Raw genomic sequence first — 72,089 nt, 5'->3', positions numbered from 1 at the left:
TTGTTGTGGTACTCATATTTTAAACCTTATTGTACAAGAAGGTTTGAAATTTATAGAGCATGCTATGCACAACATACGTGAAAGCGTTAAATATGTGAGAGGCAATGATATGAGAAAGTTAAGATTTGTCAAATGTCTTCAAGAACTCCCTAATTTAACTAGTAAGAAAGTACGTCAAGATGTGCCAACCAGATGGAACTTGATGTATTTAATGATTGAGACAGCTCTTACATTTTGGGATGCATTTCACAATTTGAGTATTGTTGATGGAAGCTTTCGCACTTGTCCCTCAGATGATGAATGGGATAAGGCCGGAAAGATAGCAAAGTTTTTGAAGCCATTTTATGACATCACCACTCTCTTTTCAGGCACTCAATACCCTATTGTCAACTTATACTTTCATGGTGTATGGACAATTCATTTGCGTGTTTTAGAAGAGATGGAAGATGATGATATAGTAATTAGTAACATGGCAAAAAGCATGAAAGAAAAATTTGATAAATATTGGGATTGTTACAGCATTGTGCTATCATTTGCTATAATTTTAGATCCTCGGTATAAGTTGCAGTTTGAGGAGTTTAGTTATATACCCTTCGTGACAAGTTATATACCCTTTTTGAAGGGTATTTACGAGCCACTAATTATGAAGCACACAATATGGTTGAAAATGCATCTAGTAGTGGTGCTAATGAGAAGGTGAGAGATGCTAATATTGCTAGTTTTGATTCATTTGAGAGTCAAATTTTTGTTTCAATCGATAGTAAGTCACAATTAGATGTGTATTTGGAAGAGATCCGATTTGACCATAACACCCATATGGACTTGGATATTCTTCAATATGGGATTCAAATTGTGGTCGCTTTCTAGAACTTTCATTAATGGCTCATGACATTATGAGTATTCCTATCACTACTGTTGCCTCAGAGTCTGCATTTAGCATTGATGGTTGAATTCTTAATAAGTACCGCAATTGTCTATTGACACAAAATGTAGAGGCTTTATTATGTTCCTTCAGCTGGTTGTTTGGTGGGCAGGGTAAATATATTTTTCATATACTTGTAATTTTTATTAAATTATGCATTCTCCCTTTTTATATTTACTTACTAGTTTTTTACTTTGCTAGTTATACTTGATCATGATGACGAGCACCTTGTGAAGGATTTTGAACACCTATGCATTTCTGGACACATTACATATAATGATGAGGTTTAGGTAATTTTAATAATTCCAGCTCAATTAGTTTTAATTAAATGCCAAGTATTTTTTTCTGGATTATTTGTTGTTTTTAATATATTTCTAATTAAATGTCTGATGATATGATGCATTTTTTGTTCCCTAATTATAAGTTATGTGTTGTAGTCATCAGACCATGATAGTTGTGTACCTATGGTTCTTGACATTTGATAAGTAGGTGAGTGGTTATTTGTATTTGATCAATTCTAACCAAATGTGTTGTTAGTCTTGACCCTCGGTGTGCCCCATAAGGATAGTGATGTGTATGGTTACTATGTTATCAATAGGACATTTGGTCCTATTGATAACCTATTCATAAATTGGTTGAAGGTAGTATAATGAATTGATTGTTTGTAACCTGTTTGTAATTTTAAGTGGAATTGTTTTGTCTCCTTTTATGCTTTCTAGCTACTTTTCATTGTGAACTTCATAGGAAGAAAACTATACGAATGGCTTTTTTTAGATTGGTGGGTGGCAAGGTTGATGATAATCCCATTGTCTCTACTTTCACGAGGCATCCTAAAATTGAATACTGCATTTGTAATGTAATTTCATATAATTATTATAGTTCAGAGACTCTAATTAACTAGTCAAACTCTAATTCAAAGTTTGATGTAAAGTCTCTGGCAGTCTATAAAGAAGTTCTTAATTGTGTGTTTATGTATCTAGAACTTATTCGAATAAAAATATATGTTGGATAACTTTTATTCAGAAATTAGATTGGATAATAAATGATTTTTATTTAGAATTGTGTTTATGTTCTTAATTTTTATTTTTTAAAATGATTTTTCATGGGATTGTATTCAGAACTTATTCAAAGTTTGAGACTAACAGGGAGATGGGCTCTAGTTCTGATGGGAGTTGTATGCGTTTGTTTTGGAAATCTCAGAATTGTTCTGAATCTTATCATACTGGCATGCTGTTGTCTGGCTTAACAATCTAGGAATATGGAATATCCAATTGTTGTAACAGTAGTATTGAAAACTCAAATTCTTTTATTTGAAGTGACCGTCTTCTTTCTTTCAATTGACATTCTTTTGGGACTTTGTTGTACCATGAAAAGTGACAAGCATATCTTTTTTGATGTTTTTTGAGGGTGTTAGGTGAGACTAAATTTATTCACCTTAGTTTGCAGATTTGCTGAAGCTTAAGTACTTCGAAAAGCATAGGACGTAAAGGATGGTGCCAATCCCTGCTTGCCTTACTCTTTTGTTTTTGATTGCTTGGAAGCCTTAGTTTTATTTTAGGTAGTTGTTGGTTCATGAAAGTTGGGATGGTTTATTGCTTTGTTTTGTTGAACATGACAAATGAACGAAATTGGGTAGAATGCTATGGTACTCATCCATTTCAGTTACACTTATTATTCTACTTAAGCTTAATTTTAACTCTTATATACCCAGTACCATATTATTTCTTAAAGTTTATTTTTTTAATGTATGTGTGCTATTAGATATTTGCTGAGATTGATGGGCACTTGTCCTTTTACTTATTTGCGTGGATAAAGTTTTGGAAATGAAGAGGCCATGGCTGTGAGTTTCACATATATTAATTTTAAGTATTGTTAATATGTACCAATCACAATTGACGATATCAACAGTTGTGTAAAAAATTTGTGAAAATACCTCTTAACTAAGAAGTTAACATATTGTTGTCCACTTGTCCTATTGCTTTTTATTCGAAAACTATGCAGCTTGACAGCCATTACTTAGCTTGTTCACCATGGAATGATTTTTGTGCCTATTGGGTACACATTTGGAGTTGGCATGTTTGAGATGAAGAAGGTGAGAGGTGGCTCCCCATATGGTGCAGGAACTTATGTCGGGATGGATCAAGACAGCCTTCTGAGCTAGAGTTGGACTTAGCTTTTCATCAGGGAAAGTATTTTGTTGGCATTTCAAAGAAACTCAAGGGAACAACTTGATTTTATCCCTCACCATATATACAACATTTCTCATCTCAAAAATTGTTTTCATCTGTCTTGTTGTATTAAAACTATAATTATGTTCTTTGCTAATTAGTTTCTCTTCCATTTGCCTTGTTTGTACTAAAACTATATTGGGTCATTTTGGGTATTTAAGGGTATTTTAGTCAATAGGGTATTCAACTAGTTTTAGAGGTATTTGGGTCAAATTGGGTTAAATGGGCAGGTTACTAATTACATGGGTTGGACGAATAATGGATAATTAATTTATATATAAGCAGGTTATAAATGGATAAATGGGTAATTACACACCCAATTCATTTATGACCCAACTCGCCTATTTGCCACCCCTACTTGTGATATTCCTCTTATCATTAGTTTAGTTGTCCTTTGACCATAGTAGCCTTTTTTTGGTCATTGGTGGTGCAACCATTATTAGCCCATTCGGCTCGGAATCATATTTTGATATTCATTTGTCATTGTTGCCCATTGCCATGGATAGTAATTTACACGGTTATTTATGCATTGTGGCTAGTCTATTATTCATTCAATTTGATTATTCATGATCATTTTAAAGGCATCTTTATAGTCTTAGATTCCAAACTCAAGGTATGATCAAAGCCTCTACATTTACGAGGGGTGTTGTTAAAGATATATGGTTAATGTAATTGAAGAGGATAAAAATTAAGGTTGAAGGATTCACTAAAATAGGTCAGACATAGGTGACGGTACTAAGTTAATAGGTGATTAACAATAAAACGACAGGTTGAAGTGATGTACGGAGAGATCACACGACGGATGGCCCCCCATTGTGGACGGATGATCCTCCATGGACGGATTCTAGGTACACGGGCCCGAGGCTGACGGATGACAAGTCCACATGGCGCCTACATGGCTTAAGTAAGCCCCAAGGAATCCTAAATGAAAATATATTGCGCCCTATGATTGACCCTGGTCAATGGAATCCCTATATGGGAAGAATCCCGCAAAATACGTACATTTATTAGGATCTTCCCCATAAGGGAACATCCTTTTGCCCAAGAAATAAGATTCGGTTCTACACTACTATAAAAATTCCAACCACTCAAAAGGCAATGTACACATAATTTACCCCAACTTTGGCACTCTAAAGTTGTGAAAAAGTTCTCTAACTTAACATTCGGAGGGTATTTGATCGGTACCACACCGAAACTCTCTGTAAGGTCTTCTTCTTTTTCTATATTTTGCAGGTTTTGTCTAGAGCAAATGAGGACTATGCGGCTTACTAACGATTTTCAGCATTATCAGTTGGCGTCGTCTGTGGGAAGGGTCAATTGAAAGTAAGCCATACTACCGCTTCTCAGACAAAAAGTTGCATGGTACTTACTCGCTCGATGGCAACCACCAATAACCATCAAGGGGACAAACCGCGCATCACCGCCCTTGAGAGATAGGTTCAAACTCTCGTAATAGCAGTATAACGCCTCACCAAGAAAAATCATGACCTAGAAGAGTAGCTACGCCAAAAAAATGCAGCCCTTAACACCCAGGAAGAGGACTAGGAAGGTATCAGTGCTGAAAGAAGGAACCAGGAGGGGCCAGAAGGCAACAATGCCCCAAGTAGACAAAAGTGATAGGATACAAGTCATCCATCCGCAGCAGATATTGTTCCACTACATATGGTCGCGAAGATGCAAATGATGAAAGAGAGAATGGACTTCATGATGAACACCTTTAGAGAATGGGTGTCAAGCAACCTCGAAGAGCTAGTCCATCGGATGGACTCGCCTTTTACAGCACCTGTCACTTCATTCCCCCTTCCACTGAAGTTCTGCATGCCATAGGTTTCCTACGACGGGTTAAAGGATCCCTTGGATCATCTAGAATTGTTCAAAACCCTTATGCACTTGCAAGGCGTGGTGGACGAAATCATGTGCCAGGCATTCCCGACTATGCTGAAGGGTCCTGCAAGGGTATGGCTCAGCAGGCTGGCGCCTAACTCTATCAATACCTTTAAGGAACTGAGCGCACAGTTTGCTTCACATTTTATAGGGGGGTACAGGTATAAAAAGTCTACCACGTGCCTAATAAGCATTAAGCAGCGGGAGGAAGAAATGCCTAAATACTATATAATCCATTTTAACAAGGAGGCCTTCTCGATTAATGAGGCTAACGACAAGATACTATTAGCTGCATTTAGCAATGGGTTATGGAATGGTAAGTTTCTGTTTTTCTTATACAAAAACGACCCAAAAACCATGTTGGATGTACTTTACAAGGCTACCAAGTACATGAACATAGAAGATGCGCTACTGGCCCAAGAAGAGAAGCCTAAAAAGAGGGAGAGACTAGAGGATGCATGGCAAGATAAGGGATGGAAGATGGCTAGGATCGGAGACCGACGGGAGGGCAGGCGCTCTAAACCCCCCCACTGGGAGGTTCACAAGTTTCACCTAGTTAACTGTCCTGATCGACCAAGTCCTGATGTAGATTAAGGACAAAGGGGCCTTAACATTTCCTAGTAAGCTGAAGGGAGATCCTAGTAAGAGGCCTAGGGACAAGTATTACCGTTTCCATCGTGATCATAGTCATGATACGTCTGACTGCTACAACTTAAAGTAGCAAATAGAAGCTCTTATTAGACAAGGAAAACTGCAAAGGTTTGTTAGCAAAGAGAGGACGACCCACCATAAGAGCAGGCTGCCCAGAATGAAAACGAGCGTCCTAGGCCCCCCTTGGGAGACATAAGAATGATTGTAGAGGGAACCACAGCTTCCAGTTCATCTAGGAAGGCACACAAAACCTACCTACGGATGGTGCAGAACGTCCAACTAACGGGCTTCGTCCTAAAGATGGCACGGATTGACAACCCTGTAATTGGGTTCACAGAGGAAGATGTCTGGCATCTTCACCACCCACATGATGATGCGCTCGTAGTTAGCATACGGGTGGGGGACTACAACACCTACCGGGTCCTTGTGGACAATGAGAGCTCTACTGATATCCTCTACTACATGGCATTCCAGCAAATGAGGATTGAGAGAGAACGGTTGATTCCAACCAATGCACTGCTCGTTGGATTCGGAGGAACAAGAGTATACCCCCTCGGCACAATTACTTTGCCTATGACAGTCGGTGATTACCCTTAATAGATCACTAAAGATGTTTTGTTCCTGGTTGTTGATTGTTCGTCCGCTTACAACGCCATCCTGGGTCAGCCTACCCTTAACTCATGGAAGGTCGTAATATCAACTTACCACTTGATGATTAAATTCCCCACTGAGTATGGAATGGGGGAGGTAAGAGGAGATCAAGTAGCAGCACGCGAGTGCTACATTGTCATATATTGGAGATGGATGACCATTTATAAACAATGTGTATAAAGGAGCAGCAGATGGTGGCAAAACAAATGGAAGGGCTGGAGAAGGTGCTCTTTGATAATTCTAGGCTCGAGCAAACGGCTAGGATTGACACTCTTGCTAACCCACCAGTACGACAAGCGCTAATTGCATTTTTGAGAGAGAATCAGGATGTCTTCGCCTAGAGCCATGAAGACATGTCTAGAATTGATCCTTTAGTCATTGTCCACAAGTTGAATGTATCGCCCTCTTTTCCCCACATCCGTCAGAAGAAATGGGTATTCACGCAAAAGCGAGACAAGGCTATAGCGGAAGAGGTTCATAAGTTACAAGAAGCAGGATTCATACAAGAAGTATACTATCTCGACAAGTTTGTAATGTAGTGATGGTCAAAAAGGTCAACAGGAAGTGGAAGATGTGCGTGGACTTCGTGGACTTGAACAAGGCATGCCCTAAGGGCAGCTACCCACTTCCGTGAATCGACATCTTGGTGGATTCAACAGTGAGACACCAGTTACTGAGCTTTATGGACGCATTTTCTGGTTACAACCAGATCAAGCTAGTTGGGGCTGATCAAGAGAAGACTTCATTCGTCACCAGCCAGGGTCTCTTCTGCTACAAAGTAATGCCGTTCGGACTCAAGAATGCTGGAGCCACGTATCAAAGGCTGATGAACAAAATGTTCGCACATCAGATCGGGAGAAACATTCAAGTCTACGTGGACGACATGTTGGTAAAAAGCATTTGGGATGATGACTATCTGGACGACCTCAAGGAAACTTTCAATACCCTTCGCTCTTATAACATGAAGTTGAATCCAAACAAATGTGCATTTAGGGTGATGGCGGGAAAATTCCTTGGGTTCATGGTGTCCCGAAGAGGTATTGAGGTCAACCTAGATAAAATATAAGCTATAATGGAGCTGACCCCACCAAAAAACGTTAAGGAGGTATAAAGTCTAAATAGTAAGGTAGCTGCACTGAACAAATTCGTCTCAAGAGCAACGGATAGGTGCCTACAATTCTTCCGCACGTTGAAAGAGTCCTTGAATGGACGACCAAGTGTTAGCAAGTATTCGAGGATCTGAAGGCGTATCTTTTTTCTCCACCTTTGTTGAGCCCATCCAAACCAGGTGAAGAATTGTTCCTTTACCTAGCTGTCTCCCTAGCCATTGTTAGCGCAGCTTTAGTCAAAGAGGAGGACAGAGTTCAAAAGCCCGTATACTTCATAAGTTGAGCACTCCGGGGTGCAGAAGAGAGGTTCCACCAATGGAAAAGCTAGCTTTCGCCCTGGTGACAGCAGCCCGCAAACTCAAACCTTACTTTCAGGCGCACACGGTGATTGTTCTAACGGACAAGCCTTTACGGAGAGCAATGAGTAGCCTAGAAGCAACCGGACAGATGGCGCTGTGGGCAATTGAATTGAGTGAGTTCTACGTACAATATCACCCCCGTACGATCATAAAAGGGCAAGTTATCGCTAACTTCATCACAGAATTCACGCATATAAAAGGCCAGGGGGCAGGATAAGTTCCTCAATGGAGTATCCATACGGACGAATTGTCCACCAGACAAGCAGGCGGAGTTGGCGTAGTACTCCATAGCCTAGAAGGGGATGAGGTCGAATGCATGGTTCAACTCGATTTCCCTTTGACAAATAGCGAGGCAAAATATGAAGCCTTAATAGCATGTTTGGATCTAGCTAAAGCAATAGGAGTCGCGAATGTGGTAGTGTATTGCGATTCTTAGGTAGTCGCCAATTAGGTTAATAGTGGCTATGAGTACAAAGGCAAATGGATGAAGAAGTACCTCGAGTAGGTGAAGAATCGGGTAAATGACCTTCAAGCAAAGTTTGTTTAGATCCCAAGGAAGGAGAACAAGCATGCCGACCGTCTTGCCAATGTTGCATTAGCAGAACATATGCTCATTCCCAGTCAAGTACTGTCCTTCATTCAACTATTATCATTAATAGACAGTATCAATGTGCATGAGATAGGCTCCGAGAGTGATTGGATGACGCCAATAACCTCCTATCTGAAGGACGGCGTGCTACCTAACGATAAGGAGGCTGCAAGAAAATTGAAGGTTCAAGTAACATGGTTCGTGCTGATTAAAGACATACTATACAAAAGGGACTTCTCCCGTTTGTACCTGAGGTGTCTTATTCTTGAAGAGGTAGATTATGTCATATGGGAAGTACACAAAGGAGTCTGCAAAAACCATTCTGGATCACGGTCATTAGTGCACAAACTGATCTGGGCAGGATACTATTGGCCTACCATGCAAAAAGATGCCATTGTATGTCAAAGCTTGCGACAAGTGTTAGAGGTTTGACAACCTCATCTGGTAGCCAACAGAGGAACTCACTCCAATTACGGCCCATGGCCTTTCACTTAGTGGGGATTAGACATTATGGGTCCGTTCCCAATAACAATTCGATAGCTAAAATTCTTGGTGGTCGGTATAGACTACTTCACCAAGTAGGTAGAAACTGAAGCTCTGGCTACCATCACAGAGAAAAATGTGCAAAGCTTTGTATGGAGAAACATCATCTGCAGGTACGGTATACCTAAAGTATTGGTCTCAGACAATGGGAAGCAGTTTGATAACGACGCGTTCAGAGACTTTTGTTCACAGCTAGGGATCAAGAATCACTACTCATCACCACTCATCATCCGTTTACCCTCGGGCCAACGGACAAGTTGAGGTCATGAACTGATCCTTGCTCAAAATTATCAAGACTCGACTTGAGGGGGCAAAGGGTATATGGCCTAAAGAATTACCAAGCATTTTATGGGCTTACAAGACAATGACAAGGACGCCTACAGGAGAGACACGGTTTCGTCTAATGTATGGAAGCGAGGCAATCATCCCGACCAAAGTAGGACTCACAAGCTACAGAGTTGGAAACTATGACAAGAGTAGGAATGATAAAACTATGCGCCTGCAACTTGATCTGATGGACGAGGTTAGAGAAACGGCTGAGCAAAGATTAGCCCAATACGAGGACCTCATGGCCAAGCACTATAAAGTCAGACACAAGGACTTCCAAGTTGAAGATCTTGTATTAAGAAAGGTGATGGGCGCCACAAAAGACACCTTCTAGGGGAAGCTAGGACCTAACTAGGAAGGACTGTACAAAATTGCATCATGGCATAAGAAGGGAACCTACCACCTGGAGACACTAGACGGGCAAAAGTTACATCACCTATGGAACACAGGGCACTTGAAGAAGTACTACCAGTAGACAGTGGCACGAAAAACGACACTCCTCATTTTCAATTTATTTCATTTTAGTTAATTTTTACTATTTACAGTACTTTTAAACCCAAATGGCAGTTTTTTTTTTTTTTTTTTTTTTTTTTTTTTTTAAGAACAATATCTACGCATATTTATCACATAATAAGAGGAGTTTATTCAGGAATATCATGAGCATATGTCCATCTCAACAAAACCATGTCTACAATCAATTTCTTACGTGAACAGGATACCTTGCAACTTGTTAAAGTCCCTAAGCGAACAGGTTCACCAAGGAGTGAGTTGAAAATAGTTAGGTCTGTAAGTGGACGGATTCATCCCAAGAGGAGATCAAAAATCAAGTCCATAAATGGACGGGTTCATCCCAAGGGATGAGTTAAAATTATAAGTCCACAAGTGGATAGGTTCATCATAAGGGATGAATCTAAAAAAAAATAAAGCAAGTCCATTAGTGGATGGGTTCATCCCAAGGGATGTGATAGGCCAAAAACGAATTGACCCATTGTGATAAATTAACCAATTAATTTAACCAAGTGAATTAATTAAGTGAATTAATCATGCAAATACATGGTAGCACAAACAAATCACCAATAAATTAATTATGCAGTGGAAAATAAATAACACGGTAATTTGTTTACGAATGGGGAAAACCTAAGGGCAAAAACCCCACCGGGTGATTTTCAGGTCACTACTCCCGAAACTCCACTATTATTATAACAAGCGGTTACAAATAAAGGAATTCCAAGTATCTTACCAACCTACAGTTGAACCTTTACCCCAATACCCAATTGGACTTGTTCTGTAGTGACAGTTTCTCTTTTTAATGCACGGCTCCCAAGTACATGACTAACCAATTGCGCAGATCCTAGTACGCGACTTCAATCATCAACTAAGAAGGTTGTTAGTTGCAAAGTTCTTTAGTTCATCCACACGATGAAGATCAAGAAGATGTTTGGTCACAAAATCTTACGGTGCACATACACAGCAACTTCTTCAAGAGAAAAAGATGAACTAGGGCAAAAATTTCATCTCTGGTCACAATTTGCTTGAACAGAGTTTGCTCAATACTTGTGCAACTTGTGAACTCTTTGACGGCCTTTAAAACAATCATTTTATATGTCTGGGGTTAGGAGAAAAGAAGGCCCAAAGACACATCTACGGATCCTAAGAAAAACAGATAAGAAGTTCTGTTTTTGTAAACCTTGACAGATATAAGCTTTCGAGCATTTGTCAAGCTAGCTGTCGAGCCACGGGGCTGAAACAGCTTCTTAAACCTCAACACATGCTAGCTGTCGAGCTTTAGTAACTCTGCACTTTCAGCTTGTTTTCTTGGACAGATTTGAATGTTTCAATACTTGATCTTGAAATATGGTTTCTTGAAGTATTTAAATACATCATAAATCTACCCAAATACAAGTGAAGTGCGTTTTGTCAAAGGATAAACCAATTACATAAAATAATGACATATGTTCCTAACAAGTGAATCACATATGTCCTAACAGGATGAGTTAAAATTATAGGTCTACAAGTGGACGGATTCATCGTAAGGGATGAATCTAAATAATACAAGTCCATAAGTTGACGGGTTCATCCCAAAAGATCAAAAAATCATGATGTCCATAAGAGGACGGGGTCATCCCAAATGGGTGATTGAAAAATTATCAAGCCCACAAGTGGACGGGCCCACCCCAAGGGGTAACATAACCATTATGAAGTCCATTAGTAAATAGGTGGATAGGTTCATCACAATAATAGGAATTTTTTAAAGATACCGTGTGTGCTGTCTATATTTCTACTTAAAAGTCCAAAAATGGACAAATCTATCCCATGGTATCATTTAGAAATACCAAACTAGACGGGTATATTAAGTTCTCAAATAAATAGTTCCTTAAGTGGACGAACAAGAACATGTTTCAGAAATTGGAAATAGGCAGCAACATATGAATGAACAAATATAAGCGACGGATAAATAGAGATAATGAATAAAAGCCCACAAAAAGGCAAATGTTTACATCTAAAGTCAATGGAAGAAATGGATACAGTTCTCTCAAGTGATCAAAAGTTAATAAGTTACAAGAAAGAAAGAAAGAAAAAGAAAAAGAAAAAGAAAAAAAAAAAACTACTGCTAAATGGCAGGGGTCTCTTTATTCTTTTCCTCCATAGTCTGATCCCCTTTAAGACGACGGGTAACATCCTCGACGGACTTTTCTTGATTAACTTGAGTAGCATCCTTATCACCTTGAGGGTCGGGATTGGTCTCATCGGCAAAGAGCTCGTCGGTTCCTTCGGAGTAGACAGGCTGAGCTGGAGTTTGAGCCTGGGCGTCAATAGAAATGTGTGAAAGGTCTAGGTCAGGGAAAGAGGTTTTGACCTGACGAAAGCAGTCGTCAAAACCGTTAGTAAAGGAGCCACCAAGCTCCTTCAGGAGGGCATCGGAGTCGCAATACTCTCGTACTGCATCTTCCTTAGCTTGACGGATGTGACCTTTTGCCTCCGAGATCTCTGCTTCCTTGTCCTTCAGAATCTTCTTCAGCGCCTCGACTTGCGCCTCCGACTCCTTCAAAAGCTGCTTTGTTAGGTTGAGCTTGTTGACGTAGACCTCCTTCTAGGCCGTTAACTCCCTTATCTTTGACTCCCTTGTCTCTACCTTCTCCCTTAGACGGCTGATCACTGTCTCGTGGGATGCACAATAGTCCATAAGACCTTTCATCATGATGACCCCCTACAAGAATCAAAAATGAATGTTAGAACGACAACAATAGGATGGAACAGAGGAAAGGGGACGGATAAACATACTTGTGCCAAACTAAATAGACACGTTTCCCCCATGGTCTCAGTATCATGATTGCCCAAGTCTTCATAGTCGTCGTCCTTGATGATGGACGACAACTGCTTGAGCGCATACCCTGAGTCTTCAAGGAGGAGGATGGGGCGTTTCTCTGTGACGGGATCAGCACCCTTCATCAGACCCTTACCCTTCCCAGGACTAGGTTTAGGGGGTAACTTGCTGGTGGCAGGGGTCTCACCAACAGTTAACCCTGTCACCACCTTGGGCTTCTTGGGTGGACGGTCCACCTTTTCAGATGGCTTCCTTTTTGTGGATGGGTTAGCTTGACCCGTCACCTTAGGAGGTAAACTCCCCTCTTGTTTTTTCTTAGCAGCAGCCTATTGCTTAATAAAAGCCCTTTCTCCTGCTTTCTTCCATTTCTGCATAAAGATGGATGGATAAAAGGAATTGGATAATTTACTAAAAGGCAAAGAAAGAAAGCAAGTATTGGGCAAAGGACTTATGTTTGCGCACTTGTTTGTCGTAGTGACAGGCAGCCTCAATTGGTTTAGGATCATCACAGTACCAATGGAGGGTGTCAAATGTAACCAGCTTAGTCCACGACCTCTTTGACAGCTTGGTAGTTGTGAAGATCTTCTCTAATAAGCTCCACTCCTCAAGGGTGACTTCTGGACGGTCCCGAGCTACAATAAGAGACGATCAGAGTATCAAATAAAGTAAACACCAGGAAATAAAAGTCTAATAAAGACGGATACATACCGAATGGGGGCATAATACCCCAGGTTTTGTCCACTGGCATGTACTCTTGGTCACCAGGGTGACACATCCAGTCGTCCCCTTGGATAAAGAAATAAGTCAATAACAACTCTTCCAATTCCTGTTAGAGTCGGAGGTGTTGCACACTAGCCTAAGCAACAGACTCCTTGGCACGAAACTGTGCATGCCCTTTGATTGAGTAATCTTGGATGGACGGTAATAATGGAAGAACTCTTCCACCATCATCCTTCGTGCCTCGTTGGACATCACCCCATATAGAACTTCCGCACCTAGGAAGACTCTCTAAGCATTCGGAGAGATTTTGGTGACGGCTAGTCCAAGATATTGAAGAAGACGATGATGAAGAGCACTTAAAGGGAATCTAAGTCCCGCTTTCAGCATCTGCTCGTACACCACGACATCTTTTGCACCCTTGTAGTAACACTTTTCAAGCTTAAAGGGTAGATGCATTGGGATGTTGACGGGAATTTGGTACTTCTCCCTAAGCGTGTTGAAGTGTTGTTGTTTGATGGATGAGTTGAAATCATTTATCGTCCACAACAGAAGCACAATGAACTCCCTAAATCCATCAGGACCTATGATGGATTGAATGTGGGGTTCACCAATATCTATATCATCATTGTTTGAGTCTCCCTCTAACTTGTCCACATCCAAGTCCTCATCCTCTATGGAAGGTGAGTTGGCCGACGGATCCCTTTCATCATAAGAGGTGTCGAAGTCATCCTGACTTGACGAAAACACCTCATCATAGCCTGCTCCTTTGTAGACACATGATTGTTCACTCGATGCCTCACTAGACATTTGTCACCTACACGTGACGGGTAAAACCTTAAGACTTTACAGGACTACATAAGATGACAAGCGTGCAACATTTAAATAGATGGCAAAGCAAAGGGAGAACTTAGCATGAAGTGCAGGGTACTTACAGTTCAACGACGCTAAGAAAGTGACGGGAAAGGTGTAGAGGACGGTCGCACCAAGTAGACGGAATAACAGCGCAATAGAGTGAATGGTAGCACTCTGATTGGAAACTCGTTGCGAAAACTAAAAAATGAAACAAAGAAGCAACATATATATATATATATATATATATATATATATATATATATATATATATATTTAAAGGGATCGGCATGGGAGACGAATGGACGCTTCGGTCCGAGTGAGTAACCACTAAAAAATGCCACGTGTCCCTATTGCATTAATGGCTCTAGGATAGCCTATCAACCAGAGCGTGTTTTCCAATGGATGAGCTAGGCCATCACTCCACAGATCCGTTTGTAAGATAAGGCGACGGACCCATGGAGTGAGGGGGCAATTGAAGAGAATAAAAATTAAGATTGACAGATCCGCTCAAATAGGCCAGACATAGGTGACGATACAAAGTTAATAGGTGATTAATTACAAAACTACATGTTGAAGTGATTAATGGCTCTAGGATAGCCTGTTAACTAGAGCGTGTTTCCCAATGGATGAGCTAGACCATCACTCCACAGATCCGTCTGTAAGATAAGGCAACAGACCTATGGAGTGAGGGGGCAACTGAAGAGGATAAAAATTAAGGTTGGCGGATCCACTCAAATAGGCTAGACATAGGTGATGGTACTAAGTTAATAGGTGATTAACAACAAAATGACAGGTTGAAGTGATGTACGGAGAGATCACACGATGGATGGCCCCCCATTATGGATGGATGATCCTCCATGGATGGATTCTAGGTACACGGGCCCAAGGTTGATGGATGACAAGTCCACGTGGAACCCATATGACTTAAGTAAACCCCAAGGAATCCTAAATGGAAATATCTTGCACCTTACGATTGACCTTGGTTAATGGAATCCCTATATGGGAAAAATCCCGCAAAATATATACATTTATTAGGATCTTTCCCATAAGGAAAAATCCTTTTGCTCAAGAAATAGGAGTCGGTTCTACATTACTATAAAAAACCCAACCCCTCAAAAAGTAAGGTACGCATAATTTACCCCAGTTTTGACACTCTACAGTTGTGAAAAAGTTCTCTAACTTAACTTTCGGAGGGTATTTGGCCGGTACCACATCGGTACTCTCTGTAAAGTCTTCTTCTTTTTCTGTGTTATGTAGGTTTTGTCTAGAGCTCATGAGGATTGTGTGGCTTACTGACAATTTTTGGCATCATCAGTAATGGCCTAAAAGGCAAGCTCATGTAGAGCTAGTCTAGCTCGTGTGTGTGTGTGAGCGCGTGCGTGCACTCGCTAACAATTCAACATAGTAAAGATATAGCCAATAAGAGGGAACATTATTTTCGCTCTCTCCTACTCTCTTTACAATTTTTTTTCTTCCTTCATTTATTTATGACAAAAATGGAGCAGGAAGGGAAGAGAGAGAAAGGAAATTTTATTTCCAAGCATTTGGCTTAGAAGGAGGAACAAGAAAGGAAACTAGCCTATTGTTGGATGATACTCAAGGTCCTGGCCAATGACTTTGTCTTAGATCTTTGCTTTCATTTTCTGCATCTTAAGATTGAGAGTCAACTTGATAGGTATTTGATTCATTGTTTGCTTGCTATGAGGCTATCAAACTATGATTCTTATCCCTTTAAGAGCATTCGTATCAAAGCTTTCAAAATGCTAAAATGCTATTTTTTAGCAACATAAACAATAAAATGCATCTACATCAATGATGCTGAAGCTAAAACATTTAGCACCCAAGCTACAGTAAGCTATCATCTTTGACAGCTTACTGTAGCAACAATCTTTAAAAAAAAAAGGTTATTCCATTCTCTCTATTCTTCTCTTAAATAATATTTATTTCTCTTTCTTCTAAACATTTCTTTATTTGCCGTCTTCTTCTCCTCCATTCTTTTCCGTTTGTCTTTTTCTTATCTCTTTTTCTCTTTTTGCTCTTTCTTCTTAACCTCTTGCCCAAGCTCTCTCTCTCTCTCTCTCAAAAGAAAAAAAAGTGGTGGTGGTAAATGGTTTTGGGTTGTGGTTTGCTGTGCTATGGTGGTGGTGGTGGATTTTGGGTCATGGGTTTGGTGTGTGGTGGTGGTGGTGGTGCTGTGGTGGGTCATGGTGGTAATGGTGGGTCACAGTGGGTTTGCTCTCTCTCTCCAGGTCATGGTGGTAATGGTAGGCAATGGTGGGTTTTTTTATGGGTTTTTTTTTCTTTTTCCGGTGCTGGTGGTCTTGGTGGATTTTTTTTTTCTTTCTCTTTTTGAGGTGGCTTGTGATTGTGATGGTGGTTGTTGTGGCTGGTGGTATTGGTCTATTTTAATGGGTTTTGTGGTGGGTTGTTGATGATGGTGGTTGTGGTGGTGTTTTTTTTTTGGACCATGGTGGTGGTGGTGGTGGTGAAAGTGGTTGGTTGCTATGAACTTTTTTTGGAAGTTTTATTTTATTTTAATAAGTTGTTTATATTATTTTAATGAGATAAAGGTAAAAATAGAACCTTTGATGTTGGGTGTATTGTAAAATGAGTTATTAAAATTGATAAAGTGGCTTTTTGAGATGCTAAATGTTAAAATTTTTAAAAACTTTGATGGGAATGCTCTAAGGGGGTAGAGCGAGGGTTGTGTGCTATAAGAGTTGTTGAATGAGCTAATGATTATGTTGTGTGAGATTTTGTATGCTCTCAACCAAACTCTAAAGCTATTTCTTGGTAGGGGTCATATTTTGATGGTTGTGAGCTTCCAACTACATGGCTACATTCAATGTCCATCAACCAAGTTTGGACCATGTAATATTTCTTTGCAAAACAGGTAGTTTAATCTGTAGTTCCCCACTTTTCCCACATACAATGTCAAATGAAGAAGAAAATATCAATGACCACACAACCAAGCTGGAACGAGGACAACATCCTCGCCTATACAAAAACCAAATAACTCTGGTGGCATTGGTGTGATGCCGGCCTAAACTTCTCCTCGATACTTAAATCAATACACACGATATTTTATAATAATAGTAGTATTTTCGGTGGAGTTCTATCTCATATCTTTGGGTCTCAAAATTAGGGCCTCAGTATAACTATAGACGATAATAACCGACTAGTTCATTTCTTTAGATTGTGAATTGATAAAGTTTAATAAAATGGTGTCTATATCAAATTTCAATGATAGGCTAGGTATGTCAATTCATTTGGATAGAATGTTATAATAAGTTTCTTTGGATAGAATGTAAGTCACACGACTCAACTACTCGACTATGGTTCACTCAAATCACTCCAAAAACACATATGGAAGATGCCATACAATCATTCTCAAACTAAAATGAAAATTCGTTCAGTCCAATTGGAGAAAAAGAATCATATGCTACATAGCATCCCAGTTGGCAGCACATATTAACTGGAGGATTGAGAAATTCGACATTGACTGATCCACTTATAAAAAAAAAAAATGTTTCTTCTAGAAAAAGCTTTTAATTTTTTGTTTGTCTATTGTGAAAGATGACGATAGTGGCTAGCTAGAATACACACCATTCTACTATTCTACGATTTGAGCGTACCAGATTCCAACCAATCCAACGGCCAAATTTTTTTCCTGTTATTCCACGCTAACTCTTTGGTCTAGCCACTATTTTGGTCTCATGTCATTTTCGTTGATTGACTTATAAAGGCAAAGACCAGGAGGTTCAACAAAGACCATCAAAACTTTTTATACAGGTCAAAAAAAAGGAAAAGAAGACTGGTCTTATTATATACACTTCCACTTTCACGTTTAATTTAAGTAAAAAGTTGTTACACACACCATGTTGGTTATTACATCTATTGCATGCACATTTACATACGAGTAAAAAAAAAAAACTAAAATTGTAATTTGAAGTCAAAATCTCTAAGTCACAAATTTTTTATTTTCACTTATATGTAAATGTGTATGCGTATGCAAATGCAATAGGGTTTGTATAACAATCTGTTCTTAATTTTATAACTTATATATTATGTAAACTTCTAATTCTCAAAAATAAAATAAAATAATGTAAACTTCTATTTTCATGTTTACTTTTAGGAAAAAAAAATTGTTACACACCCATTTACATGCAAGTAAAAAACAATTAAAATATTGACTTTTTTTCAAGTCACAATTTTTCAATTTTTTTTTTTTAACTATACGTAAGTGCTTGTGCGACAAAATGTATAACAAACACAACCCATAATTTTATAACTTATTGACTTTTTAAATTTTTATAAAAATATACAACTCATTAACTTAGCGTTAAACTCATTAAAAAAAAATATAACAATTCGTTTACCATTTACAATTACACAAATTAACAAGTTTTAAAATATAAAAGTATACTGTGGTTGAAATTATTTTAAAAACCGACCCACATGGTTTGCTGTGTCGGTGGCTTCCAGTGCAAAAAGAAATGGACTAAAACCCACAGATACACGTAAGCACTTTTCATGTCACACGTCGACGTGTCTTCACCCTATTGGTTAAGCTCCTACGTCCCAATCAAGCAGTTTTAATCAAAAAAATTTTCTATCGCGGGTTACCAACGCCAATTCGCTAATTCCTTCCTTTTATCTTTTGAACGGTGGACCAGACCTTAAAAGCGACACCAAATTCAGATCGTTTCGTGTCCAATAAATTCATCCATATCTATATAGAAGATATTGTATTTTCCTACTTTCCACTAGCTTTCTCTTCGTCTCTCTCTCCTTCGTTTCCAAACCGCTTAGTTTGACAACCATGGTATAGACTTTTCTTTCTTTTTCTTTTTCGTTTTTTTAATATAATTTCTCTGTTTTTATAATAAACATGTTCATCGGAATTAGCGTTGGATTATCAAAATTTTCATGATTCTTGGATGAATATTAATATATTATATATAGTTTTTATGTCAATTTTGTGTGTCTCTGTGTTGAATTCGCTGTTAAATTTGGAGAAATTGAATTTACTGTTATTAGTTACTTGTGGATTATAAGTTGTTGTTGTTAATTGCAAAATTACATAATTGAAAATTTGAAATGTTGTTACTACTTCTTGTTAATGATGAAATATGTTTTAATATTGCTTTTCTGGAAATTGACGCTATACAGAACACTTGCATGGTTAATTTTCTTATTACATAATTGATAATTCAGAAATTTATTAATTCAAGGGAACAACGATAATAACTATAAAGTCAACCCCGTTTTAGTCCCAAAAATTTGGAGTCAGCTATAAATTCTCTGATTCTATCATATCGAAAATTGTATTCTCTGTCATGTCCTTAATTGACATGTGGTTTTTTTACTACTTATGCAGTTGTACTAATGTTAGTGTTGGTCTTTCACCTTTTTTCTCGAGTCCTTGACGGCTTGACTTGAATAAACTTACTCTTTATTATCGGCATTAGTTACTCTCCTTTGCACATGACCAAATTATCTCAAGTGAGTCTCCCGTATCTTTTCATCAATAGGGGCTACTCTTATCTTTGAGTGAATTTCTTCATTTTGATGCCTATCTTTCTTTGTATTTCCACTTATCCATCTCGATATTCTCATTTCAGCTACATTTATTTTATGAACGTGTTTTCTCTTAATAATGTAACGTTTAGTACCATAGAGACCATCCCTCATTGCTTGATGTGGTGCATTTGGAGGGAAAGAAATTGCATTTTCTAAGAACTCTGTTCAAATGGTTGTCGGCGTTTGGAAGTTTCTCCTTCTCAAACTTATTAGACTTTATTGATCGTTGTGCTTTTATTAAAAAGAAAAGAAAAGAGAAGAAAAAAAATCTTAGCTGTGTGTATGTCTAGCATACATCCTTGTATACTTGGTGCAGTACAATATATTCTAATAAAACTCATTATTTATATAGAGTAAAAAGCCAATCAACTAATAATAATGATGTGACTGAGTTGATCTGATCTTAATTTCATTAATACAGTTTTCGAGCTTTGATGTTCCTGATATCTAGTTTAGTTCATGTAGTGATTGTCAAAAATAACTTTTTGCTATAAGGGCTCTCGTGGTGTACCTTAGCATATGAATAAGTGCCTTAAGCATTGAGCTCTGCCATTATTGTCTGCTATTTCTTCTCCTTTTTCAGGCTCGTGCTTCTATGTGTTCATTATACAAAGTTTTAATGTCTTGAGTTGAGGGGCACTTTTATGTCAACATACATGTTGATTCTTGAAGTTATTTTTCATCTGAATGCTCATGCCCTCAATTGTTGTTTGCATTTCTTGAGGATTTTTTGGGTTGCTAGATGCTTATTTAGCTAAACTCTAATGAGTTTTGAGCTCATTCATTGTTGGGAATGCCATTTAATAATATATCTTTATTATAAGCATAATTTCTAGTTTATTTTTGCTTTTGTATGCTGCATTGATTGACTTTGTCTATGCTGGTTTGCTTGGATCCGTATTGTGTAGGGTCTGATCATTTCTTTGTCTGTTAACTTATGCTCCTGTTGTCTCCATTTTGTGAATAGAGAATGCGAATGGGATGGGGAAACACATACAGAAGACGCATGAGAGTATTCACAATGGCTGTAGTAATATACCTAGACTACAAGGTAAATTTTTTGAATGTGGCTTACTGTTTCTTATAAATGGAGCACCTTATTACCTTCTTTTTTTGGATATCTCTGAAGGCTTTACAGCAAAGAGAGAAATGGGCTAGCAGTGCTAAAAAATCTGCTTTATGGGAAAGAGCTCATGAGCGCAATGCTAGGCGGGTGCACAATTTGATAATAGAGTTGGAAGGTTTGTGGGTGAAATTTGGACAGTATTTATCAACACGTGCAGATGTGCTTCCTGAGGCGTATATATCACGTCTCAAGCAGTTACAGGACTCTCTTCCTCCTCGTCCCTTGCAAGAGGTTTTTTCGATTTCAGATAATTAGAATTTTTTTGATTGATTCGGTTGATTCTTCTCCCCTAGACTAGATTTTTTGAAGTTCTTTGTACTTTTTTTTGTTCATTATTTACATCTGTCTGACTTCTTAAATTGTGAATTCTTGGCCATCAATTCTCTCTTCCGAAAATAAAATTCCCATGTCCTGTCATGTAAATATAGATATATGAAAATCTTTTCTAAGTGGATATCTTACCTTGACCTCTCTTTCAGATGTATTAAATCATTGTTGATTGGTGTTATATGTACAAAGTAAGTGGGGAGATAGTTAATATTATTGCATGTGGTGTCTTTGGAGAGAATGAAATGCTTGTTGCTTTGAGGGGAAGGTGCTAAGCTTGGTGAAGTTGAAGTTCTTATTCATGAAGACTCTTTATGAATGGATACTTTCTCTACTATGAGCTTCCTAGAGTTCTTGGACACTTTGAGCTTCCATTAGTTGTTATTGTATTTGTATTCTTTCTATTTGTTGACTTGATTTTTTTAAAAACTTGGGCTTGCCTTTGTATAATCTCTGTGTACTAGGTTTGCGCCACTTGTGCTCTTTTTAATGCATTTTTATTATTTTTAAAAATAGAGTGGGTTGTATCAGTGATGCCATTAGGTGGTACTCTTTTGTCATTGTTTTCTTTCCTTCAACAATTCTATTACTTGGGAGTTTTGGTAGTTAGTTTACTCATTATTTGGGATATCTTGGTTAAGGCCTAATCAAGTGAGGGAGATTTTGGCATGTTTGACAGGTGGCATCAAAAGATATTGTAGTGTTAATGTGAAGAATGCTGTGCCTTTATGTTTGATGTGCTGTATTTGGAGGGAGAGGAATGCTAGGACTTATGATGGAATTGAAGTCTCATTTCTTAAACTCCAACCAAAGCTTCGGACATCTCTTTTTGATTGGATGAGAGCCATTAGGGGGTTCCATTTCTTCCTTCTTTTTGTTCTTTTTAGATGTTTGTAATTTTAGATTATTTTTTCTCTCTTTCGTTTTGTGTACCTCTTGTATACCTCGCGTACTAGCGCGCTGCCCTTTTATTTTTTCAATAGAATCTAATTAGTATTACTTATAAAAAATATATTATATGAAGATAACCTCCAGGTACTTCATTGGCTGACTTGTGCAGGTTTGTCGGACTATCGAGACAGAGCTGGGAAAATCAATGGATGATCTTTTTTCAGATTTTGTCAAAGTTCCTTTGGCAACAGCATCAGTAAGATCCTATAACTGTTGTTGGTAGTTGGGAATAGATATGATCACTTAGCTTAGGATATCAATAATGGAATTTCTGAAGGTTGGAGTGAGAGTAAGTATATTCTGGGACAATCTTGTTAGTTACTTATCTATTCTATGCAGATAGCACAAGTCCATCGTGCAACTCTGCTTGATGGGCAGGAGGTAGTTGTTAAAGTTCAACATGAGGGCATCAAGACAATCATATTGGAGGTTTAGCATGCTTGGCTTTTAAGATATTGGGATGAAAAGATTATGTCGAAGTTGTTTTATAGTTTTTGTGCTTACTTCTCCCCTCCCCCTCCCCTCCAGGATTTGAAGAATGCAAAGGCAATTGTTGACTGGATAGCTTGGGCAGAGCCACAGTATGATTTTAATCCTATGATAGATGAATGGTGCAAAGAAGCTCCCAAAGAACTTGACTTCAATCATGAAGCTGGTATGCCCAGCTCTTGCCTGGAATAATAATTTTGAAATGGTTTTAGCAGTTGTTTGTGACTAAAAGGAAATGCTGTTCTCTGTTGACCACTTGCATTATTTAGGGTGTGTATGGATGAGTATTAAGGATTTATTTGAGGTTTTTGAACTAAGGGAATGCAACATAATGAACTGGATAAAGTTTGGCTCAAACTTGATTGTAGCATAAGGCTACAACTCCACTCAATATCTTTTTATTGGATGTAAATTTTTACAAATCCATCATTGGATTACATTTTCTACTTATATCCTCCATACTTGCAAAATTTTCAGATGATTAAAGATCAATAGCTATGTCATCAATCAGATGTTTAAATTTCAAGTTTTTGTAGTTTAAAATTTTGTATAAAAAATAAGTTAATAAATCGAAAACATCCGATTGGCATGAAGTTTGACATGTGTGTTAAGAACATAAAGAACATGTAATTTAATGGTTAGATTATAAAATTATGTAGTCATGTTAATTTTTTTAGTGGAAGTAAGTTGGCTACAACCAAGTTTGTAGCCAAATTTTGTCCTAATGAACTATTGGTTTGCATTTAAGGGATGATTTTTTTATATTATCAGATACATAAATAGATAGATATTCTCTTCAATATGTTGGTTGAATAACTGGGTGGCTGTATGTTGGCTATGCTTGGAATCTATTGTCTCTAACCTAACAATCTTTTTCTGTTACCCAGTTATAACCATTTTATTTTCAATTTGGCTTACTCTTTATGTAGTTTATATGAACTGTTATCTTCTTATTCTAACTTTTGGCACTTTGCATTAGTTAATCCTAAATTGCAAATGCCCCTCCCCAGGTTTCAAAATTTGATTCTTATTGGCATTTGTTGTTCTGTCTGTAGAGAATACTAGGACAGTATCTAGAAATCTACGCTGCAAAAATACTGGACATGATGATAACACAAATGCCAATCGAGTGGATGTTTTGATTCCAGATGTTATTCAGGTATAATTTCTCCCAAATATTTAATACTACATGTCTGCACACAGGAGTGCATTGGGCTTAGTGTTATGAATCTTGGATATAGGGATTAGAGGCCTCTTATGGTTTCGATCCCAAACATAATATCAAAATTTCAAAAGACCTAAAGAACCTAGATGTCATACCCCAAATTATGTGGGTTTGATCGGATAAGCGTGTGCTGTGTGCGTGTGTGCTGAATCCTACATTAGGTGTTTAATAGGCTAAGTAGGATTATATAAGTGATTACCAAGAGCCCCAATTGTAATTTGACTGGTCTTTTTGGGTATAAGCATGTATGTGGCTAGTGCTTTTTCTAGGTCATGACACTAGTAGTCTTGTTGGGAGTTCTTAAAAATCAGACTATTGCCATTTAAAGTTGCATCAAATTTTGATTTAAAGAAATTATAAATATGTTCTGCATGTGGTGCACTAAGAAGTAAAGAAGGTTAAAGTAAAAATAAAAGCTTCTAGTTCTTCACTACTATAATTACTTTTGACATAAGACTAGAGTATCACAGTAGTCAACTAGTTAAGATATCTGCTGACAGATCCACTGTGCCAAAGCTCTTAACTTTTGGCTATAATTAACATACCCCTTCCTCTTTCCTCCCAGGAAAATCTATTGGTTGCTCCCTAATGTGTGTGTGTATATATATATATTGAGTCCTTATGTAATGTTAAAAACATTTGGCATAGTATATCTTCGAGTGGGTTAAAAGAAGCGTTTCCTTTTATTACAATTTACCTGTGTTGAACAGATGATTGACTTGGTTAAATACTTATCTTTTTTTCCTTTGAAGCGGAAAATATTGCCTTTTCATTTTCTTGTACCTTACTCTGCATCCTGTTGCTTCAAATGTAGTCAGCGGAAAAAGTCCTTATTTTAGAGTATATGGATGGCATTCGTTTGAATGACTTGGACGCACTGGAAGCATTTGGTGTTGACAAAAAAAAGCTTGTTGAAGAAATTACACGTGCATATGCCCACCAAATTTATGTTGATGGGTTTTTTAATGGTGATCCTCATCCTGGTACTCTCTCACTCTCATTGCCTTCAACCTCCCCCCCCCCCCCCCCCCCTTTCTTTTCAGCTGGAGCTTAGTGTGGGGTTGTATCAAATCATTTGTGCTGTAATTATAACTTGTCATGAACTAGCTTTGTAATATGAAGTTTTGATGCATGCTTTATACATGTGCCATGCAGGAAGATAGATCTCCTCAAATGGGCCTTTTTTGTCAAGATTTTAGCCTAAAACATTGATAATGGAATCATATGCTCAGTTAGTAATTTCAAATGTTCTCTTTTCATTTTTAGGTTGATCATATTTCCTTGTAACATTTGGCTAGAGCATATTACCTGATCTTGAGATTAATTTGCTTATTTTTTGCTTGAGAGACAAATTCGACAATGAAAATGTGATGTGGCACGTGTGATAATAAAAAATTTTAATGGCAAAATGAAACCGTGATGACATTGTAATTAGGGCACATTCATAGTAGCTGGACTCTATTTTTAATTGTCTACATGCTCAAGAAATAATGCATTCACTGCTTTTTGGGGTGCATTATGCAGGAAACTTTCTTGTGAGCAAGGAACCTCCTCATCGTCCAATTTTGCTCGATTTTGGGCTTACAAAAAAACTATCAATTTCTGTCAAGCAAGCACTGGCTAAAATGTTTCTGGCATCTGCTGAGGTTTGTAAAAACCTTTTTTGTGGTTTTTCTCTCTTCGCTAAAACTGATACTTTGCTGGATTTTTGGTTCATCTAAAGAACTATATCTGATGAGTAATACTAATATTTGACTTTGATTTTGTGAGCCTTTATCAGTCAATGCTCTCAAAGATGAAATGTATTATTGTGTTTCATTTTGGTTGTTCCTTATAGCGCAACATATTTATTTTCTTTTCTATTATTTAAATATGTAGCACTAGGTTGTCCTGATGAGTGTTAAAAATTAAATTGAACTAATCATAATGAATCATGTTCAAATAATTTTGAATGATCTATTTTCACTCATGACTAACAAAGTATGTTGATGTGCAAATTTCCAGGTGCATATATATATATATATATTTTGTTTTTGAGAATATTACTTACCAATACGATATTGATTGAATGGGTTTACAAAAAATTATGATTGCTGCAATACAACCGATTTATTGGTGTTTTCAGTTAAAATTGCTTTGAAGTTCAAACTTTTCTCTTTTGAGTGGTGAAATAATTTGGATGCTTTTGCCACAGGGGGACCACGCAGCTCTTTTGTCTGCTTTTTCAGAAATGGGACTTAAGTTGCGCCTGGATATGCCAGAACAGGCAATGGAGGTAACAACTGTATTCTTTCGAACTTCAACGTCAGCAAAAGAATCTCTTGTAAGTATGCACTAAGCTTGTGTGAGCATTTGTTTCTTACTTCACTCATTGTTTTTCCATCTTCAATAAGTCCTGACTTTTTGTTTACTTATTTTTTGGTCTCTTAAGGAAACAATTAAATCATTGAACGAGAAAAGAACAAAAAACATGAAGGTCATACAAGAAAGGATGAAACTCAAACCAAAAGAAGTTAAACGCTTTAATCCTGTAAGCTAATGTGTCTTCTTTCCCATCAATGTTTCTCTGATATGTTTACTGACTATTTTCATCCATTTTCAATTCAGTAACAACCTTTCTTTCCAGGTTGATGCATTTCCTGGAGACATTGTAATCTTTTCACGGGTCCTTAATCTTCTAAGAGGTCTGTAACTATAATACCTATTACCTATGGCTAAATATAGGTTCCAATGGTTGTCCCTTATTATTTTATATATTATGGATTTAGGGCTTTCTTCCTTGATGAATGTTCGCATAGTATATCTAGATATCATGAGGCCATTTGCAGAATCTGTTTTGCAAGGGTGAGTCTAATCTAAATCTTGGTGTTTCATAGTTTATTATTTATTATAATTCTTGTTTATGTATTATATCTGACTGAATCCGGAATGCCCTTATCAGAAATATTAGTAGGGGACCAAGAGTTAATGATCAGTGGATCTATGACACACCTGTCCATTCTGATGTGGAGGCCAAGTTAAGACAGTTCCTAGTTGAGCTGGGGAATAATGATAAAATACTTGGAATACAGGTATGCAGCACTTTTTAACTATCCATGGGTATTGTATCTGCCTTGACTGTTTACTTTCTGTTGTCCTTTAATGTATGAAAGAACTGGTTCTATAGTAATCAGTTATTTGGATGGATATGAGACTGTAGACATATGAATTTAATATTCCTTAGGAAAATTTCTAACATCTTTACTTATTCTTATATTTGGTAGAGAATATATATGGAATACTAGGTTGTCATGTCAGGCATAGTTTCCTTATTGCCAAGGTTGTTTTTCCTTCCTCTAGTTAGTTTAATGATGTTGTCACCACCCACATCTTTTTGTATGTTTATCTTTCATTATTGCCGCAGGAGAGCTCAGTATCACTATTAACTGCTGGCAGGAATTTGGTGCTTTTGTAACTGCTAGAAATGTTTGAGGCGTTTTAGAAATGGCATACTTTATTTAATTTTTTCCATCAGGCAAGAAATGTCAGACCAGAAAGAACACTTTTTAAAGCAAAATCTGTTGGAATTTCAATAGCTATGATTAATGAAAGTAGTTGCTAGAAATATTAAATTCAAATAATGAGCTCTTATCTTTTCCTTTCATAGCTATTTACCCCTCTCCAATGTCTTCCAAGATGAAACCGAATTACAGATCCATGGGATTGCTTTATATTTTGTTAAAGTGCACTTAACAATGGTAGGCTATTGATTCATGCCTTGCAATTTGGAATTAAACCCTGTAACCAGTTCTGATTATGAAGAGATCTTGAATTACCATTACATAGTTGGGCAATCTGGTTATATGTTACTATCTGTATCTTCTTTTCTAGTTAGATTTAATGCTTCAAGGTATAGGCTATTGAGGATTAGTGAAGATCCATTTATTGGTTGAGTACCGAAGTTTGTTAGATTTGTAGCTGATAAATTACCGATTGTCCCTAAAGGTTAAGTTGTTAAGAAATGGTGAAATTAATCACTTATCCATTATTCTAACACTTCCACATATGTTTGGGCCCAGACTCCCCCTTAATACCTAGGGCCAATAGATGAGATTTTTAACTTTTTAAATTGGAGTTTGGGCAGAAACAATATTCAAATTCAGGATCACCTACTTTGATACTTATCGATTGTCCAAAAAAAACTTAAATTGTTAGGAAATGAATTTAATCACCAACCATTATTCTAACAGTAGCAAAGAGCAAATAATGATTCCCGCACTTGACTTCTGAATGGACAAGCAAAAGTATACAGGTCATTATGTGCTAAAAAAAAGCTTTTTTGGTTTTCTTTTTGGTTTGTGATGTTAGGTTTAAGTTTTCAGTTTTGTGCTTGACTTACAATGTTTTGAAGAGAATTGTAGATTTGGATTGGGTTAAATTCTCCAGAAGCTGTTATTGTTATTTTCATGTTGCATTCATAAAGATGATAATCCTATATCAAGTTCCTTTGCGGCAAGCAGAAGTTTTATCTTTTAAATACATTAGAAGATTCCTCATTTAAGTTTTTTTCATTAGAAACATTTTCTGGTAATGTTGAAATCAGAAGAAATCTGTGTTTAAGATATATGTATCTGCTTCAAAAAAAAGTAAAAATGATCTATGTATCTATAAAATAAACAAATGGAACCAAGAGAAGTTTTTCCATTTAATTAATCTGGAAGCAATAGAATTACCCCAGGTAAACAAATGAATTTGGGTGGTATAATCAAAGCATCTAGATGTTTCTTTAACCATTACAATTGATGATCAGTTTACTGTTATTCTTAATTGTATCTCATTTGAATATGTTGTTGGGGTTGGTATTTTAATGTTTAATGCATTAACACCCCGGCTTTTTCCTCTCCTTCTTTTCTGATAAAGTTTTTAATAATTTTACTAAAGGTATGTGCCTACAAAGATGGAGAAGTTATAATCGACACTGCTGCTGGAATGCTTGGTAGATATGATCCTCGTCCAGTGCAGCCAGATAGCCTTTTTCCTGTTTTCTCTGCAACAAAGGCTATCACAGCGGGAATGCTACATTGGCTGGTTGACAAAGGGTGCGTTACAGAATTTTATGAACAGCAAAGTTCTGTCTTTTCAAATGATACAAACCCTTTTTGTTTACTTTTATATAAACAAATAACTGGAATCCCTTTTTGGGTCTTATAATATATATCCCCTGGTCACTAGGATAAGGGCTCATCTTCTATTTTTATCTTCTGGTTTTGACGGTCCAAGCCATTCTACATATCAAAGGAATCTATTACACCTTTGACTCATAATAGTATGATCCACTTAAAATAAGTTGACATGGATTGAGCTTTAACAGTTTGACCTGCATAACCTAATCAGAGATTTTGAATGATGGGTGTATATTGGCTTCACTGTGTAAATTTATCATGGTATAATGACTTTCAGAACTTCAGTCCATGCATAATCGTGGCATCCCTCTGCCATTTATGCTGTAAAAAAAAAATCAATTTATGAATTGACCATTCTAAATTAAGAATAGTAAACATGGCATGAAAAGTAGTAGGGCTTTCTTCTTGATATGCAGGCACTTGTTTAGGCCAGTCTTTCCAATGCTGGGTTTTGCATGTGGCTAATATCTGGATTTGTGGAGTCAGCAACTTGTATTTTTGTGTGAATGTATACATTGGCTGTATTTGTTCATTCACTTGAAAATTGGGTGGAGTATGGAGAGTTGTATTCAATCTCAATGACATTAAAATACTAGCATGATGTGCAAAATATAGTACGCATGCCCAAACATCTGTGAATCTTAAATTGAAATAATATGAAGAAAGTATGGTAATTTTATAGTTTCTACACATGTTCCTAAATTTGTTTGAAGAACTAGGAACAACTAGGAACATATGAAGAAACTATAACATTACTATACTTTCTTCATCATATTTCAATTTAAGATTCACAGATGTTTGGGCATGCATATTATATTTTGCACATCATGCTAGTATTTTGATGTCATTGATATTGAATACAACTCTCCATATTCCACCCAATTTTCAAGTGAATGAACAAATACAGCCAATCTGGGGGAAAGAAGAAAAACTTGGGATGACAAATTTCTTAATATCTTCTTCCACAACATAATGTCTCTTACATAGTTTCTTTTGGAACATAACTTATTCTAAGCCATACACAACTTACATTTACTTTAATAATTAATAAAGTTTGACATAATTGCGGTAATTCTTGAATGAAGTAATTGTAAACCATATCATATACCCCTTTTTTCACAAATCATAATTTTTTTGCTTGATGATTCACTTATCCCAAAAAAAAAAAAAAAAAAAAATTCACAATTTTAAATATTTACATGAATCATGTCAAATTTGGGATGGTTTTTTTTTGGGTGGGGGGGATTGGGGAGGGGGTACTGCATGTATTGATGCTTGCTTCAACACTGTCAAAGGTACACAAATTTAAAACCTAAACCTTTTATTTTCCATGAATGAAGAAATTCTTAAATAATTGCTTTCTGGGCATATTTTATGGACCTTAATATTTGTTTATGAACATTTTATTGCCTAGAAAGCTGACGCTCGAGGAAAATGTGGCAAATATTTGGCCGGAATTTGGATCAAATAGGAAAGATCTCATCAAGGTTTAAATTTTGTCTCATGTACTGATAAACTTCTACCTGTATCAACTGACATTCGTAATTAATTTTTTGTTTGATTTTTTTTCCCTCTTTTTAGGTCCATCATGTGCTTAACCATACATCTGGTCTTCATAATGCTTTATCAGACCTCCTTAGAGAAAATCCTTTACAAATGTCTGATTGGGATGAATGTTTGAATCGCATTGCTGTGTCAGTACCTGAGTCTGAACCTGGCCAGGAGCAGTTGTATCATTATCTTTCTTATGGCTGGCTATGTGGTGGCATTATTGAGGTATAATTGCTTGCCTCAGAATCTTTTGATTATGTTTAAATTTGTCTAGACACTGCTGAAAATTTTAATGCCCTGTTTGGATCTCTGAATAAACTAGGGAAATAAAATATGGTTTTTGATTATTCCCTATAGGTATTTTAAGTTGAGGAAGTTAAATACTCTAGAAGCTGAGTTTAATCTGCGTCTGTAGTCCTTACCATGCAGTTATTCATCATAAGTGTCAATGTTGGCATTTACTCCTCTGAAGTGGTGCCTAAAGTTGTTCACATTGCTGCTGACGTTTTAACGGACCCAATTTCTATAGTGTGCTTCTGTACATACCAAGATTTGAAGGGATTTCTGTCAGAAACTGTAATCTTGCCCTCTCAGTTTAGGAACATGGTCTAATATCCCCTAAAACATAGTAAAACTGAGTTTTACTGACTTCCTTGATGACAAAGAAGACTTTTGAGGCTGGATAAAGATTTTCTTTAGCTGCCCTATACATGTCCACTTCATTTCTTCTGATAGATTTTATCTCCCTCTCTCTTTTCAACACGCCCATGGAGACTGGTGATCCCATCATTCTATTAGCAATGACCGTAGGGGTTGGTGCATCTTTTAGATATCGATTTCTAGCATGCCTTCTGTGTTTTGATTGTCAGTTTGATCTGTATTGACAGGTCTATGGGAGACCTCAATGAGCTTTATTAATCTTGTGGTTTTTTTTTTATTCTTGCAAACTTTCTTGATGTTTTAAACCTTAACTTCTCTGCTGTTCTAATTTTCTGTTTGGATATCACAGCACGCATCTGGGAAAAAATTTCAGGAGATTCTTGAAGAATCATTCATTCATCCCCTTCAAATTGAAGGCGAGTTATACATTGGAATTCCTCCAGGCAAGTGTTGGACTTATACTTTGTTAATTCTCTTGCTTCATTGTGTAAAATATATTTGTACATATGATTGTATTGTATTCTTCCCTCAATCATGTTTGAACTACAGTTTAGTTTATGTTTTTGGTAGTTATAATATTTAGTGTTGTGTGTAATTTTTAGAGGGGAAACAGATTTTGTTTATGGTAATTATTGTTTATCAAAAATAGTGTTGATGGTAAGTGGGTTATCATCTTTCTTATCACCATGTGTAATGGCTCCTCTCCAGGTGTGGAATCTCGACTTGCAACACTTACGCTTGATAAAGATGATTTTCAGAAGCTCTCAGGGATCAGCAATCGTCCTGACATGCCCTCCACGTTCCAGCCTGGTGATATTTCCCAAGTCATAACCACCCTGCCTGTTGTATTTAACATGCTCAACATTCGTCGTGCTATCATACCTGCTGCTAATGGACATTGCTCAGCCCGTGCACTGGCACGGTACTATGCAGCCCTAGCTGATGGTGGTATGGTACCCCGGCCCCATTCCTCTTCTTCCAAACCACCACTTGGCAGTCACCCACACATCCCCAAATTCTCTTCTTCCCAAAATGTCAGCAAGAGGCGGAAAGGTTGCAAATCCAAGGAGGAATCTGCTGTTTCAATTAACAGAACTAATGAATCTGAAGAGATACCGAATTACGGTGATGTTAGCCATCGTAGAAATACCAGCGGTGATGGTTCTACTAAGCTTGTCAATGATAGCAGCAATAGCAATAGCAATAGAATTAGTACGACTGACTGCGAAGACAGTAATCCTCAAAACAATTCTGTTGTTAGGATTTTTAGCAATCCTAGAATTCATGAGGCATTCTTGGGTGTTGGTGAATATGAAAATCTCGCTTTGCCAAATAGTGCTTTTGGCTTAGGGTTCAGGAGGACTAAATCTAAGGAGGGGTCCCTTCTTGGCTTTGGGCACTCGGGAATGGGCGGATCAACTGGCTTTGCTGACATGAATAATAGGTTTGCTATTGCTGTGACCCTGAACAAAATGTCTATTGGCTCTGTAACTGGAAACATCATTAATTTTGTTTGTTCGGAGTTGAATATTCCGGTGCCAGCTGAATTCTCAAGATTCAGTGAGATGGGAGCCGATGCAGAGTCGAGTTTTGGGAGACCTTTGATTAATTGAGAATGGGAAAACTTTATCCCTTTTAGAAAATTGTAACCGGTAATTGTAACCTGTACCATATACATTGATATTTAAACATTAAAAACCCTTTTCGACTCTTACTAAGTTATATACCAAAGGAAAATATAGATTTTATAGTGTTCTTGATATATATAGTATTGCTTACACTGGATTCAAGAGCATGGACAGCATGTGCACGTAACAGCCTTTTCGGAAAAAAAAAAAAAAAAAAATCGTTTCCTCATTGTGCAGGATCTTTGTGGGTTTTTCTTTCCACTTTATTCTTTTTGGTTAAAAATTTCTCTCAAAATATTGATGAATTGGATATAGTCATAGTTGTTAAAATGTGAATTGTATCATGAATCGATTTTTAATTTTTTCGTATCGTGTATCGTAAGATACACAAACACTTAATAAGATTTATAAAAAATTATAAATATACATATATAAATGGTATTTTCATTATAAATTTTGAATATATATTCAACTAATGACTAATTTATTCATTACTTATATAATAATATTTAACAAGCTAACTAAATAAATCAAACTAACATGTATTCATAATATACACATTCAAATTACTTAAATTCAAAAGTGATAATATATTACAAATTATCCAAAAATAATAATTTATTTTCATCATATTCATCAAATTGCCTAATCAACCCCATCTAAGTCAACGATATTATCATATTTATAATTTTGTAGATTTATTTCTTTATTAAAATTTTCTTCATCGTTATTCGTCAATTACATTTACTATCTCTTCTTATTCTTTTTATTTTAATAATTTTTTTTGGCATTCTAGTTTCTTGGAATTATAACAATAACGATAAAAATAAAAATAAATTTTAAAATATTAAAGTGAAAGGTAAGTGTGTACTGTGTAGTCTAATTATAGGAGAAAGGGAAAAAAAACTTATAAATATATTATTTTAGTAGGCTAAATTAAGTAAACTAATAATTTTTTTGCTAAAAACAAGTCTAACAAATTGTTAAATTCAAATAAAAGTACAAATTTTAACAAAAAATCTCATTTTAAAGTATTTGTCTATATATCGTACAATACGTACGATTTTTTGATATGATACGATTTATACGATACGCATACTGTATTGTACGATTCATGAGCACTTACGATATGCCGATACGATATGAAACTTTTTCCACACGATAGGATACGTATTGTACAATATTTATTGCGTATCGTACGATACTGACAACTATGAATATAGTGGCGCAAGATGCTTGTTAACCATTTGAGACCAGTTCCTTTAAAAAGCCATGCACCTCTGCTGTAGGTTATATTTTGTGCTATAGTACTTATGGTGTACTGGCATAAATTTGCTCCTCCTTGCCAACTTTAGTCATTACTACAAAAAACTAGTTTTACAATCACTTTTTTTTTTTAGCAATTTTTAAAACCGCCACTATAGGAGATCTAAAACAACGTTTTTAAAACTGCCACAATAGGTTGAACTATTATGGTAGTTTAAAGCCGATGTTTTTTAAACTGCGGCTATAGTTACCCTACAACGGCGCTTTAAGAAACTGTCACAATAGGTATAGTTATTACGGCATTTTAAAACAGCCGCTATAGATTTGAAATTAGTATTTTTATTTTTATTTCTTTTTTGTATTTTAAATGACATACAATGGCAGTTTTAAAACTGTCGCTATAGGTTTGCTCATATTAAAGACCTATTACGATGGTTTTAAAACCGCCATTATAGGTTTGAAATTAATTAATTATTTTTTTTTTTTTGCATTTTAAATGACATATTACGGAGGTTTTAGAATTGCCGATATAGGTTTGCTCATATTCAAAATTTGATAAAAAGCCCCAACTTAATGATCTATAGTGGAAGTTTTAAAACTGCCGCTATATGTTTTATTATGTATAAACCTATAGTGGCGATTTAAAAACCGTCGTAATATATCTTTAAAATTCAAAAAAAAAAAAATCTCAACTTAATGATCTATAGCATCGGTTTTAAAACTGCCGTAATAGCTCATATTAAAGACTATTACGACGGTTTTAAAACCATCACTATAGGTTTGAAATTTTAATTTTTGTGTTTTAAATGACCTATTACGGTGGTTTTAAAACCGTCACTATAAGTTTGCTCATATTGAAGCCCTATTCATAATTATCAAATTTCATATATATATATATATATAAATGATTGTTTTTAACAACGTTAATGTGTTTGATAAGCTTGGTGATAGAGAGTAATTATGTTTGTGTATGTGTGTTTAACAATTAGTTTATTTCTCAAAAAAAAAAAAAAAAAAAAAAACAACATTAACCATCTATTTCCCCTAAAAAAAGAAAGAGAAAACCCAGCCCTTTTTCTTTGACAACCTTAAGAGCATTGATATTAGCTAGTAAACATTGGGCTTTTATAAATTATCTTAAGAACTTTTTATTCAATAAATTATTATGCTTCACATAATATGCCAAATTATTTTCTAAATTTCCAGATTCATTAAAACTAGTTCTCAAAATATCAAAATAAATTAAACTAAACACATGCATTAAAATAAGGGTAATAAAATATATATAAATATATATATATATATATATATATATATATGTTAGATCAGGTTAGACCAGATTGGTTGAAAAAATATCAACCCGAGCTCGACCCAATTCAAGACTTAAAATAAAATTCCAACTCAGCCCAAACTAACCCACAAAAACTCAACTAGAGGCATCGGCTTTATTTAGATTGATTGGCTTTGCTATTTTAGTGGGTTGGATACACACCCCTAGTGCCAACATTGCAATGATGTGATCTCATGTTCCCATTTAAATTACACAACTAAGCAACATGGAGTAGAAAGTTCAATGCTAATCTATGAGGCAATGTAAACGTGAGGCCAAGCAAAGTAAAATGGTGGAATAATTATTTAGAAGACTAACAAATAAAAAAAACACAAAATATATTATTACTTCATAGTTGGAATCAATAATTGCAAATACCTAGAAGAAGAAGTTTTATGATTTATTACATTACACCATAGAATTATTAGTAATAGGTGGTTGGAAATATGAGTTGAAGTAGTATGTGGTATTTTGGTAATATTTTTCTGTGAGGGCCAATAACATGCCTAGTCCTTGGCAATCAAACATTCTCAGTCACCACTTGGACATCGTTTTACTTTCTCAGCCTTATGTGGGGGTAATGGGAGAGTACCTGGAGACTATCCACCACCACTAGGCCCAGATGGAGGAACAGAAACATTTATAGGCAATATCTCAAAATTGATACTCTCAAAATTAGGACCTAGTTTTATACTCTTAGACCTTAGTGTGGGGTGAACTATGCTTAGTGAGGTCGATGGAGGATCACCTGGATTATGTATGAGGCTAGGTCCAAATGGAACAGGAACATTTTTAGGCAACATTCCAAAATTGATACTCTCAAAATTAGAACCTAGTTTTACACTCTCAGACTTTAGTGTGGGGGGAACTGTGGGAAATTGGGTCAATGGAGGATCACCAAGATTATGTATGGGGCCACGTTCAGATGGAGGAGTAGGAACATTTTTAGGCAACGTCCCAAAATTGATACTCTTCTCAATATGCACCAAGTTGTAAGGAGGCAATATTGGTATTTTGGCTAACATTTCAAATTTCACCCTCTTAGAAAGTGTCAGGCCTTTATTTTCATTCTCAACATGCACAACTTTGGCATATGTGATACATAATGCCAATCATTTGGAAATTTTAGGAGGAAGTTTGTAAATTAGACAAGAACAAGAATAAAATATACCCATCTGGTATTGCAGACGAGCGAAACTACCTATTGGGTTGGGGGGCCATCCACCCCTAAAACTATGAGCTTTCCTCTCAAAAGAGAATTAAATTAGATATTTTGAATTCAACCTATGAAGAGTACCTTAAGGAAATTATAAACGAGAAAAAGACTATTTAGTGTATTATGAAGATAGTATAAATTTTTAAAATATATTTTTTAGTATGAAAAAACTCTTTCAAATTCTTAATATTGTACGAGAATATTGAGATTTATTATGTAATCTTATATGAAAAGTTAATATTCAATTAAAGCTTATAACCTTTAAAAGTCCAAAAGAGAAATTAAATTAATAATTTTAAGGAAGTTATGGATGAAAATAAAACCATAAGTGTTAAAGTGTATTATAAAGATGTTAAAAATATCTAATATTTTTTTTTTTTTTAGTATAAAAAATCCTTTAGAATTCTCAATATTGTATGAGAATCTCTCATTGAGATTTACGTAATCTGAGGAGTTATCAGTTGATATTTAATTAAAGTTTATAACATTAAAATTCTAAAAGAGAAATTAAACCAAAAACTTTGGAGTGGTGTTAGTTTACTTCTTTTCATAGTGTACGGAGTTTTTCATTGCCTTTTTTTTAAGTAAACACATAACTATACATATTACATATATGCATTTGTGTTTCTAAATAATTTTAATTACTTTTGAGATAACAATCTCCTTGCACCCCCCACAAGGAAAAATTCCTAGTTCTGCCCTAAATGCACCCCCACAAGGAAAAATTCCTGGTTCCATCCCTAATTGCAGAGTTGTCTTTTATTTATTTATTTATTTTTATTATTATTATTTTTTAAGGATCTAAGGCTTAATCTAGTTTTAAGTAAATGTATCATGGATCTTATATTAATTGGAGGAAAACAGAAAAAAAAAGAAAATGAGCCATATATCCAACTTAAATAAATGTAGTTTAGAAAATTTATTATGAATGCCTTGTAAATTTGGTTGACATCACAAAAGGCACGCCTTGTAAAATTAAGGGATCTTGATATCTTGCAACAGTCAGAGCTGCCATTGAGCCATATCTTTTAGCTGCGAATTCATTAACTTTTTAATTCAGGAGTTTTTTCATTAGCATACGATATTTAGATTACGGAATAATTTTTTACATCAAAGTTTCTTCTACACATTTGAAGCAGTTGGTCATGCACATTCATCCTCCAACTTCATGAAAATATCAAAACAAATAAGCACTTCAATAAAACAATTCTTGAAGAAAATATTGAAACAAAAACTATCCAATTCCATACCAAAATTGTAGTTTTAGGACCTAATAATTCAGTTATTGTCTGCAATTTATTTGTTTGTAATAATTTTTTGTTAAATACTTTGGGCCAATGATCTATGTTTGTTTGGGCTGGTATGTGGTTTTTTGGACTGATTTGTAATGTTGTTTAAGCAAGATTGTGGAGGAGGGCCAAGTTTTATTTTCTTTAGGCCCAAATTCAAATTCAACCCTAATATATAGATATAATTTTATATATATAAAATTTGACAATTACGATAATTATTAATAGACATTTATTTTGATTGTCATCATATAAGAAATATTAAATATCATTGTGTAAGAAATATTAAATAAGAAATTTGATAATTATGGGAGTTATTAAAAATAGTTATATTATGATTATGCTTTTATAGATATTTATTATGATAATTATTATAAAAAATAATTATTGTAATAATTAATAGATTTGTATCATTATTTTTAATTATATGTAATTATGGTAAATATTAATAGATATATTTATAATGATTATGTTTGTATATACAACTATCTATTATACTAATTAAAAAAAATATGATAGCACAAGATTCTAATTAAAGCGTTTAAATAAATAAAAGAATTCTAACTCAATTAAAAATATACATTAAAATATTGATTTATAAAATCAGGAAACCTCAAAAGTTTATGTGACATTACATATTAGTAGTAAAATCCCAACCCTCCAGCTTCCAAAAAGGTTACTATCCACAAATCAAAGCGGCTTAAATTTAGAAAACAAATAAAAAAATGAAACAAGAAGAAGAAGAAAGAATTGTGGCACTTACAAAGCTAGCTGTCAACGAATCTCTTCCATTCTAACATTTGCAAAGCTTTGGGTGATGGGAGGAGTATATGATTTCTAAACACAGTAGAACTACCCATTATGTATCTTTCATTAGATAAAATAAGTAACAGTAGGATTGTCATTCAACCTGTAGCTTGCAAAGGAAAGCATGCATTCATGTCTGCATAATGACCTATATCTATAAGATAAGGAAACTAATGAAGGGTACATACGTACGTAGATTCATGGTTTCATCACATATAAATGTATATGAGGTCTCGATCAAACTTGTAGTACACCAGAACTCGAAAGCTTGTCGAGATGGTCATAGCTAGTCAAAATATGTTGTTCTTGGTGGCATTTGCTCTGCATGTCCTAACTTTTGCTTTTCCTATAGAAGCCAGAAGGCTTTCAACAAAGGCTTCTTCCCACTTGGTGCATGTTGATCAGAATGAAAATATAGGCCTGACTCTTTGTAAGAGGGTGAGATTTTGGATGTTGGCCAAAATACCAATATTGCCTCCTTACAACTTGGTAAGGAAAATACTTTTCATGCGTGTGTGTCTGTGTAAATTTTTGTTGACTAAAGGACTTGACCCTCTAGGTCTAGGGTATAATTCATATAGAGCTTGTGGAATTTTCATATTTGTTAAAGATTATGTTTATATTGGGTTTGTTATATATATATATATATATATATTCTATTAGGGTTTTTTGTATTATATTTAGATAATAATAAGGATGTAGCTGTAAAAAACTTTTTCCAAAGACGTATTTTGTTAGGTTCAATTACAAAACCTTCATGTTTTCTCTTCCTATTTTCTCTCTTTTGCATCGATTACAAAACTTTCGTGTTTTCTCTTCCTATTTTCTCTCTTTTGCATCGATCACTACAATTTACTCTGTTACATTTTGATCTTAACAATCTTAACCAAAATTGTGGAAGAAAAAAAAACATAATTAAAAAAAAGAAACCATTATAGTAGTGGATCCACGTGATGTGTGCAGCAGTGCATGGAGGACTACAATAATTAACTAGCGAATAATTGAATATATATATATATATATATATAATAATCATATATTACGGGTACAACTACAAAACGCGGTTTCTGCCATTCATGTTCTTTTTAAGGCAGCAGGACGGTATTATAAAATTGATACGATCAAGATTTAAATCATTTAAAATATCTCCAACTTATTTATATGTTAATATATATATATATATATATATATTTTGGTAGATGTATAATCCAGAGCATTGTATAATTGGATGAAAAGCAGTGACCGGTACCACCTTCCACAAAAAATAGAAAAAAAGAAAAAAAAAAAAGAGAGCAGTGTCCTCAATTCTTCCAGGAAGGTACTGTATTTAGTGGCCGGCAATGAGTTGGCAATTTGGAAACAGTACTGTATGAAGGGACTTGGTTGTCTAGTATGATAGCATCTTCTATTATAGAAAATAATTCAACTTATAACAAGTTGCAGTTTAATAAGTAGTTGAAATTCTTCCAAAAAAGAAAAAAATAAGAAAAAATTGAAATTCAAATTCCGCTGGGTAGTAATATGATATCCGTGATTCCAAATATAAATAGGGAAATTTATTTTATGAGAACTTATTATGAGATCACCATTTTAATATGTAAGATATATTCATATATTTTATTATTATTATTATTATTATTATTATTTTTTACAATAAGATATATCCATATTTATGAGTAGTGGTAGAATGAGGATTTTTTAGTTAGAGGTCTGGATTAAAATAAAAAGGTTGAAGACAAATTAATTCCTAAAAACATTCATTAATTAATATAAATAAAAAGTAATTAATTAATTAAACCCAAAAGTGAATTAACATACAAAATATAGTATACTTATATATTTTTAGTGTCTGGTTTCAATTTACCTTTTGTTTTATGTTGACAAGAATTTTTTTTAATTTTTTATTTTAAATTTTTTATAGTTAGAATTATAGGATCTAATCATCTAGGAACGTCATTCTCCCCCCCCCCCCCCCCCCCCCCAAAAAAAAATAAAACCTTCTAAGAACGTTCTCATAATCCGACTCCACAAAAATCTTTGAGTTAGTCCTCAGGTTTGGCTTCCTATTTTTTTTTTTTTTTTTTTTTTTCATAATTAGATATTTGGAAGAGGGGAATTTAAACCTTAAACGTCTTTGTTGAAACATTAGAAAATTCTAGTTGAGTCATAATTAAAGCTGTAGACAAATCTACTATATTTAAAGAGGCTAAAACTCCTTTTCCTCTCAATTTCAATATTTTTTACAGGGTGGTGTGTACTGTGTTTCTCATGTAAGCAAAGAGGATATGAGCCATTTGACACATCCAATGTGACTGTAAATTACAATTGTGGGAATTGGAGTACTAGTTCTGAAGCTTCCAAAAAATGTATTTTATGATAACTAGACAAGGAAATTTACATGTCCACAGATTGATACTCTGAACCAAATTTAATTATAACATATTCAATGCATTATCCTACTTAAAAAATTCAATACCATTTGCCAGCTAGCTTTGGGATCTGAGTAAGAAGTCAGTCATCTTCATATAAAAATTGTCATCATCCACCATGTATCATATGATGGCATTCAAGTGATTTTCACAGGCAACAAGGGGCATAGTGTCATGGTTCCCACTATAAAAATTGATGGACACTAGTGGGAAAATGAAATCAATCTTACCAGCCAGTTGTTTGTGCAACCAAAATATTTTAGCACTATACCTTTTCTTTCTTTTGCTTTTATTGCTCAACTCTTTCAGTGCATTCTTCTATTCTACACTACTTATCTTCGAAATTGTAGGCTCTTAGGCATTAAAAAAAAACATCATGGGCATCACTGGGGTATGCGTAAGATTAATTGGAGACATGTTGCATGCATTTGGAAACTCAAAACCAAGCTCAGCAGCTCATCTTGATGAAGACCATTCTACATGCAAGCCACAAAATGCTTGCAAAGTTGATGACACAATGGTTAGAGCTCTAATCACTGTGTTTGGCATGGAAAACAATGGAAGAATCAAGAAGGAAAATGCACGTCGAGTAGTGGAGAAGCTTGGTTTAACATATAGTTCTGAAGAAGACAAGTCTAGCTTTGAGCTACCTGCAGGTGATCAAGATGGTGTTGGCCTAGAAGATGATGAAGTGCCTGTAGAGGAGGTGCTTGGTGGATTGGAGGACATGTCAAAGCGCAATGAGCTACTACATGAAGCCTTCAAAATCTTTGACAAGGATGGTAATGGATTTATAGAGGCAGTGGAGTTGAAGAGGGTGCTGGATTGCTTGGGATTGGACTGTGGGTGGGATATGGGTGAGATTGAGAAGATGGTAAAGGCTGTGGATTTGAACTTCGATGGGAAGGTTGATTTCGGTGAGTTTGAGTTAATGATGAAGTAAAATGTCATTACAAGGAACAGATTATTAAATTTGTTCTGCTAATTGTATATTGTTCTCAAATTTTCATCAATAAGAAAATTTTGGATAATTAACGTATGATTTTATTGATTCTCTCTCTCTCTCTCTTCAACTTTTTTTTTTAAAATTTTTTCTTTTATGGATAATTTGATTTTTTTTTTTTTTGATATCATGGATAATTTGATTGTTACTACAGGAAAGATGAATTTGAATCTTGAATGTTTCTATTGAAAATACCAAAAAATACTAACTAATTTAGTTACAAGACTTGTGGCTCCAACTTAAAATTTTTAAATTATGATTTTATTTCTTAAATCTAACAATATACACATTATTAAGTATTTTTTTTTATAGTAAATTGTTAAGTCATTTTTAAACTACTTGTCATTGGATGCAATATCTAATATAGACCATGTCGAGGGCTATTTTTGCTAGAAGTCAAAAGCCCAACACAAAGCAAGGCCCTGTTCCATTTGAATGTTATAGATTGGGCCTATTTTGGGTTTTTGCATGGGCCTAAAGCATATATTTGAATGCCACTTGCAAAATTTAAGAACCCATAAAAGGCTCACTTGTCAGTCACTCTCATGCATAAGAGCATTAGCATTGGGGAATGCTAATGCCAAATGTAAGGGATATTTGGCATTTCAAGGCTCAAAATGTATTGCATCAGGAAATGCTATTGCTAAGTATTGCAAATTTTTTATTGCGATGGTGATTGGGAGAAAGAAAGAATAAATGATGGTGATTGGGGGAAATATTATTTTATTTTGTAGATATATTGTTTTAATGAGTAGAATAGGAAAATAAAAGTTTGGGATGTAAAAAGTATTGTAAAATTGGATGGTATAATTGATAAAGTAGTTTTTTGAGATGGTAAAATAAGATAGAGTAGCATTTCCTGATGCTAATGCTAAAGAACACTAGTTGCTTTGCTTTATGTTACTGAAATTTCGGCCTGACAATTTTTAGCGAAGAAAATGTATTTGACTTCATTGAAAGCTCTCTGGAGAGGTTTTGCACATTTAGCAGGTTCCCTAGGTGCCATTTTGGTCCAAAGGGTTCATAAAATTGAGTTTAGTCGACAAATTATGCAAATTGTGACTAAACCATCTCACCCTAGCTAAGATCCAAACAAAAACAAAAGTACTGAAGAGCTTGCCATTTGTTTAGCAATACAACAACTAAAAGCTTTAATGCTTATTCAAATTTCAGTCTTAAGGAAGCCTCAACCCTGCTATAGAGCTTGCCATCGAGCCTTGCATTGACAACGTATTACTTCTACCTCATCTACCATACTTATATTAATCTAAGCTTCTGAGCCACAAAAGAGCAGTAGACTATTAAGCTTCTGAACCACAAAAGAGCAGTAGACTATTAAGGGAATTTAACATACGTAACAATGCAATAGTGCCTCTCTCACTCTCTCTCTCTCTCCTTTTTTATTTTCCTCATTTATTTATTTATGACTTAATAAAGATTCAAGGTATTTTCATTTATTTTTTTCCCCTTTGTCTAGCACCTTTGGGTATCTCTTTGCATGTACTACTAGCCTCTATTAAACAAGGAATGCGAATTTTGGGCTTAGATTCTTTTTTATTTATTTAACTCAAGGTGATTGGGCCAATTTCCTTTTTATTTTGCGTTTCCAAAACTCAACCCCAGCAGATATTAAATTAGTTTCAAATGGAGTGGAACAAGCATCACGGGTGTCAGAAATCACATTGATGTTACTTCCTAATAGCCCAACCAAATAACTTTTAAATTTTAGTTCTTTTATTGATAATTACACTCATCTAGTGGTCATGAACTCACAATCTCACCATTCATCTCCCTTACAAGGACAAGGACAAGATGTGCCATTTGAGAGGTTTCATTGACAACAATTTTAATTTTTCAAAATATTAAAGGTCCCCAATTGATGACAAACTAAACACCAAGCTCATCTTGTTAAGCCTAAACGATACTGACGATTAATATACAGCCATCAGTCTTCAACATAAGATACATCCATGAGCTCAACCTTGCTATGCATTTGATATTGGATGTAGACCTCAATCATGAAGACCAGCCAACTCTTGCCAAAATAATCATGTTGGCATGGCCATGACCTCTCTACTATTGCATGAACATTGTAATGAAGACACTTAAAATAGAGTATCTTCATTTAACATTGGACCACTCATGATTCCAGTTTTCATATTGCTATTATTAATATTGGTGTGTCCAAGTCCAATGCCGGGATTCTGCCCAGAAACTGTCATTCCAGCATATGAGGCATCATCGCCATGGACGGTGACTGTGATGGTTGGTGCGACATTTGGACCCCGACGCAGATTCTGGGCATTAAGAGGTTGCGGTGTACCTAAATGACTCTGAAGAAGCTGAATCAAAGTAGAGTTTACGGAGCCTCGAGTAACCATATCTTCAGCTAACTTCACCTGAAATCACATACAAAGTTATTAGCCTTCTCTTTTGTATTGTTCTATTTTAAGTAATGCTACTAGAACATACACACATATAAATATATATACCTTGGCTCTCAAAGCTTCCACATCTGATTTTAGGACTCGATTGTTTGTATCAGCAACGCGATACTGTTGAGTAGCATCTGTGAGCTGCTTGTATAGAGACGCATTTTCTCCTTTCAGCTGTTCAACCTGAGAAAGAATACATGAGTTAAACCAAATTAGCTTTAAACTACTAAAGGACCATTATGTTGGAAAAATGGTTAGACATAATTTATTATTTCTTAATAGTTTAAGTTCATGGTATTAGATTAATTGATATTGAGTTAGAATCATGTCTTCACTTTAACTCTTACTTAAAATGATAAAGATGCATTGGGATTCATTTATTCAGGAGTGTTAGAATGATGATTAAATTCATTATTTCCTAACGGTTTAAACTTTTTAGACAATTGACAGTGTTATTGGTAGTTAACACATTCAATGACATTTTTGAGTCAAATAGTCGGTGGGTTGCCAATATTCCTCTTCTTTTTTATCCTTTCTCAGTAGCTATAAATATAATCACTAATCAAATAACACAAGCTCCCAAAAACATAGGATACCTGCAGCTCAAGCTCTTGTAGATGTGCTTGTTTTCTTTTTCTTGATCGCCTAGCAGACTCCCTGTTAGAAACCATCCTGGAGACACAGAAAGTCAGTAACAATGCATGTAGTTTGATTTAGGAAGAATTTGATATCTCTATTGTAGTTCATATACCTTCTGATGCGTTTTATATCAGTGGGGTCTGTGCTCTGCTCACATGGACCAACTTCAAACTCAGCATCTTCGTCATCTGATTGATCATGCGAGGAACCACTGGTAGTTCCTCTTGCTTGATTATCACCAACATTTGGTTTATTATCCGAGGTTGGACTGCTAACTTGACAGATTACAGATTCTAGTGACAACAGAAAAACAAGCGCAAGCATGTAAATTAGGAGCAAAAACTAAGATAACTTTGAAACTTGCATGTGCACAAGTGTATCATACCACAAATTGATGACTGGGCGTCCATGGTTGCTGCAAAGTTGGATTGCTTGAAAGTGAGATGTTGAGAACCTAGAAGTGTTTCAGTTAGTCCACCACAACTTGAAAATAAAGTTATTAAGTCCTGTATTTACGAAAAAGAACATAAGTTAGATTGTTGTGCTCTATGCCAAATAGATACTGAATCATGAGCTTGTAATTGCACCATCTAACATGTTTAAGAGAGTAGAACATGTTTACTCCATCTAACATACCACTTGTTCAGAGAGCAGTTTTTGTGCCCATCAATCAACAAAACCTACTCATGTCTACCAAATATGTAACTAAGTGGTGCTTGAATTAATTAGTTAAGTCAGTCCTGTTAAGAGTTGAGAGTTAAGACTATCACCAACCAACCCCCCGTGGCATGTCATGACATTTTTATTTATTTATATACAAGATAGAAATACTATTCTAATCTAATTTAAGTGTATATGTGTGTAAAGTTCTCTCCTGAAAACTTAAACATCAGCCCTTTCCCCCCCCCCACACCTAATAAACACTTATACTTATAGAGTGACCATCATACTAAAGGTGTACGGTGATGGCATGTCATGACATTGAATTGACGGTGGTCTTTTTGATATAGTAACTTATTACTAGTTTATTTTTAAAGCCAATTTATGTATTATTTTTTAAAACTCAATTTTTTTCTAATATAATTATAATTTTTTCTAATTTATATTTTAAGAAAAAAAAACCCCAATGAAATTAAAATAAGTTACCCTTTCTTCTTTTTTTTTTTTTTTTTTTTTTTTTTTTTTTGGTGAGTAAGGATAATTTTCATTTAGAAGAAATAAAAAGGAGACCAGGAACTGCCAATCAGCATCAACAAGAGCCGAAGTTGGGATAAAGTTGATGGGCTAGAGTCCCTAAGTCATACAAAAGGAGGCGAGGCAAATTATGAGCTAGTCCATTAATGGATCTAGGGAAAAAAGAGAAAGATACACCATCAAAGAAAAAACAATTGGACTGAAATGAAAATAAGTTATCCTAAACATAGAATAAATTAATTTACTACAGCAGCAGCTACTATACGAAAAAAAAAAAAAAAAAAAAAAAAAAAAAAAAAAAACCCTCTCTCAAAACTATGTGATATAAATTTTTTTTTTTTTTGGGGTAAGTATGTGATGTAAGTTAACCATGTAGGTATGATAAGAGGTTAAACAGGACGAATATCATTTTCCTAGGCTATGCTTTCCCCACTTAATTATCAGAACTTCTAATTAACCATTTCACGTTCACCTAAGAAAGCAGCATGTTTCTCAGCAAAAAGAAAAGAAAAGAAAGCAGCATGTTTCTTTTGAAAGCGATTGGCCAAGTTGGCAAAAAAAAAAAAAAAAAACTCCTCTTAACCTAACTTTGTCAATTATTCCTCCACCAACCATAAAATAGATTATTAATAAATAAAAAGCTACTTTCATTACTATTATTAAAATATTATAATCCTAGAATAGCTCTTCACTAGAAAGTGCATCCTATTAATTTTTGAGTTTGACGTGAATCCAATGTTCCAGCACGCTGAATATAACATGATTTGGCCACTTGTTTGTGTCATGTTTTTGTATCATACCTTATATACCACGATATATGATATGAAACCTAGGTACTTACTTATACCATTCATTAAAAAAATTATTAAGTGGTTTTCATGCCTAGCTAACTTAAACCTTTATATTTAACTTCCAAATTAATATTTTTTTTATTAGGGTTCTGTTGTACAAATTGACACGACCATATCTACTACACATTGGAATCCAATACCATGTTCTCTAATCCAATCTCCATTAGATATGTTCCTCAAATAATCATTACTTCATGAGAAAATTTGGACCATATGATACATACATGTAGCATGGAACAGCAAGATTCGAACAAAATTAATTTTGTACATTTAAATGGCCTAAAATAAATGAAAAATATTAAAATTATTACAAATTTTATTTAAAAAACTTACAAGTAACATAATATAATTTTTTTTAAATTTTTATAATAAAAGTTTAAGGGTCCGTTCGGTACATACACTTAAGTAACAGTTTTCAATTTTTAAACAATATTACACATATTGCTATCCATTTTTTCACCTATATTTTCAAAAAATACAAAAAATATTATTAGAACAACAAACCCTAAATTACTTAGATGCAAATTTATAAAATAAAATTTGTAATATTACAACATTATTCAAAACATAATCGTTACTTAATATTAGTTAAGTAGGGCATATGGCCCAAAAGATCACGGTCCTGGATTTGATACGTCTTCATAACTCAGCACAGATGTTGACGTGGCAATAACCGAGCACAGAAGCAAAGTATATATCGGAATCGGATGCTAAAACAAATATATATACAGAGAGAGAGAGAGAGAGAGAGGGAGAGAGAGAAACCTTATGTTTGAAAGAAAAGCCAAGATCACCATCACCGAAAATGACATCGAGTTCTTCAGCGAAAGGATGAGCTGTGTCTCGGGTTTCGGTCGTGGGGCTCCTTATAAACTCTGCAAGAGCCAACTCGGACTCGCTTCGTTTCAGGTTTGAGCACAACGTTGCTGCTGCTGCATGCTCTGCCAGGTTTTGCTCCATTATTGTTTCTATAACTGTACTCCACCACCGGTGAGAATAGAGAGAGAGAGAAAGAGAGAAAAAGAGAGAAAGGGGGAAAGAGTATTGGGTGTGGGCACAGAAATAAATAGGAGAAGAGGAGTGAGAAAAGTGAGAGAGAGAGAGAGAGAGAGAGAGAGAGAGAGAAGTAAAGTAAAGGAAGTGTGATGGCGAAGTACAGGGGAGTCTCTGTCAGTGTGATAGAGAGGGAAAAAAAAAGGTAGGGCGGCACATGAAGTTAAAAGTTTTGACGTGTTTAATTGTTTGAGGGGGAGAAAATGTCTTTTCATGCTTGATTAAGAGAAATTATGTATTTCTAATTAGTTCAATTGGTAGAATATTTTATTGTTATAGTTATGTATTTTTTATGTATAGTTATTTTACAAGTATAAAATTCTCCTGAGAAAGGAAGGAAAATGTTTGGGTGTTCAAGACATCAGAAGAAGTTTTACATACACATATACTTAGATTAAGTTTAAATAGAATTTATATAATCTATTAAAAATATATATAATAAAGGTATTATAATAGTTTTTAAAAAATATTATTTTATTGTCAAATAAGAGATAAAAATTATTATTAAAAGCAGACATCATAAATTAATACTGTTTAAAAAAAAAATTGTATTAATTACTTATGCGCATGCTAAGCTATACATAATTGATCTGAAATGAAATCATTCTAGTTATAATTATGAAATGTTACAATTATTATTGAAATTAAAACACAGTTTCATGTTCAATATATATGTATAGTTAGTGTGTGACTATTACCATCCATATTTTGTTGAGAGTTTCAATCAACTGTTCTTTAATGGCAATAATTGGATGCTTATTGGGAGAAAACAGGACAAGTCTAGTGTTTTTTGACTGGAAAGGATTAATCATGTTGGGATGAACGCGAGCCGTTGGTTTTATTAGAAATTTTGAGAGTGGCAATTTATATACGTAACAACGAAGTCTGCTATCTGGTGGGCCTTCTCAATGCTTTTTTTTTTTTTTTTGTTTCTTCTTATAGAATGCAATCAATGGTTAATGGAATACTGGGGATTCTCTTCTACTTTTATTTTATTATTTTATATTTGAATTGGGGATTTTCTTTTTCTCTTTAGATACACTTATAATTGAATAAGGAACAATATCATTTTCGTTTGGTGGAGGTTGGGAAAACCTTTGGCCTTAATTTAGAAGAAGGTGTATATCATAGCAATAATGCATTTCTTTTCTTATTCAGTGTAGGTTTTATATGATTATAGGAGCATCCACAAATTATGAGAAGAAAGTTGAAAAAACTTTTGGCCTTAATTTAGGAGTAGGTATATCATAGCATTAATGCATTTCTTTTCTTATTCGGTGTAGGTTTTATATGATTATAGCATCCACGTATTAAGAGAGGGAGAATATACATGTGTGTGTATATATATATATATATCATGAGAGATAATTATTACCATTTATAGGAGAGCTAAACCTAAACTACCAATAACGTTCACTTTTTGTCTAAACAGCAATACCATGCAGCGTTTTTTTCTAGTAAACAATTTGAGCTTAACGCATACCACATTACCATGCCATAAATTTAATTCTGCTTTATATTAATTTAAAGGCGGAAATCACATTTTCGTCCCTATATTTTTAGGCGATTCTCACTTTGGTCCCCAGATTTTATTTTTACCGCTTTTAATCCCTATCCTGAAAAACGCTTTCCGTTTTGGTCCCTACCGTTACATCAGAGACGGAAAATGCACACGTGGCAAACGGCAGAATTAAAAAAATATTAAAAATATTTTATTTTATTTTATTTTAAAATAAAATAAAATTTTAGTTATCAATAATTTTAAAATAAAAATATTAAAAATTTTAGTTAAAAATAATTTTTATTCATGTTCTTCCCCCAAGAACATGGTTTGCCCAGAAAGATTTTCTTCTCTTTCATTTCATTTTCTTGGCATCCAAACAAGCAAAAACATATACAAAAGTCATTTCCCTTCACGCTCCGCCACCAATGCCTTGGTCTTCTTCTGCATAGTGATCAACACATTGTGCCAAGTGTTCACCCTCGACCTCTCTTTCCCAACAACTCCCACATTCATTTCCACCAGAAAAAGAAACCCAGATCAGAAGAACACAAAATGCAAACGAAAAAAAAATGAAAAAATAAAATACTAATAGGGAGAATGAATAACTAAGAACGAATGAAAATTCAAGGAATTTCTATTCCAAGATTTGTATATGTTCTTCCACAAAAATCAAACACAAAGACCTTTAAAGATTCTTTCACTCAGATGAAAACCAATTCTTTCACAAACCACATCCATGTGTGTCTCAAGGTTAGATGAAAACCGATTATTTCGCAAAGATTTCAACAATTACTCAGCCAATTTTTCACAATCTCACTACAAACACAAAGGACCTTCAAAGATTCAAAACACAAATAGCAACAAAGCAAACCCAACAAAGTAAACCGAGATGTCATGGGTTTGGCTTTGGTGTCGTGGTGCCTGTCGTGGATGGTGGTGGTGCTTGTGGGGTTTGGCTTTGGTTGAACTAGAGATTTGAGGGAGATCTAGAGATAGATCGAAGCGAGAGAAAGAAAACAGAGAGAGAAGCGAGATCTGGGAATGTTCAGATCAAGGAGAGAGAGGACGGTGGGGTTTGGTAGTGAGAAACGAGGGAAGCACCGCCTGGATAGGTGGTGGTGTTGAGTGGCGATGATCGAGGAAGAGAGATCTGGGCGGAGAAAACAGAGAAAGATAGAGGGAGGCCTTGCCAATTTGTGGGTATGGAAGGTTTTGAGAGAGTGAGATTGAGAGATGATGATAAGGATGAAGAGGAGGATGGGGAGGTGGAGGATGAAGATGATGATAAGCAAAAAAATTTCTTTTTCTAGGCAACCATGTTCTTGGGGAAGAAGAACCATTATTTTTAACTAAAATTTTTAATATTTTTATTTTAAAATTATTGATAACTAAAATTTTATTTTATTTTAAAATAAAATAAAATATTTTAAATATTTTTTTTAATTCTGCCGTTTGCCATGTGTGCATTTTCCGTCTTTGATGTAACGGTAGGGACCACAACGGAAAGCGTTTTTCAGGATAGGGGCTAAAAGCGGTAAAAATAAAATTTAGGGACCAAAGTGGGAATCGCCTAAAAATGTAGGGACGAAAATGTGATTTTCGCCTAATTTAAAATCAATAATTGAAATACTCTTAAAGATAAGAACAAATTTAAAAATAGAGACTCTATATTTCCTTTGGTTCAATGTTTTAAAACTACTTTTTGTTATATTTTTTATTCAATATTTTAAGACTACTATTTGTTTCATTTGGTTCAATATTTCAAGAATTTTCATCTCTCTCACCTACAAAAAACTCTTTGCATTTCCATTCACCCCTTTCACTTCTACTCTTTGCATTTACATTCAGACAAAAAACAATGTTATTTACCTTCAGTCTTTCAACGATACCTATATAATTCCAACATTGTAGTATCATTTGATTCTAACCCATATGAGTAGGTTATGACCAAAAAAGGGGGTTTGCGTTTTTTATTCAATGATGGTAGTTTACGGTTTTGATATTGAAGTCAAACATTGTGGATTTTGTGAAGGTTGTGATTCGCTTTGAGTCTTTAGGTGTTTGGGTTTTTGGTTTGGAAAAGTCATAAACGTATGAAGTTTGTTATATATATATAAATTGTGTGTGTTAGAACTCCTAATTTGTAGGTTTTTTACTACTATTTTGTGCGGTATGAGCCATAGTGATAAAAACAAAAGTTGATGATAAATTCTAAGTATTTTCCTCTTTTTCTTTTTAAAGGATACAGAAGCCTAACTAAAAGCAATTAAAATTTAATAAATGAATGTGTTTTTAACCAATTTCTCTATGTTTAATCATGTTCTCTTTATGTTGATACTTACAAATGATTCCCTTAATTTCATTGAGATAATGAAATGGGTGTTTGCGATTGAAGTCTCCATATTTAGTCGTGAGAATAGAGTGGTTGAGAAAGTGTTTGGGAGATTGTTTAAATTTATGAAATTTTAGAATGTAAAAGTATTTTATGCTTTAAATTCTTATTTATAGATTTCAAAATCATTTAAACAGTTTAACAAATAAAATCTAATTTTAACTGTAAATATTATAATATGTTATAGTCTTATAGGTGTTATACAATTTTTTTCGATAAAATATGAATTAAGAAAATTAAATTTCAAAGTATTCAATAATATTGTAGGCAAACATAAATATTATATAACAAAATAAGTATTATATGTAGGTCTTAATATACATAAAAATAATTTCAAATGAAATTGTAAAATAGTTCGCACATCGTGCAGGATATCATCTAGTTCTATTAAAGGATCATCCACCTGATGTACTATTATATAGGATTTTATTGGCTCAATGTCTTTAATTTATTTATTTTATTTTAAAATTCAATATATTTACACCGTGATATTATATAAAATTTTTATTAAAATCTCTCTTCTTTTTTTTTTTTTTTTTTATAAATATAATCATGTTTTCATTAAAATAAACTATGTGAAACTCCATTTGATAGATACAATAAATTTTTTCAAACGACCAAAATTGAGTTAGCCTTAAAGCTGGTGTCGGTAGATCAGACAAACAAATGTTACAACTCAATCCGTTTAACTAAATTAATAACAGAAAAGTAAATTTACGAAGAATGAAAAAAAATCACTATTTTCCCTATGGAGGATTTAATTTTCCTTAACTTTAAATTGAGACCCAATGACAAAGTCACAGTCTGCGAAAGTTGGATCAGTTTGGTTCCACTTTAGATTATAGTCTATGGCAGCCGCCAAAAAAGCATAGCAAAACCAACAAAGTAATGCAAAGCTTTATTTTTTCTTTCTAAAAGCAAAAGTATTTTGCCCAAATGGCTTATGCATCATATATAAAAGAATGCATGGAAGGGTGTCTAGGTAAGAAGCGGCAAATGCTGTTTGAGCCAAATAAATTAAATTGGATTTCTTAGAGGGATGGGCAATAGGACAAAGCAATATATATTGTAAGTTGATTTTGACAGGCACCGACCTAAAAAACAAAGTAGCTAAGATACTTTGTATTTCATGCAAAAAAGTAGTGAACTCCCACTTCCTTTTGAGTTTTAAAGTAACAAGCTTTGCTTTTTTTCTCTCTCTCTTTTTTCACAACTTTATTACTAAAGACTGCGTAATACCTAACTTTTTACGGTGAATTACCAAGCCCCACGATACAACCACCACAAAAAGTATATGATTTTATTAATTATAAAAGATTGATCATATTAGGAAGCTACCACCATATTGTACAAATTAAAAGGGTCACCGCGTGATAATTTGAGAGCTCGGTTGTAGCGCACCACAAACATAATGTGTGGTGACATTTTTTTTTTCTCTTTTTAATACACAAAATCAATATACGATTCTTGGTGGGTCAGCAAAGCATTGCTTCATAATCGAGGGGGACAAGTCCATTATATATGATAGAGAGAGATAGAGAACTGTTTTCTAATTATGCTACATATGTGATCCATGTGATGAGATTCAGCTCATGCAGTCCAATTCATTTATATATGAGAAGTGCTACGTCCACAACATTTTTACAACAAATCATAAGTAGTTAGTTGTTATTGGTTCAAATTTGAACTGTTGAAATCTTGCAATCAAGGTCAAGCTCCAACAATGGAGGTTGGGAATCACAAAAAGAGAGAGAATTGAGAGAGAGCAAGCGAGAGAAATTGTATGAATGATTCTCATGTATTAAATATCTAAGCTCTATCCTTTATATATGAGGAGTAGAGACGCGGGAAACCAAAATAGAAAAATAACTAACTCCTAGCTAACCAATACAAAGATGAAAAGTGTCAAACAAATTTCTAACTAACTATTTACATACAAAACTACATGTCGTTTATATACATTTATCCTAAACTACTTGTAGTTTAAGCAGTTCTTCCTTCATCCTTCTTTATCATAGTTTAACACTCCCCCTCAAGATGAACTGTATATATTAATCAAGTTCATCTTGGAAAGAAGGTGAAAGAACTATTTTTGCCCAATAGCTTTAGTGAAGAAATCTACTATTTGATGTCTTGTTTGAATGTGGAAAGTCTTGATCACACCATCTTGAATTTTCTCCCTAATGAAGTGAAATCAATCTCAACATGCTTTGTTTTTTCATGGTATATTGGATTTGCAGCAATGTACAAAGCTACTTTACTATCACAGCAGAGAAAGGCAGGTTGTGTATGATTAAACCCAAAAGTCTTGAGCAAGGCAATGAGCCAAACAATCTCACTAGTCACTATGGCCATAGCCCTATATTCAGATTCAGCTAATGATCTTGAAACCACTTGCTACTTTTTACACACCCAAGAAATCAAGGAATCTCCTAGAAAAGCACAAAAGCTTGAAATGGATCTTTTGTATCAGGGCAAGCTGCCCAGTCAACATCACAATAGGATTTCAAGCACAAATCTGATTCTGCAGAAAGAAATAAGCCTTGTCCTGGTGTCTTTTTCAAATATTTGAGTATTCTATATGTTGCTTGTAGGTGAGGCACCTTAGAAGAGCTCATAAATTAACTCAACTTATGCACTGAGTAGCATATGTCAGGTCTTGTCAAGGTCAAGTAGAGAAGCTTGCCAATTAACCTTTTGTACTGTGAGGGATCTGAAACTGGATCACCAATAGTGCTACAAAACTTAGCAAATTGCTCCATAGGTATACTTGCTGGTTTACTAGCCAACTATCCTGTATCAGCAAGAATGTCCAAAGTGTATTTTCTTTGACATAAGGGAAACCCTTTTGCAGTTCTAGCTACCTTAAGGCCTAGGAAGTATTTCAGAGTTCCAAAGTCCTTAAGCTTGAACTTGTTGTCCAGAAATTGCTTAAAGGAGTTCACTGCATCCACATTATTGCTTGCAATTAATATTTCATCAACATAGACTAGAATAATGATGATAGACCCACGTCTAACTCTGGTGAAGATAGAATAATTTGATTTAGATTGGACAAATCCATGATCCACAATTGTAGAGGATAGCTTGGCAAACCACTGCCTGCTAGCCTGTTTAAGGCCATAGAGAGATTTAAGAAGTCTGCAAACCTCCCCCTTGCTGCCAAATTCAGGAGGAGGAACCATGTAAACTTCCTTATGGAGATCACCATGCAAAAGAGCATTGTTGACATCAAGTTGTGTCAAATGCTAACCATAGACAGTAGCCAAGGCCAGCAAGGTTCTAACTATCACAAATTTAACTACAGGAGAAAAGGTCTCATAAAAGTCAATACCTTTAGTTTGAGTGTACCCCTTAGCCACCAAGCATGCCTTACACCTTTCCACAAATCCATTAGCCTTCAATTTCACTTTGTAAACCCATTTACACCCTATATGAACTTTATCAGGAGGAAGCTCACACATAACCCAAGTATTGTTTGCCTAAAGAGCATTAATATTAGCCTTCATGGCATCCTGCCATCTAGGATCTAAGATGGCTTGAGCATAAGATTCAGGTTCTTTAGAAATGGATACAACAAGAGCAAAGGCCTTATGACCAGTGACTGAGTATACTTGAATCATCATAAGTTACAGAATCATGTGACTGAGTAAGGGAAGCTGAGGCTAACACGTGAGCAGAAGCAAGGTTACAATGATAATCATGAAGATAAGTGGGAGCTTTATGAGGTCTAGTGGATTTACTGAGTGGCGGAGGAACTGGTGGAGGAGTAGGAGGTTGTACAATGGGTTGAACAAGATCAATTGAAGTAGGAGAGGAGTGAGCTAGATCAGTACTATTATGAACAAGTTCTGGAAACTCATCAAGAGGTGTAGCTATATCAATAGTGAAAGTGGGTGTGAATTTTGCATAAACAAAAGGTAAACTAGACTCTGGTATGACAGGTTGCATAGGAAACATGGAATAAGAAGAGGAAGAAGGAATTGGAATAGATTTGGAAGACCAATGCTTAAAAGGAAAAATGGACTCTTTAAAAACTACATCCCTAGAAACAAAACAGGTTCTAAAAGCCAAGTCATAGAGTTTGTAACCTTTTGTACCAAAAGGGTAACCAAGGAAAATGCATGCCTTAGCTCTGGGATCAAGTTTGGACTTGTCTTTAGATAAAGTGGAGGCATAATAAAGGCAACCAAAAGATTGAAGGTGACTTTATGAAGGTGTATGACCTAATAGTTTTTCAAAAGGAGTAATATCATTCAGAAGTGGACTAGGAATTCTATTAATTAGGTATGTGGCAGGAAGAACATAGTCACCCCAAAATTTTAAAGGAAGATGCCTGGAATTTTTATGCTCTAGCAACAACATGAAGGTGTTGATGCTTTCTTTCAACAATTTTTTTTTTTTTTTTTTTTTTTTTTTTTTTTTTTTTTTTGTGGAGTTTCCACACAACTCAGTTGATGAATTATTCCTTTAGAAGCATAAAAGGAATCCAAGGAAAATTCAGGACCATTGTCTAATCTAAGCACCTTGATAGGAGTTTTGAATTGTGTGAGAATTAGATTGTAAAACACTGAATTAAGAGTGAAGTATCAGATTTGTTTTTCATTAAGAAAACCCAAGAACACCTACTGTAATCATCCACTAAAGTGAGAAAATACCTAGAGCCATTAAGAGAAGGAGTAGAATAAGGGCCCCAAATATCAACATGTATTAAATCAAAACACGAAGTAGAAGAAGAAACAGATGTAGGAAAAGGCAACATTTTTTGTTTGGCAAGAGGACAAAATAGAACAATAAAAGCCTTTATTATTATTGCAAGTAATAATATTTGGTACAAGAGATTGTAACAAAGCTAGTCTTTTTGGTGAAGGGTGACCTAACCTGCAATGCCATAGGCTAGTCTTATCTACTGCAGAAATACAAGAATTGAGACAAAATGAAGAAAACTTGGAAAGTTTAGAAAGAACATCAGAAATAAATGGTGGTAGAGAGTCAGCAGAGAAGCTTTGCAATGTGTAGAGTCCTCCTGCATCTTACCCAACCCAATCATCTTCCAAAGTTGTAAGTCCTGAATGAGACAGTATTGTGAAAGAAAAATACAACAACAAGATGGATTTTGGTTTAGTTTGCTTATATAAATCAGATTGAAGGAAAAACTAGGAATGCAAAGCACATTTTCTAAAACTAAAGTAGGAGACACTTAAACAGTTCCTACGTGTGTGACCTTAGCCATATCTCCATTAGGTAATCTAACAGAGGTTTGAACTATGGAAGTAATGGAAGTAAAGAATTGAATGAAATGGACCATGTGGTCAGTTGCACCACTATCAAGGATCCAATCAATGGAAGCAATGTGAGTAGTAACAACATTTGAAGAGAAAACAGAATACTCTAAAGAAGGAGTGGACCAAATACCTGAAAACTCATGCCCTTGAAGACCAATGGAAGACTGAGTAATGATGTTGGTAACTTGGTGAGTGTCTGAAGCCACTTCTGGTGGTGCTTCAGTACCAAAGTGACCATGAGAGTTCAGCAAACCAAGCAATTGCTGATATTCTGCACGAGTGAGATTGACACCTTAATCTGAGTTGTCTTTAATAGCAATAACATTATTAGCAAAGGAACCAGCTTGTTGACCCTTGGACTTGAACTTATAACTAGGGGGTTAACCATTCAATTTATAGCACTTATCAACTATATGACCCAAATTACCATTATGAGTGCATTGGGGCACCCAAACTTGCCCTTAGTAGAACCCTTTGTAGGATTGTTCTTTGCTGTCAAGGCAGCCAAAGTGGCTAAGTCAACACTTAGCTTATTTCTAGAACCAATTTGCTTTTGTTTCTCATCTTGAACCAAAAGAGAGAACACTTTGATCAGGTAAGGAATTGGGTCCATGAGGAGTATCTATCCTCTCATTGCTGCATAAGTGTCATTAAGCCCCATTAAGAATAACATGGTGCAATCTTTAACTTGGTGTCCATAGAAGCAAGACCTGTAGTTAAAATACTCATCCCAAACACTCTTGAACTTAGTGTAATAGGCATTGATAGTTAAGTCTTCTTGAGCCAAAGAACTAACCTCTTTTCTCAGCTCAAAAATTCTAGGGTCATTGCCTTGAGAGTACCTATGTTGTAAATTAAGCCATACATCTCTAGCAGTCTTGAAGCATATAGCACTAGATTGAAGATCCTTAGTGAGTGAATTGAACAACCAAGCCAAGCCAAGACCATACCGTTGCACTTGGACTAAGTAGTATAGTGTGGATCTGTTCCTTGAGGTTTTGGTATAGAACCATCTATGAAACCTTGCTTACTTTTTGCATCCAAAGCTACAAGAACTAACCTACTCTAGGTGTTGTAGTTGTAGACTCGATTTTGCACCCATGATTTAATCAAGGAGAATGACTAGAATGACTAGAATGACCATTCATATACCCCAAAAATCATGATTGCATTACATGTATTAATTTGTTCATTACATATCATAAAAATGATCTTGAGGTTCTAATGGTCGTGACGGTATGCCCGATTTCCAAATCGGACCGTCGGATTGGAAGAGATCGCATGATCATGTTTGCACGGTCAGCATGCATTATGTTTAGGTAGAGTCGACCACGCATGATTAATTTAAATTAATTCTGATTGGTTAAACAATTAAAATTAATTAAATAATTTTGTGATTAGTTGATGATTAGTGTTAAAATAGGATTGCTTGCATAAAAATAAAGAGGATAATTGGATAAAAATAAAATTGTGGATAATCTGAATTTTATCAAGATTTATTTTAGAATATTTATCTATAAGATAATTGTTACTGAAAAGACCTGAATTATCCAGAGAAGAGATAAAAATCTTAGAATACGAATTGAAAACACATCTAAGTGCAAGGCCCGGCTCAAGAAAACCTAAAAAACGAGTCTAAAAAGCACCCGAACACGAAAGTGTGATTGGCATACAAGAGTGCCATTCGGCACGTTCAAAGTGCCGAATGGCACCTATAAGGGCTTTGGCCCAATGCTCTTCGGGTGACGATAAAACACATCATTTTCGACTTTTTCACAGAAGGATGTGTCTCGATTCACATTCTAATTGTCGTTGCTTATTTTTTAAGCATTCTAGCCTCTACAAAATAGAGACTGGATCTCAAAATTCAAGACACTTTTACGCTCTAGGGGAGACACTTTCTCACACTCTCAAATTTCTCATATTTTTTATCTCCCTTTTTGATATTCTCTCTTAAGCTAGGGTTTTTAGGTTTTAAAGATAATTGCATAAATTTCTTTGAACCCTAAAATATCCCCTCAAGAAGAAGAGTGCTCCATGCAAGAGGTTGTTTCTTATTAACCCTTTTTTTTTCTTATGTTTCTCTTGTTGCAATGATGCATGTTTATATATATATATATATATTTAGTTTAGTTGTTTCAAATATTCATATCATGAATTGTTGATTTATTTTGTTGAAACATGTTCTCAATTCTTTTTATTATTGTTATGATCTATTTCTTAGTTTCAAAATTTTGCATGTTATCACTTCTTTTTCTCAAATAAAAAAGGATCTACATCTTCATTAGATGCAGATCTGAATTTTCCTAAATTAAAAACGGATTTGCATCTTCATTAGATGCAGATCTGAATTTTTCTCAAAATAAAAATGGACCTGCATTTTCATTAGATGCAGATCTAAATTTTCTCAAATAAAAACTGATCTGCATCTAATGACTAAATTTTTCTCAAAATCAAAAACTGATCTGCATCTTCATTAGATGCAGATCTGAATTTTTCTCAAAATCAAAAACTGATCTGCATCTTCATTAGATGCAGATCTGAATTTTTTTTAAATAAAAACTAATTTGTATCTTCCTTAGATACAGATTTGATTTTTCTTAACATAGCGGATTTTGAAATAAAAATAGATCATGAATGGTTGTTTTTGTTGTGTTTGTTTTATTTAGTGCATGTAGCACAAATTTATTTCATGAATGATATCCTCTTCTCAAGAAATCTTTTTCATATTTTTTGTACATATAAAAAACAAATCTTATTTATTCTTTCATGAAAAAACCAGATTTTCTATTTCCTAAAAACAGATTTGATTTTTTTCTTTCATCAAAAAACCACTTTTTTTTAGTTCTCAAAAACAGATATGATTTTTCTAAACCCAATTCAATTTTTATCACAACAACAGATCTGAATTTTGTTTAACAAAAAAAAGGATGCATTCATAAATAAACTTGTGTGATTTAGTTTTTTTTTTTTTTGGGTGCAACATATCATTCATGTCATGCATAAAGGGGTACATTGGTCACGAGTGTCTAGGAGACTAGACTCTATCTGGGCGGAATGGGTGCCTAACACCTTCCCATTCCGTAACCTAGCCTTCGAATTTAGTGTCTTTGGATAGATAGACCTAGACTTTATCTTTATTTTCATTTTGGGTAAGTTGTAACCAGGACAAAAAGCCATGTAATTATTTGGTAGTTTGTAACTAGGACCCAAATCCATGTAATTTTCAATTTTTCAAATATGTATTCTTTTTTACTTAATCAATGAAATGGAACAAATTAGTCATGTAATTTGTATTTAATTTTTTTCTTATTTTTTTGTATAAAAAATAAGTGGCGACTCCACACCACTTACCCAAAAAGAGAGGTGTCTTTCAAAGCACCCAAAAATCTCTTTTTTTTTTTTTTTTTGAGGCACTTTTTTGGTCTCTCACAGTAGTTCTCTTCAGTAAGGTGTTATACCACAAGAAATAAGCCAGGGTTATCACTGTTTGGCAAGTAATAAGGTCTAGAAGGAATCTCCCAAAGTTAATGGGATTGTGTTTGTGTGATTGAAGTGGAAGCACTAGTACTAGTAGACATGTTCAATCCAAGAATGGTTTCACAACAACAATAATTGAACTAGCAATTAAAAAAAAAAGGAAAAACTAGGGTTTCTTGAACAATGTACTGAATCAAGAATCTAGCAAAGCAATAATTCCCAAATTTGATTGAAGATCAAAGACACGATTTTCCACAAGAAACTAAATTTTGATGAAAAACTAGTGCAAACAATCAAGAAGAGTGATGAATTCTACTTGACAAGAAAGAACACTAGAAAAACATAATTGAATTGGAAAATCAGAGAGAGAAAGATCGAACCAAGAAATCAGTGAATATCTACAAGGAAATTCTGAACTGGTTCAAGCTCTGATACCATACTGAAATCTTGCAATCAAGGTCAAGCTCCAACAATGGAGGTTGGGATTCACAGAAAGAGAGAGAATTGAGAGAGAGCAAGCAAGAGAAATTGTATGAATGATTCTTATGTATTAAATATCTAAGCTCTGTCCTTTATATATGAGGAGCAGAAAGGTGGGAAACCAAAACAAAAAAATAACTAACTCCTAGCTAACCAATACAAAGATGACAAGTGTTAAACAGATTTCTAACTAACTATTTACATACAAAACTACATGTCGTTTATATACATTTATCCTAAACTACTTGTAGTTTAAGCAATTCTTCCTTCATCCTTCATTATCACAGTTTAACCAAGGTAGTCAATACCGTACCGGTACCGGTATCGAAACATCAACGTTTCGTACCGGTTTAAATACCGGCCGTACTGGCCATGTACCGGCCATACCGGCCAATTTCGGGCAATACCGGCCGATACCGGGTGTGCCGGCTGGTACAGAAAAAAAAGTTTTTTTTTTTATTTTTTATTTTTTTTAAGTTTTGTAATTGTTGAATTTTTGTTAGGACAAAATGGTAACTTATTTGCATTAACTTATTAGTATTATTTGTTTTCTTAGTAGGCAATGGTAACTTATAAGCTTTCTATTTTTTATATTGTGTTTTTTTTTTTTTAATTGATACTAAAGTCTAAAACCATGAATAATTAGTTCTGAATTAAGGAAATGTTTTATGGTAAACTTTTATATTTATTATAATACACACACACACACACACACACACACATACATACGCATATATTTATTTATAAATATAAAAAATAGCGGTAAACCCGAAACGGTACACCGGTATTGACTGGTATCCAAAATATATCATACCGCTAGCCAAATCGGTACAGCCTCCAGTACGGTATTGACTCCCTTGAGTTTAATAGCTACCATTGAGATTCATTTTTTGCCCCAACAATAACAATCAATAATAACCTGCAACTTCAAATTTGTTGTAAAAATATTGTGGACATAGCATTTCTCTTTATATATATATATATATATATATAATGGGTCCAATACCATCCAAACGTGGCAGTAATGAATTAATAGAATTGTGGGGCCAGAGAACTTATGACCCGGCCCACTTTCCATTAGGACCCGGGGCCCATGCTGAGGAGAGTAGTTGTCAAGGAGAAGTGGTGAAGGATCAAATAGCCTAGAGATGCAACCGAGGATGACCCTGTCCTCGGCATCCCAAGACTTCAAAGGGAAGAGCGACATGTCATCAAAGGCAGCCTCTAAAGCACCCCCAGAAGAAAAGGCGAGTAGAATGAGATTCACATGGGGGTACGAAGGGAGGGTGGTTCAAGGTAAAGACGTCATCTCCGCATTGAATGCGCCCATAAACGTCCTAGCCATATTAATGGGAAAAGACTCCTGAACAGTGTGGCTTCGGTTATTGCAACTAACAGAGAGTGGAGGGAGGCAGCTGATGGGATAGGTACCCGAGTAGGTACCTGCCTGATCAACAGATGGAGGGTTAGGATCAACCGAGAAGGGCTATATAATGTGAAGGCCTAGGCACCAAAAGAGGAGGCTGGGAAAAAAGGCCAAGAACCAGAGCTTCCCAGACCACGCCGAGGAGAAAGACCTCTCGAGCGAACACGGTTCATTTCCGTATGAGTACCATGACTAACCACCGTTCGGTGACCAAGGCCTAGCCTTTCAAGCCCACGCTCTACAAATTATATTGTTTGGGCCCTTAACGTGCGAACCTAACATCATTTTGGGGTCGTTGCAAATTGAGTCCCTACAAGAATATATGCTCATTTTTTTTTCCATAACAATGCAATCTCACAACCCTTGAGAAAAGCTCAATCAGCCTACAAAAGCTTTGTTAAGACAAGCTTGTCCTGCCAAGAACTTTGTATCTCAATAAGTGTTAGTGTCTATTATTTTTTATGAGGAGATTCGGGATAATTTGAATTATGCCTCTCTTAACAAACTTGTACAATTTTAGCCTTATGAATCAAGGAAAAGAAGGGTGTCAACAGAGGGCTGCGAAGATCCTTAGCCCCATTCTCTTGCTTGAGAAGGTCGAAGAGGTTTGAGAGGGTTAGTTTGATAATATGCATAGAGGTGGCCTCGAATGGTTGCTTAGTTTCTAAATACTAAGCAATTGAGTCTGTCATAGTATGACGATAAAATGAAGATGTGGCATATATAGAAGAATCAAGTCCTGTAAGAAATGGATTCCCAGATGATTGATGTCCTAAACCATAAGAATCTACAAAAATTTCCTTGATTTAAGTTGGTTAGGAGAAATGTAGGTCTTATATTGTGTCTTTTGGTAGCTACTACATGTCTTGTATTTTGGTAAGTCAATAGTCAAAATTTTTTTATTTTTTTTGCATAGTCAAGTTCAGACTTCATGTAATGGCTCATCCATGGCATCGCTATTATGTTTTCCTTTAAACATTAAGATAATATAATGATGGGTAAATTACAAAGTTGGTCCATATTCTTTACAACTTATTTCAATTTGGTCCCTAACATTTCAATTGTATCAATATGGTCCCTAACCTTTTCAATGTTGTGTCAATTTAGTCTCCCTATTCCTTGGATGAAAAAAGCTGATGTGTTAAACAAAACAATAAAAAAAATATTTTTCATGCCACATCAACTGGTAATTGTACCACCACATTAGATTATTTATAAATAAATAAATAAACCAAATTAATATTTACACACGTGAGACCAGTATCATCTCACTCAAATCCCTAAAATCTATACACATTTGAGATCAGTATCATCTCACCAAATCAAAATGAGTTTTTTATTTGCTCTAGTGGGCTGCTTATGATATCTCAAGATGTAGGACATGCCTTTTTTCTACTTTAGGAAAAGAGTGATGGTGGTGTCGGGTGCCTAAAAGGTTTCGTTTTGAATTTGGAGTCAAGGCCAGATCCACTTTTTGTGGCAAAACTTTTTATATATAGTGAATTAACCTTAGGAAAATTTCATTCAATATTCTACATATTTAGGTGAATGAACATGGATAAGGATCTTTCCCATGCTCTCTAGTAGCACCCCTCCCCTCTGTCTAGTACATCTTCTTACCCCTATCCTTTCCTTGCCTCCTACCTCCCCTTTATCATCTACACCTCTGGTCCTCTCTCAAGCGTTGCAATGGAGGTCTTAGACCTCATTGCTCGAACAAAAAACAACACATGGATTGATGCATGCGTAGAGCTCCCTCAAAACCAACCTAACCCAAAGGCACCTACATTGGTACTACTAGGCAAACTCATTACCTACAAAGAAGTAGGCTTAGCCACTGTCACAGATGTAGTTAATAGGGTGTGGCAACCAGCTTTTCAAGTCTGGGTCACCCGTCTAGACAACAAGTTGTTCATGTTCAACTTTCAGCATGAGGCGAACATGGCCAACGCCTTTCGAAGAAGACCCTGGTCCATTAGAGGTGGTCATCTGGTTCATAAGTATTGGAACCCATCTCTCACGTGGCATGAGATCCCTTTCTCAACCTCAACCTTCTAAGTTCAAGTCCATGACCTCCTTGAGCTTTGCAGATCACCCATCAACCTTCAAAAGCTTGGGGAAAAAGCAGGAAAAGTAATGGAAGTCGATTATGCCGACGATGGAGATGGATCCTGGAAAAGGTTCATTCGTATGCAAGCCGAGGTCAATCTACTACAACCTCTAATGCTAGGTATCTTCTTGCCTAGAAACACCCTCCCTCATCTCTGGATTAGTCTAAGGTATGAGAAATTAGCAGACGTTTGCTACCGATGTGGCACCATTGGCTATGAAACACATGCCTGCCTATGCAAAACGTTTTTTATTCATAATTCGTTTGGCCACGACTTCATTGCCTCAAGCCCATGGCTTCAGGCAAAAAACAACACCACTCCACTGGATATATTTCTCATGCCCAACCCCTTTATCCCATTATGCCCTGTATGACCCCACGCCATACGAACTCGTCCCCTACAGTAACAGCATGCCAAGCGATGGCATCAAAAAAGGACAAGGTACACAATCTTTGCCACAGTGGTGTACGACAAGAACACAGTACCAATAGCATGGCAGTGCAGAATCTACCCACATCCCAAGATGTTAACTTAGAGGAAGGAACCAGCAGTCAACAGCTAACACCCTCACCCATACACGTTAGCCAATCCGATTTCATCCCCTCATATGTGGATGACGAACCAAATTCCCAAAGCCCACCTATCTTTTCGAACCAGATAGAAAACCTAAACCCACCTTACCCACCTAGTTTCGGCCCACCTAACATCAACCGAAACATAAACCTCTCCCCCAAGCCCGAACAAAAAGCCGAACTTAATAATGACTTATCCCAAATCAGCGCTCATTCACAACCACCAATTTTAACCCAACACCAACCTTCACATATCATATCCAAAATCCCAACCAACATATTGAATCCCCAGCCACCACAAATTACTCACGTAGAACCTAGCAACTCAATTCCTCATCTCAAAAGAAAAGTTTCACAAAAACAATTAGAGCTTGTGGGGGTAAAATTCATCAGTCAACAGTGGGCCTTGGTACCCGTACGGAGCCCAGCCATAATAGGAAGCGAAGACACGACCAGAGGACTCCCAGCCCAATCCTGTTAGGCCGGACTTGTTTAAGGGGCGTCCGAGGAGGAGTGTCTCCTTAGACGCACCAAATGGGAGTCCAACTCACACCCTTTACATGGTGAGAAATCGTCCAAAATCAAAGGGAAATGCTGGACGTTCAGGGGGCAACCACAACTGCTGCATTAAATGCAAGGAAGCTACTTTTCCAGCCGCATTAATATAGAGAGGACAGGAGAACAGTATTATCTTGGCTAGTGCAACTCACAGAAAAGAAGGAGGATGTCCTATGGGACAGGCACTCAAGTAGAGGCCCAGATGGTTAACAAGTGTAGGGCCATTATCAATTGAAGGATGCTATATAAGAGAAGAAAATCCCCATGACTAGGGGATCGAAAGCTGGGAAGAAAAAAGCAAGGAAAAGAGAAAGAGAGAGAGAAGTTCTGTAAACATAGCACAAGATATAGTCCCATGGACTGTTATCCCAAGAAACTTAATGAAATATTCCCACGTTCAAGTGGTTGCATGGTTTATTAATAATTACGTTCACTCTGTCAATACCTAGTTCTGTGTCCTACTCTCTACAAATTCATTGTCGAGGGTCTTTTGGGTCAGAATCGCCTCTGGGCCCCAAAAACCGCCCTTACAATTGGCGCCGTCTGTGGGGAGAATTTGTGTCTTGACAAGTGAAACAGTAAGAAATGGAAGGATCAGGCCCGCGCCAAACCGGACGTGCAGATTCTCAACGGCAAGACAATTTTTTAAATATCGAACGAGGGAAAGACCAAGATAATCAGCGAGAGGGCAGCGTGAACACCTCTCACATGAGTAAAAGCCACTCAAAAGGGAAGGATCATGCATCCCATAAGCAAAACGATCGAAAGGCATTACAACAAGAGATTGATGATTTGAAGAAAAAGCTGCGCTGAGTACAGCAGAAACGTCCTTCATCCGGCTCGGGCACTAGCAGTGACGAGGATAACGAATACCGGTGAAAATCAAGAACCCCTCCAAGCGAGACCTTTTCCTACGAGGAAGAGAGGCCTCGTAAACGCAGCCACAAAAGCCCATCTTACCAAGGCCTGGCTAAAGATGCCATGAGTAAGGCCCTGGATCGCATCTCCCAGTCGCCGTTCACAAGTAGAATAGAAAGGGCAGTGCTTCTTCGGCGGTTCCATCAACCAACGTTTGCCATATACAATGGTCGGACCGACCCAGTGGAGCATGTAAGCCAATTCAATCAGAGGATGGCCGTCCACACCAGGGATGAGGCATTAATGTGTAAGATATTTCCATCTAGCTTGGGACCCATGGCGATGAGATGGTTCGATGCCCTCCAGCCGAATTCCATAGATTCCTTTAAACAGCTGACGCAGGCCTTTGCTTCCCGTTTCATCACCAGCACTAGAGTCCCTCGGCCCCTCGATTCCTTCCTATCCTTGTCCATGCGGGAAGGAGAGACACTGAAGGCCTACTCGGATAGATACTGGGAAATGTATAATGAGATAGAAGGGAATTATGATGACGTCGCCATCAGTACGTTCAAAAGGGGCTTGCCGACAGAACATGGCTTAAGAAAGTCCCTCACCGGAAAGCCAGTCACCAGCGTGCGCCAACTCATGGACCGAATTGACAAATACAAAAGGGTCGAGGAGGACCAGCAGATGGGGACAGGTAAAACAAAGGTCGTCCCTCAGGAGAGGAGGGACTTCAGGTCGGAACGATTTAACAACAGTAACAGACCGAGAAGAGACTATATAGAGTAGCCCGGATCTACTGGGGCTCAGGCAGTTCATGCTGTATTCCGAGAACCGCTTCACAAAATCCTGGAGAAGGTGAAGTATGAACCTTTCTTTCAGTGGTCGAACAAGATGGCTGGTGATCCTTTGAAGCGCAATCAGAACCTGTATTACGCATACCATCAGGAGCCAGGTCACACCACTAATGACTGCAGGAACCTGAAGAACCATTTAGATCGACTCGTCCGAGAAGGGAAGCTGAGACATCTGCTGCATCGCCCTGAAGCATGGCAGGAACCATCGAACAATGAATCCAGGCAAAGTACGTTGAGGCCACCCATTGGCACAATTAATGTCATTCTCGCCGCACCTGGAAGGACAGGCTCTGCCCCCTTCAGGGTAATGTCAGTGAGCAGTTTCCCAACTGAACCAGACAGCAGGGAGTCCAAGAGAGCCAGAGTGAATGCCACGCCATTAATCGGGTTCACAGAGGAAGACAAGAAAGGAACTATTCAACCCCACGACGATGCCCTCGTAGTCACGCTCAGAATAAGAGGATATGACGTGAAGAGGGTATTGGTTGATCAAGGCAGCACCGTGGAGGTAATGTATCCTAATTTGTATAAGGGACTAAACTTGAAGCAGGAAGACCTATCGCCATACGATTCCCCCCTGGTCAGCTTTGAAGGAAAAATCGTCATCCCGAAAGGCATGATCAAGTTGCCTGTGCAAACAGATTCAGATGTGGTAGAAGTGAACTTCATTGTCGTAGATGCATACTCCCCCTACACCGCTATCGTGGCCCGGCCATGGCTTCATGCACTAGGGGCTGTGCCGTCAACCTTGCACCAAAAAGTGAAGTATCCGTCAGGAGGTCAAATCAAAGAAATAATAGGGAGTCAGGGAATGGCTAGACAATGCATGGTGTCGGCAATCTCACAACTGCTGAGTAGCGAGCCTTCCACTTCAGCCGAGAACGGCTTATAGCAATCAATGACCCCGGTGCCGACTGCGAGTAGTGGAGGATCGGCCGTGGATGTGAACTGTGAGGAGCTGGAGAAAGTACTCGTCGGATCAGACCCTGAAAGGTTTTTTCAAATTGGTTCAGAACTACCGCCCGAGGAGAAGTCAGCACTGATTGCTTTCCTCCGACAGAATGTAGATGTGTTTGCTTGGGATCCCTATAAGGCTCCCGGGGTCGACCCAGATTTCATCTGCCACCACCTTAATGTGAATCCGGCTATAACCCCTAAGAGGCAGGCTCCTCGACGACCATCGAGAGAACATACCGACGCCGTGAGAGAAGAGGTCGCAAGATTGAAGAAAGCTGGGGCTATCAAAGAGGTTTTCTATCCCGAATGGTTAGCCAAGACGGTAGTGGTAAGGAAGAAGAGCGGGAAATGGCGGGTCTGCATAGACTTCACAGACCTAAACAAGGCATGCCCAAAGGATCCCTTCCCTATGCCCCGGATAGACCGGTTGGTAGATTCAACTGTCGGACACCCTAGAATGAGTTTTCTAGACGCCTTTCAAGGCTACCACCAGATACCCTTGGCTGCCGGAGACCAGGAGAAGACTGCTTTTGTCACCCCAGTTGGGAATTATCATTATAAGGTGATGCCATTTGGCCTGAAGAATGCCAGGTCAACCTATCAAAGGATGATGACCAGGATGTTTGAACAGCAGATGGGTAAAAGCGTTGAAGTGTACATAGACGACATGGTGGTTAAAAGTAAGTTGATTCCCGACCATATTGAAGACCTCGGCAACGTTTTTCAAATACTGAGAAAGTACAAACTACGGCTGAACGCAACCAAATGTTCATTTGGAGTGGGATCAGGAAAATTCTTAGGTTATATGATGACTCACAGGGGCATAGAGGTTAACCCTGACCAAATAAGAGCCATCCATAGCTTGCAGCCTCCTTGGAACCCTAAAGAGGTCCAGAAGCTTACTGGTATGATAGCTGCTTTAAACCATTTCATCTCGCGCTCAGCAAATAGATGCAGGCCATTTTTTCTCCTATTACACAAGTGGAAAGGATTTGAGTGGAATGAGGAGTGCGCTATAGCTTTCCAACAGCTAAAGGAATACCTCGCCCAACCACCGATCATGTCCAGTCCCGATGCCGACGAGGTTTTGTTTGCCTACATCGCAGTAGCCCCACATGCAGTAAGCTTGGTACTAATCCGAGAAGACAACGGCACACAGCGACCTGTCTACTACATTAGCAAATCACTGCAGGACGCAGAAACCCGTTACCTTCCCCTCGAAAAGGCCATCTTGGCCATCGTACAGGCCACACGAAAGCTTCCCCACTACTTTCAAGCACACACTGTAGTAGTGTTAACTCAACTCCCCTTAAAGTCCATCCTGCGCAGCGCCGATTACACAAGCAGAATTGCGAAATAGGGAACGATTCTGGGCGCCTTTGACATTAGATACATGCCTCGCACCGCTGTAAAAGGCCAGGTCCTCGCCGACCTAGTGGCAGAATTTGCGGAGCCCGCACTAGAAGGAAAGGAAGTATCGGTATTACTAGGGGCTAATGAGAGGGTGATCAGCACAGTTTCTCCGCATGGACACACTTGGTGGAAAGCATACATTGATGGCGCAGCGAATCAAAGGGGCCCAGGGTTAGGACTTGTCCTGCTCTCACCTGAAGGGATAACCATAGAGAAATCATTGAGACTCGAATTTTCATCCACGAACAATGAAGCCGAATATGAGGCGCTATTGGAGGGAATGCGGATGATCCGGAAAATGGGGGGGAAAGTCGTGGACATGTTCTCAGATTCGAGACTCATTGTGGGACAGGTAAATGGAGACATGGAGGCAAAGGACGAAAGAATGAAAGAGTATCTGGTTCGGGTTAAGTACCTACAGACCCATTTTCATCACTTCCGCTTGACGCACGTACCCAGAAGTGGGAACACTCATGCAGATTCTCTCGCAACGTTGGCAACCTCCTCGGCTCAGCCCCTTCCTCGAGTCATTTGGTAGAAGAGCTCATCCGTCCTTTAATAAAAAAAGCCAATGGGACGGGAGTACATAACATCAGGACTGGACCGAGCTGGATGGACCCTATAGTGCTGTACTTAAAGCACGACACCTTGCCAGATGATAAGGTCGAGGCTGACAAAATCAGGAGAAAAGCTACTCGATTCTGGTTGTCGGAGGACTCCAACCTTTACAGACGCTCGTTCTCGGGGCCGTATTTGTTGTGTGTGCACCCAGAGGCTACTGAACTCATCCTGGAAGAGTTACACGAAGGAATTTGCAGAAGTCACACGGGGGGTAGGTCTTTGTCTCACAGGGCCTTAACGCTGGGTTATTGGTGGCTGAGCATGCATAAAGAAGCCCTGGAGTATGTGAAGAAGTGCGACCAGTGCCAGAGATTCGCCCCAAACATACACCAGCCTGGTGGAGAGCTGAACCCATTGTCCAGTCCCTGGCCATTTGCGCAATGGGGCCTAGATATACTTGGTCCGTTCCCCAAGGCAACAGGGAACATAAAATTTCTTCTCGTTGGCACATACTACTTCACCAAATGGGTGGAAGCTAAGGCGCTGGCAAACATTAGGGACGTCGATGTTAAGAAATTTCTTTGGAAAAACATTGTCACCAGGTTCGACACCCCACGCACCCTGGTGTCGGACAACGGGGTACAGTTTGACAGCAAAGCCTTCAGAAGATATTGCAGCAAGCTGGGAATTATTAACCGGTACTCCACACCAGCTTACCTACAGGGTAATGGACAAGCAGAAGCGGTCAATAAAACCACAGTGAATGGATTGAAAAAGAGACTAGATAACGCGAAGGGAAAATGGGTTGAGGAGCTAGCCCATGTCTTGTGGACATACCGCACCACGCCTCGAAGGTCCACGGGGGAAACCCCTTTCTCAATGACCTATGGAGCCGAGGCTGTCATTCCACTGGAAGTGAACTTCCCAACACAGAGGACTACCGCTTTCTGCCCCACTACCAATGACAAACTTCTGGAAAAGAGCTTGGACCTCATCGACGAAAGAAGGGAAGGCGCGATGGTCCACCTAGCTAACTATCAGCAGAAGCTCAAGCAAGGTTATGACGCCAAGGTGAGGTCTAGACCGTTGGCGCCTGGGGATCTAGTACTGAGGAAGGTCTTGGGCACTGCGAGGAACCTCGCATAGGGAAAGCTCGGACCAAACTGGGAGGGACCGTACCGTATCACTTCCGTAGCCGGCATAGGAGCCTACTTTTTGGAAGACTTGGATGAACGTGTAGTGCCACGCCCTTTGAATG

General features: G+C 36.4%; 3 protein-coding genes across 5 annotated transcripts; 2 read left to right on the top strand and 1 right to left on the bottom strand.

The window, feature by feature from the left end:
- The first annotated feature begins 18,807 nt into the window (after positions 1-18,807).
- LOC115970068 lies at positions 18,808-32,996 on the top strand. 3 transcript variants are annotated; one of them, XM_031089735.1, is made up of 20 exons: positions 18,823-18,985; positions 19,541-19,665; positions 20,711-20,794; positions 20,873-21,100; positions 22,257-22,343; positions 22,487-22,576; positions 22,676-22,802; positions 23,692-23,795; positions 24,676-24,844; positions 25,386-25,507; positions 26,056-26,184; positions 26,293-26,391; positions 26,488-26,545; positions 26,630-26,705; positions 26,803-26,932; positions 28,782-28,939; positions 30,438-30,510; positions 30,605-30,799; positions 31,584-31,677; positions 31,943-32,996. In XM_031089735.1, exons 2-20 carry the CDS (start codon positions 19,648-19,650, stop codon positions 32,845-32,847), a joined length of 2,946 nt encoding a protein of 981 aa, XP_030945595.1. In that variant the 5' UTR covers positions 18,823-18,985; positions 19,541-19,647; the 3' UTR covers positions 32,848-32,996. The 3 variants fall into 3 exon arrangements, with proteins under 3 accessions (XP_030945596.1, XP_030945595.1, XP_030945597.1); XM_031089736.1 differs by lacking the exon at positions 19,541-19,665 and having other exon boundaries at positions 18,808-18,985; XM_031089737.1 differs by lacking the exons at positions 18,823-18,985; positions 19,541-19,665; positions 20,711-20,794; positions 20,873-21,100 and adding an exon at positions 21,122-22,050 and having other exon boundaries at positions 31,943-32,991.
- An 8,425-nt stretch (positions 32,997-41,421) lies between these two features.
- Positions 41,422-42,214, top strand: LOC115971072 (probable calcium-binding protein CML43). The gene has a single exon (XM_031090752.1). The coding sequence runs from the start codon at positions 41,576-41,578 to the stop codon at positions 42,140-42,142; it is 567 nt and encodes a 188-aa protein (XP_030946612.1). The 5' UTR covers positions 41,422-41,575; the 3' UTR covers positions 42,143-42,214.
- Positions 42,215-43,918: 1,704 nt separating this feature from the next.
- On the bottom strand, positions 43,919-48,407 carry LOC115970041 (basic leucine zipper 9). Its single transcript, XM_031089701.1, has 6 exons — positions 48,087-48,407; positions 45,662-45,782; positions 45,389-45,569; positions 45,234-45,309; positions 44,695-44,820; positions 43,919-44,601 (listed from the first exon to the last, which is right to left on the bottom strand). The coding sequence occupies exons 1-6, from the start codon at positions 48,279-48,281 to the stop codon at positions 44,308-44,310; spliced, it is 993 nt and encodes a 330-aa protein (XP_030945561.1). The 5' UTR covers positions 48,282-48,407; the 3' UTR covers positions 43,919-44,307.
- Positions 48,408-72,089: the final 23,682 nt, after the last annotated feature.

Source organism: Quercus lobata, chromosome 12, assembly GCF_001633185.2.
Source record: "Quercus lobata isolate SW786 chromosome 12, ValleyOak3.0 Primary Assembly, whole genome shotgun sequence".
Classification (NCBI taxonomy): domain Eukaryota; kingdom Viridiplantae; phylum Streptophyta; class Magnoliopsida; order Fagales; family Fagaceae; genus Quercus; species Quercus lobata.
The sequence above is the reverse complement of the archived record's forward strand: the minus strand, read 5'-3'. Positions and strand labels throughout refer to the sequence as shown.

Bases quoted from the DNA above. Each gene is read 5' to 3' on its own strand.
- LOC115971072 (XM_031090752.1), top strand. From the start codon at position 41,576: ATGGGCATCACTGGGGTATGCGTAAGATTAATTGGAGACATGTTGCAT.
- LOC115970068 (XM_031089735.1), top strand. The intron at 26,933-28,781 runs GTATGCAGCACT...ATTTTACTAAAG, and splicing joins ATAAAATACTTGGAATACAG to GTATGTGCCTACAAAGATGG. The intron at 28,940-30,437 runs GTGCGTTACAGA...TTTATTGCCTAG, and splicing joins CATTGGCTGGTTGACAAAGG to AAAGCTGACGCTCGAGGAAA.
- LOC115970041 (XM_031089701.1), bottom strand. From the start codon at position 48,281: ATGGAGCAAAACCTGGCAGAGCATGCAGCAGCAGCAACGTTGTGCTCA. The intron at 45,570-45,661 runs GTATGATACACT...TGTTGTCACTAG, and splicing joins CGCCCAGTCATCAATTTGTG to AATCTGTAATCTGTCAAGTT. The intron at 44,602-44,694 runs GTATATATATTT...ATGTGATTTCAG, and splicing joins TGGAAGCTTTGAGAGCCAAG to GTGAAGTTAGCTGAAGATAT.